This window comes from Onychostoma macrolepis, chromosome 01 (genome assembly GCF_012432095.1).
Source record: "Onychostoma macrolepis isolate SWU-2019 chromosome 01, ASM1243209v1, whole genome shotgun sequence".
Lineage (NCBI taxonomy): Eukaryota > Metazoa > Chordata > Actinopteri > Cypriniformes > Cyprinidae > Onychostoma > Onychostoma macrolepis.
In genome coordinates, this window is record NC_081155.1 from 22944293 (window position 1) to 23009571 (window position 65279).

Here is a 65279-nt window from a genome sequence, read left to right on the forward strand (position 1 = left end):
GGTTATTCTGCCAGCTACATGCCATTCAGCTTATTCAGATGTGTTCATAAAAAAAACAATAAAGGGTAATAATTTTATGCTCTTCACACTGTGATAATGAGAAGAGATTCACCAGAGGGAGCCTCTATCTCACTCCATGTAGCACTTATTTTAACATCAACACACTCAAATATGTGTCTCAATGCAAAGAGATCTTTTGAATTAGCCAGGTCTAAATAGGAATTATTCTTGAGCATAAATGTATATTTTGGCACTGGTGATCACTCTTTCACTCCCAGTTATTTGTTAAAACTGTACGACTGGATTCTTAAAAAAAAATAAATAGCAAGAATGAGTTTTATGCATAAGAAGTGAGGTTTGTTCAGTGAAGCAAAAGGCAATGCCTCCTTTGAAATTCAGACAAGAAATAAGCTGTAAAGGTAGAAATAAAGCAAAATAAATAATACTAAATATCTAATGAAAGGTGCATTCAGTAGTTTAATTTGTGCTATGCTGCATTCATGCCATATTGTAATTACTGTGATTTCCAGATGACAACATGTGACGTTCTGCTTGGAGCTGTTCACATAAACATAGCGCCTAATGAATCTGAGGTGGTCAGTTGGTACAAGTCTTAGCTCTCAGAAAACTCCCAGTTCACAAGTTGTAATTATGAGTTCTACAAGGATGTGAACGCTTTTTACAATATGACTTTTACAATACGGCGTGAACGCACCTCTAATTTAAAAAGGTTTTACACATTAAGAAATAAACTGTATTTTTTTGAAGAGTTTACTCTCACCGAGATGAATTCTGTACTTATATTCATTTTAGGTGGGGAGTTTCACTAAACTTAGGAGAGAATCCCTTCATTCACTGGCTGCCACGGCCGCCTCAATACACTAGTACACTAGTAGCGTATAGAGAGAATATTAAACAATGAAACAAACTTATTATTGTGCTTTCCCAGGAGAGACAACTGGAGAATCACATGTAGGAGTGAAGAAGCAGAAATGGTCTGAAGCCAGAAGACATGAGGACCAACAAAGATAAATCATGTGCAAAAACATCGGTACAGCATACACAAATTACTTTGTGGACAGATAAGATAATGAATTGTTTTGTACGTGATCATGCTGAATCATGCTGATAGACGGCAGTGCAGTATCTAAAGCCGGGCATACACTCTGCTATTTCAACAACGTTTTTGTTACCAACTCTCACTGTACAAGTAAATCCAAAGCTCAGGATTTATGTGCTCACACTATACGGTCCAATTGTTGAGCTGCGACTTGACTGCTCACATTATATGTACATGGGAAATAAACACGTGGGACCCGCAACTGTGTAGCCTCCATCGTTCTCAGTTGCTTTTCCCAAACCAGTTCCGCGCAAGCTCCACACACGCAGCTGATGCTAAACATTTCATTGGTCATGTCTATCACAGTGATGAATGCCTACACCAAACACAGCCCCAAACCATACCCCTCACCCTAACCTTAACCAATGAAATTAGCTGCTGGGCAGGATTTTCGCTGAACTGGTTTGAGAAAAAAATTGCGCAAACGGATACAGTTATGGCTGGAAGAGTCGCAAAATCTCGCCATAAAATAAGAGTAAATTAAATTTGCTACCTATCACATTGTGTTTTATTAATGTAATTAACAAATGATAGTCATCAGTCAACAGTAATAGAAGACACACATAATAACTGCTGAGAACTATTCATATGGAAAACTTTTATCAGGTCGTGCTCACAGAGCATATAGCTGCAGGTGCCACAGAATGTCTCAGCTTTTTGAGACATTCAATTAACTAAATAAAAATTAGTAACATTCGAAAGAAACAAAAACACTTTTCTGTTTCATTTCTGCAAGATTGACAAATATGCATCACGTTGAAGTTAATTAGTTTATGTTGAAACTGTGTAATCCATTTGTATGGGAATTGTATATGCAATTCAAATATATAAATATTAAATTTAGGCCTAAATATTTTTCATCGTCTAGCTTGTTGAAAGCCTTGAAACTTAATTTGCTAAAAAAAAATCATAAACCCAGAGCACATTGCCTCTCACCACTCACCACAGATACAGATAACAATGTCAATATACAAGAAACACTGGATTCTTATGATATTAAATGATGCAGGTTACGTTAGGATGATTAATTTATTTTCGGCATGCACATCTGGTTCAGGGTGGACAAGACCATGGTCAGATCAGGATGTTTCCCATTAAGGATGAGTGTGTTTGTGTATTTCTCTGCGTGCACAAGTACATGTTTATCAGGAGCGTGTGTGGGCTGTCAGTTTTGACTGTTATCCCTTCAGATTCACGATGCAGCTTGTAAACTCCAGATTCTCAGGGAGTTGACAGACAGTAAGGCAACTTACACAGACAACAGCAACACAAGAAATCATCACGCACATCATGGTCCAGCTATGCCTGGCCTCATTAACCAACTGATACACAAAAGAGCCATTGTAAACACAGAGAGCTTGAGTCATAAGCACATACTGTGCTGATTAAGTTCTATTGCGAGGAATATAACACAAAAACAGTTATACTACCACGTCTGTGTCTAAATTTACCAGTCTGAGGATTTAAAGTGGATTTTCTTTTTTGAGTTGTTAGTTCGGTACAATCTTGATTTTGTTGGTTTAGTGAATCCAAAGAATCCTTTATATGCACTATCATTCAAAGTTTGGTTTAATATTTATTGTTTGAAAACAATTAATACTGTTATTAATTCTCAAATAAAAGCTGTTCTTTTGAATTTTCTTTTTTCAATCGCATCACAGTTTCCACAAAAATATGAAGCAGCACAACACGTTTCAACATTGCTAATAAAAATAAATGTTTCTTCAGTTAAGTTAAGTCATGACGTATTGTCAAGTATGGTGACTCATACTCGAAATTGGTGCTCTGCATTTAACCCATCCAAGTGCACACACACAGCAGTGAGTAGTGAACAAATGCACACATACACAGTGAACACCCACCCGTAGCAGTGGGCAGCCTTGCTCGAGCGCCCGGGGAGCAATTAGGGGTTCGATGCCTTGCTCAAGGGCACCTTAGTCGTGGTATCGAAGGTGGAGAGAGTGCTGTTCATTCACAATCCCCACCTTCAATTCCTGCTGGCGCTAGAATCGAACCGGCAACCTTCAGGTTACAAGCCCGACTATTAAAAATATTTCTGAAGGATCATGTGACACTGAAGACTGGAGTAATGGCTGCTGAAAATTCAGCTTTGACACCACAGGAATAAATGACATTATAACATATATTCAATTCAATTCAACGATACAATCGTTGCGAAGCAGCTTCACAGGAAATTAAGTTTCTACTATATATATATACATATATATATATACACATACGCACACATACACATATATATACATATATATACACATACATACAGCAGAAACCCAATATATTTAAGTTATGACAGACTTAACTTGGTAATTCTGTATGTTGTCTGAGGGTTGGCATCCTCCGTGGTCCTCTGAGGGGTTGCCATCATCTCTTCTCAGGTGTTTGGTCATCTCAGATCTTCTTAAGGGTTGGATCCAGACTGACGCTTCAGTAATTCCTAGTTAGAGAAACAAACAGAGACATAATTAGCGTAGCTGCTGTTCTAGTCAAGCAAAAATGATTTGTTCAACCCAAGCTAAAGAATTATAATGTACATTTGAGCAGATATAAATGCAGTACAAGATTATAAGATGCATTATGTGAATGCTTGGCTAAAGAGATGTGTCTTTAATCTAGATTTTTAACAGAGAGACTGTGTCTGAACCCCAAATGTTATCAGGAAGGCTATTTCAGAGTTTGGGTGCCAAATGTGAAAAAGCTCTACCTCCTTTAGTGGACTTTGCTATCCTAGGTACTACCAAAAGTCCAGAGTTTTGCGACCTTAGGGAGCGGGTTGGATTGTAGCGTGGTAGAAGACTAGTTAGGTACGCAGGAGATAAACCATTTAGTGCCTTATAGGCAAGTAATAATATTTTGTGACTGATCTGGAACTTAATAGGTAGCCAGTGCAGAGACTGTAAAATTGGGGTAATATGATCTTATTTTCTTGACCTGGTAAGGACTCTAGCCGCTGCATTTTGGATTATCTATAGCTTGTTTATTGAAGATGCAGGACAACCACCTAACAGTGCATTACAATAGTCCTGTCTAGAGGTCATGAATGCATGAACTAGCTTTTCTGCATCTGAAACAGATAGCATGTTTCGAAGCTTGGCAATGTTTCTAAGACGGAAGAATGCTGTTTTTGTAACATGGGAAATATGATTTGCTGTCTAATATAACACCCAGATTTTTGACTTTAGAGGACGTAACAGTACATCCGTCTAGTTGCAAATTGTAATCCAAGAGATTCTGAGTACTGTTTTTTTGGTCCAATAAGTAATATCTCGGTCTTATCCGAATTTAATAGGAGGAAATTATTGGTCATCCAATCTTTTACATTTTTAACACAATCTATTAGCTTAGATAGTTCAGAAGTTTCATCTGGTCTTGTTGAGATATATAGTTGAGTATCATCAGCATAATGAAAACTAATCCCGTATTTTCTAATAATATCACCAAGGGGCAACATGTATATTGAAAATAGCAGAGGACCTAGGACAGATCCTTGTGGTACTCCATACTTTACTGGTGATAATTGAGATGATTCCCCTTTTAAAAAACAAAGTGGTAGCGATCGGATAGGTAGGATCTAAACCATCTTAAAGCCTGCTCTTGAATACCTGTATAGTTTTGTAATCGATCTATGAGTATGTCATGGTCTATAGTGATAAATATAGGCTAATAAAATGCATGATTGGAATGCACTTAGGGATAGTTAACTCAAACATGCATGTATTTATTTGCTCTGCAGAGCACAAAAGAAGATATTTAAAAATATCAGTGGGGTAGAGTGTTGTTTTAGACTCCACTGACTTCCATTGTATGGGCAAAAACAGTAAAAACATTCTTCAAATAATTATCTTTTGTTTTCCACACACAAAAAAGTGGGTGAGTACATTATGTTAGAATTGTCAGTTTTGGGTGAAATAGGCCTTTAAGTTAAAGTACACTTGATAGAAGTATCGGAAATGTACAGTATTCAAAATACGGAGTTTATGTACAATATGCTCAGTGCCATTTTTACTGGTCTTACATGAACGTTTTATCACTTCACTGGTGGCAGAATATGTAAACGTGAGGAGAATTTCCTTTATCCACTTTTACAGATGACCTTGCAAGGTCTTTGGTGCACATCTTTAAGCCAAAGCCCATTCATCTCCTTTGATCATACTGCAGAAAGCTGGACTGTGGCTTTTGATGTAGCCTGTTGACTTTTTAGTTAGGTAAGCTCAAGGGGCCTCACAGATCTGAAGTGCAGAAACACAGCGAGTTTGCCAAGATGAATGACCGTTTGCTCAGGTTAATATAACAATACACTACGCAAGTACCATCATAAAACATTTGCATAGCTTGTTTTAATGTGTTTGGGAAAATTTGCGGCCACAGTTTGAAAAAAGGCCTCAACATGGAAACTTTTACCTAGGTGGTCCCATTCTGTTGATACCAATTGTTTACTAAGCCCCGCTAAGGATCGCGGTACAGGAAGATGGACAAAAAAGACAAAGTGTCTCATTGCACAACCACATGAGTGCAGTGCCACACACATTCACTCATGTTTGCATTCACATCCTGCATCTAAAATACCACACGTAAACACCAAATTGGCATGCGAACCGAAGTCCTCCACACCCATCCCCCTTCTATCATTCTCTCATCCTGACATCTACCTGTCTCCCCCTGCCAATCTCCAGTCCTTGCCCTTGGATGGGGCTGGGTGTGTGTTTACATGACAGATTGGGCCCCAGTAGGAACCATAATTGCATCATTTCATGGATGCGAGTCAGGACTGAAGATCCAAGGCCTTGGAGAGAGTTTCTCTTTTAAGCTAATCTGCCATATGCAATATGCTAGAGTGCTTGACAAAGAGAGATTAGTTCTACTAGAGGTAAAGCCTGGAAGATAGCATGGACCTGTTGACCTGTAGGGTATAACACTACCTTGTGTGCTGATTTCAATTTCGTTTCCTTAAGTTTAAAGGGATAGTTCACTAAAATCTGTCAATTTCTTATTAACTTACCCTCGTGTCATTCCAAACTCTTTTTTTTTTTCTTCTGTGGAACACGACAGAAGATATTTGTAGAATTTTTCAGCTGTTTTTTCCATATAATGAAAGTCAATGGAGTCCAAAAGCTTTAAGATTCAAAAAGGACACAAGGGTTGCCTAAAAAAAATCCAGACAACTCCAGTGGTTTAAATTCAAAGTTTAATAGCGTATCTGATACGGTATACCGTATTTGATGTAACGTTATGCTCACTCAAGAACAAATGAGGTTTGATTTTTATCAACATTTCACCATAGATTTGACACCATATTAAAAGAGGATGTGAGGGATAGACTTACAGTCTTTACAATAGCACACACTGTATAAAAGTATAAAAGATGATAGTAATTTCAACAACTTACAAAAATGTTTCATCAGCCGAACAATCATTATGTTGTTAAACAGTGTGTACAGAAGTACAGTGTGTACTTCTTTCCCTCACAGCCTCATTTTCATTCCTATCAAATTAAATGACACTACCCTGACTAAGGTCTCTTAATGCCATATTTGATTTGGGTTTGATGATTGGAAAGAAAATTATCGCTTAAATTTTGCTCTGTTCAGCATAGTACTACTTTAATTACACTACTAATGTTTTATAAATTACTTCATGTGCTTTTTGGTGGTGGACCCCATTGTACTCACTGCACGAACAAATACAGCAGAAACATTCATTTAATACCTACTTTTGTATTCCACAAAAGAAAGCAAATCATACAGTGGGGAAAATGGTACCATGCACCGTCAGGGCCAGGGCATTGAAGCCAGCCAGAGCATTGAAAATGGGTCGTGGATGGGTATTCCAGCATGACAATGACCCAGAACACAGCCAAGGCAACAAAGGAGTGGCTCAAGACAAGGGAGCTGAAGCTGAAGGTTCGAGTTGCCAAACGTCAGCCTCGAAACCTTAATGACTTGGAGAGGATCTGCAAAGAAGAGAGGGACAAAATCCCTCCTGAGATGTGTGCAAACCTGGTGGCCAACTACAAGAAACGACTGACCTCTGTGATTGCCAACAAGTACTAAGTCATGGTTTGTGAAGGGGTCAAATACTTTTTTCACTCATTAAAATGCAAATCAATTTATAACTTTTTTGAAATGCGTTTTTCTGGATTTTATTTGTTGTTATTCTGTCTTTCACTGTTAAAATAAACCTACCATTAAAATTATAGACTGACCATTTCTTTGTCAGTGGGCAAATGTACAAAATCAGCAGGGGATCAAATAATTTTTTCCCCCCACTGTATACATTTGGAATGACATGACTAATCAACAACAGAATTTTCATTTTGGTTTGAACTTTAAGGAGGTGATTTAAAGAAGACTTCCAATGCATGTTCGCTCTAATTTTGAGGGTGCGCTATGATGCATAGCTTCATCAGTGAGGTTCTGAGGGACTCAGACTTCCTCAGTCATGACCACACACACTTCAGCAGTAGTCCTCACTGACTCAGTCACATAAATATATGAGGTAATAGAATATTCTGCTAAAGCGTGGGTGTGATAAAAGTAGATGTGCGTGTTCTGTTTAATAGATTAAGTATGGTGTTCATGGAAGTTCACTGATCCAGTATATATCCAGTATAGATAAAGTACGTCTCTATCTCTTGTCATTCTCTTATCTAAACCCATTATCTGCCCGATAAGTCTTTATTCTGTGTATATGATATTATAAGCGAGTTTTCCAACCATCAGAGTTTCGCAAATATTTAGTATACAGACTCGTCATGTTTATGCTGAGTGCCGGGTTACACTGTTTATGAAATATAGCCAGGCAAAGGCCCTTTGGGGAAGAGAAAGAAAACCATTCCAAATGAAAAGTAATGATTCATGCCACAGATAGTATATAAACTCAAATACACCGCTATCGGCCCAGTTCCCCAACACAATTTTGATTGGCTCCGAATAATGCACAGACAACTTAGTATTGCGTTACTCTAAATACATTGGGGTGACTATGGTGATGTGGGTGGTCCTCATTCATTATTATAACGACCACTCAACCTGATTGATGTTTGGAGATGGAATTTAATAACGCTATCAACCTACACCGCTCTGTTTGTTAAGTTTCCAGTAAAGGTTTGCAGAAGACGGTACCAAACGGGCATTTTCAGAGTGAACGTTCTTTTGCTGTTGTTGTGGGCATTCCATATAAAACCCTTATTTAAAGACATTACTTTCATAAGTGCGACTTATAGTGTGACAAAAGTCACTTATTGACATTCCACAATGGATGAACACTGGAAAATGATGGACTAAAGGTCATTGCACAAGGAGTCCGAAATTTTCACGATAAAAAATAAATACAACCTCACGTTGTGTCGATCACGTTTAAACACTTCCTCCGAAACTTTCGGCTGTCATAAAAACAATTCGGATCAGGTTCGATTTTCTGCGTTTTCGCATAATAAAATAAGAAAAAATAAGAAAAAAACGCATACGGAAATTTCAGACTCAGTGTGCAAGAACCTTAAGAGTCATGTGGACCTCTTTGGCAACCTCTCAATGCACCTTTCTGTCCACAGTACCATAATGAAAGAAGAAAATGGAAATGGAAAAAATTAAGACACTTCCCAGCACTAAACAAATTTAATGTAAAATCTAATACCTTGTTTTTACTGCAAAATATTCTCCTTTTTCCTTAGTTTAACCAGGAAAACAAAAAATATGCATGTTTGTGAAACCATATAGACACTATAAGCTGATATAATATAGATTCATGTAGTAAAACATTTATGAAAAACACTCATGGTGAGTTACATCACATTTCAGATCAAATTTTAGAGAAAAATAATGTAAAGGAGTCATTCATTAAGTTCTCAAACATGCTATACACTTTAATAAACATATTGATATTTCTGAGAAGAACCCAAGATAAACCTAGTTATTTACAATAAATGACCATATTTCTTCACATACAACAGTAAAAACATTGTAGACAACTTAAATAACTTTAAGGCGTAACTACTTAAATAATAAAAGAATCAGGGTTACTCTATTCACATGACACCTTCCCAGCAGCTCCAATGCAGGTTTCACATTAAGTGCTAAAATTATAGAGTAGATTTACAGCATGGATTCCTTACATGTAACAAAGAATGTTAAAATGCACTGAATAGAAAGGTTGTTGTTGATGTACTTGTCTTCGGGAGGAATAAGTGATTATATATAATACACCTGTCGATCTCAGAGGGGACTGTAACTTTTCAATGACAAGAATCACATCAAAAACAGGCTCGATGAAAGCTGGGTAATAATTATGACCTCACTGATTACAAATTTCTAAATTCTAAAGTTGAACAGAATGTGTTCCCATTTAATGAAGTATGGGAAAAATTCTATTTGAGTTGGAGTGCATTTTGCTAATTCGTCTACTGGATAGCGCTCAACCAACAACAATTCACTTCATAAAGCATCAGTTTTGGACAGGATACTATGGGGTCTTGATGACATCATAGACTATATTTAACATCCTCTTCTAGTCATTCATGAGTAGGTCGGGGGAAAATAAAACTGGCTCTAAAATTATAGCTTGAGCCTTGTTTTAGAGAAACATCAAATATTCAAAAGGAAAGATCTATGTTTAATTTTTTTTTTCTGTCAAAGCACTCTTGTAGTATGAAAACAATGTTATAGCTTTAAATTAGACTTTTATAGATGTTGTATCGTCAACAGAACTGTGTAAGTATCTAGTAAAATACATAAAATGAATTTACAGGCTTAATGCAAAACTGCTCCTCTCCCATATATTATTCCTTAAAAAAATAAACCCTCCTCTATTAAAACAATGGCAAATCTAAGTAGTACGTATCTGTACTATATGAAATGTACACCAGTCACCAGTCTTGTTCCCTTTTGTTATGACAAAACTGAATATGGTTTGGTGTTTAGAAAAAAAATAAAATATGGAGAACATTAAAAATGAAGCTTCCCATTGTGAGTCAAAGAATCTGTTAAAAGATTGTAGCATTTTCTAAAATCACCTTACGAGGGTTTTCCATATGAAGAAAAAACAAGCTTCTGTGCTTGATATCACACAGAAAGAAGATACATGAACATTTTAAAATATGATAAGATATACAATTTGCAATGAAAGCAGCGTGCATGGTCATGAACAACTATTGGAAAATAATATAGCTGATACTGCAACTTTAACCGGAGCAGTTACCTCTTAACCAGTCATCTCCAACTAATGTATTAAATTAACGTAATCAAAGTGACTGTCCAAAACATTCTTATAGATTTACATTTCACTTGACGTTTTCATCTACATGAAACGTCAATGGGACACTGACTCTGCTGGATCCTCATTGAGCGTTTCAGCAATTATACGGATGACATTTGAGCAGATCCGTTTCTAAACTGCATGTAAACTGGCATCTAGTCCCATCATAATGATTCTCCAGTTATACACAGACCTGCTGGATAAGACTAAGTCTGTTGTATGGTTTTGCGGCTGAATTGACAGCTACTTTTCCTCCGTTCTTCAAACAACTTGTGAATCCAAGGCAGTGATTTTCTTAATGGTGCAGTTCAGTTTGGAAGACTGTCCATCTGACTTTCCTAAATGAGTGTTGCTATTCTTGACTCCCTAAAATCCCAATTAGTCCTGTAGTACAAACCGGTGCCCATGTTGGGATTGGACCGAACATCCGAGTTGGTCTCATGTGGGGCTTCCAGTGCTTTGCGAGTCCACCTGCAGGGACACTTGACTTTAAAGCGGACCAGACTTTACACACCATACCAGCAGTAAAAACCGGGGAGCCCTGCGTGGGACCTCCAACATGCGACCCCTTCAGCTATGCGCCTTGAGGTTCCATTGGCCACCCTGTTATTGTTTTCTGTGTGTATTTGTGCATAGGGGTGGGAGTGCAGATGGTGTAGGGGAGCATGGAGATCAAAGCCTGTGGCTCATGAAACAGTGGTGGGAGAGGAGGATCAGGTGAGGGGCAGTTGGAGATTGGGGATGGTGTCCTGAAGGCAAACTCTTGAAAGGCCTCCTTAACGTTTAGTCTGCCAACCGGTGAAGAGCATGTTATCATCCTGCCCTGCTTTTTATACAATATAACTGGTGAGGTCCAGCAGGTAAGATGTCATGTCAATGATATGCTCCAGGATGCTGTCTTTCTCACCGTCCCCTCGTGTCCCTCGCTCTCCTTTCTCGCACTGGCTGCCAGAGAAACCTTCCTTGCAGAGACACTTGCTGGGCTCCACGCAGACCCCGCCGTTGCGACAGGCCGGTTCACATTTGGCTGTGAATGACAAACATAGAAGCCATTAAAAAAGGTTGGAAGTTTATTGACCAACTTTGACACAGATAAATTGCTCTGATTAGCTCTGTACCTCGTAAGCAGAAGGGGCCATCCCAGCCAGAACTGCAGCAGCACTTGCCAGTCGGTGTACAGTGGCCGTTCTTGCATTCACGAGAGCAAGCGGTGCTTAGCATCTCTGGATCCTCTACTGGCCGTCTGCACTCCTTAGGGACCTGTGGCCTGCATGAGTCACAGAGCATTGATGGTCAACTAAAGGTTTGCTTTTCTCACCCTACACTCGGACATATTTTCCCTTGCAGATCACGAACTAAACACTTGCCAAGCATGCAAACGTGTATTAATCAGGGAAGTGTTTCATAAACAAGCTTACATTTGGAAAAATTGTTTAGAGACAAAGAGTCGTTCTATCATGGGATGGTCACGCTAACTTTTGAAATATGAGCTGCGTCTCATTTTAGAGGCTGCGTCATCCGGAGGTCACATTTGTAGGCTGCATGTATCATCAAGGACGCATTATTTAAGAAAAGTAACCATAATAAAACTGACTTATTCCTTGTGAGGTGTAAAATACTGTAATTTCTTTCTTTGCCATCTATTGGTTACTTTTCTTAACTGAGATTATCTCAATTTGAGATCGACAAATACAATGCTGCCTTTGAAATGAGATGCAGCAATGGAGTGGAGACTTTATTCGTAAAGATAAAGATGCACAATATATCAGTATATCACAATATATTAATATATCAGATGCACAATATATCAGTAACATACCGATATTTAAGATTTTACATGTTTCTTTAATATTAACATTAATTTAAAATTAAAAGTAGTTAATTATAGGCAACAAATTTATTTTGGTTTCAATTGGCAGCTCATCTATTGCAAAAGTTCTGTAAATGTCAAAAAGATTATACTTTTTATATGAATATAGACAGAAAGACAGAATTACTGATTTCATTAGTTTTCATTAGTTTAATTACTTAATTCTCACCTACACCCTTACATCACACCACACCTACATTCAAGTGTGTGGGAATTTCCTGCACTATGAACAGTTTGTGCATAATTCCTGCAATAACACATCAGAATTCGGGCGCTGTGTGGCAAAATGTGGAAACAATAATACTTTTGTGCATAATGGATTTCAAATGCAAAACCTCAGTGTCAAACTAAGTGGTTTGTGATGAACCTGTCCTGAAGTTCAGCTCTCTAAACATTCTTATGCCTCACTCAGCTAAACACACTGCTTAATGAGCCAGGCAAATCTCTTCGAGGCTGTCTATTAGTGAGCAGCAGGGCTGTTGACATACCCAACAGGCCAGCACACACACAAACACACGCACACTGTAATTGGACTCCAGTGAAGCAGTAACTGTATGGGAAACAGGCTGGAGAGCTCTTGGTGAGTTCACATCCTGTGTATCTCACTAAAGGTGGCGTATGGGAAAGTTAGGTGGCCAATGATTCTGTGCTTAACGATGAGGGCTGTGGAAAGAATGGAGGTGGAATCTGAGCGTTTAAAGCTGAAGTGTGTCATTTTTCCTATGTTAAAATACTTACGTTTAATGTGCAGAGACTAGTAAGTAGGCAAGTAAGCCATTTTTATGAAGTGTGTATAGTGTGGGCTTAGGCAACACTAGGCACAAGCGATAGCATGAAATAATGAATTTTTTATTTATTTATTTATTTTTTTTGCTAATGGCTAATAAATATCAACATTTCAGTTGCCATCTCATTACCAATCTACTGGTCTACAGGCAAATTTAACTGCATCTGGTTAGCTTCTAATTTCCTAAATGCATATCATTGCTCTTATTATGAACAATTAATGCTTGCATTTGTCTTTTATTGACTCATATCTTTTTTTTATTTTTATTATAATTTATTGTAATTAGTTGGATTATCCAATCACTTAGTCTGCATCCAATCAACATCTGATGGACAAAACCAAGTCTCCGCCCTGCTTTTTTAATTCTGATGTATGTCATAATGTAGAAGAAATTATCTATCACTACTTGCGTTTAATTGTGACTATAAAATATGGAATAAATATTACACATCTGTAGTATTTTAGTGGGGTGCAGTGGTGTTCTGAAATGAGGAGGCTTTATTTTTTTATTTTTTAGGCTTTATACACTTCATTTTGATGGTCCCTTTAACACATTCTGTTGACTATAAGTAACGTTGCACCAACATATCTACTAAGTCTCACTAGAGTGTTAGTAGACTATTAGTAGAGTGGTAGGGTTAGGGTTAGATTAAGTTGACATATACTTGCAAAGTTACTTATAGTCAGCAGAATGTCTGTTGAGACACCATCACAATGAAGAATTAGCAGATAGTCTACTAATACTCTAATGAGAGTTTGTTGACATGTAGGTGCAAAGTTATTAACAGAATGCTCACCATTAAAAAGTGTTACCTTTTACATTTATTCCAAAATAATTACTCAAGGAAGTAACAATTTAAACAATATATTTTATTTATGAACTGATGTTCAGCTGTTCATTTTAATAATACACTTATTTTCGGATCGTCAATCATCAGAGCTGGATAAACACTGGTCACAGATGCGGAGATGTACCTTTCATTTCAACAAGCAGTTTGCTCACTAAAAAAACAAAAAACCTACAGATCTTTTTTTCAGGCCATTTGAAGTTTGATTTTGACAAAGTGGTGATCCATATGTGTGAGTTGTTCACTTACTTTTTTATTAGTCTTCCCATTAACGCCATTATATTATATGTGACCCCATTATATAACGCCACTGATTTGCGAATGCGGAGCACACACAAACATGAGATTTATCGTATGAACCAATCACAGCTGATCATAACCAGTCATATCCAATCATATCGTGAGGCACTGCCTCCTCTCATGTGACTTTCCCCCATTCATTCTCAATTACCCCCCACCAAACCCATCACATGCTTTAGGGGTCTGTTAAAACTGAATGGGTTCAGGGGAGGCGAGCTATGCACAGTTGTTTCTATAGAGCTGGCAGGAATGCTTACCTCTCAGTTATGACAAGGGTTTGAAATTAAGTCTTATTATGTCAGTGTTTGTTGGAATTTGTAAAAAAAAAAAAAAAACGGACCAACTGATGTTAATTTGGTAAAAACAGATGCCATCAGGTTTAACAAACTGATTGATTAAACCCAACAATCGTTAGATGTCGGTGCTTGTCAGCATTGTATGAACCAGCCTTGGGAGTGTCTATGTGAGAGAGTGGGATGTTGGACCTCTGAGTACCACTGACAGCTTCAGTGACTGATGGCAGGAATAGGGTGGTAACAAGGGAATTGTGGCAGGATGTGCTGGGGGGGTCTATTGGGGGTGCAGTTCCCATGCTCCCCTCAACCACTTTCAGCACCCATATCAGGTCTCCCTTGTCTCTCATCCACACTTTTTTTTTTTTTTTGTGTTGTTGTGACAGGCTGTTACGATGTTAAAAAACAGAGAGAGACAGAAAAGATGAGGAAGAGAAAGAAATAGAGATGGATAGTGAAAAAGAAAAAGAGGGAGGGAGGGAAAGAAGAGAAAGAGGCGCTCCCCAGAGGATTGGACTAACACTGTTAATGACGTCGGGGTCAGCGGCGCTACTAAACAGTTTGTATTACTGGCAGGGTGGCCGTGAAAACAACACCTGCTGCCGTGGCACTTGACAAAGACAGCTGGGTCAACAGGCACTGTGGGAATGTATCAGCTCTGTGAGGCCACTTGCATAAAACACAGACTGATAAATTAAAAGAACGCCCCAGCTTATTAGTTTAAGACTGTCCTGTAGCTTGAATGGGAGGTTGAACACATCAGCTGCACAACTTCTCTTTTTGTCCATCCAAGGACTGTTTGGCACAATATGCCAGCCATGATCCCAGTTCCCGTTCTACACTATCTACCTAGGCAGAAATCATCTACACTGGAATTGAGAAATTGACGTTTTGGGTGTTTTTAATGCTGTAAATGTGTGGAATTCTGTGGAATCGATTTAGATGTATTAAACAGTACTAGACACTTATTGCTAGTCGAAAACAAAATTATTAAGCCAAAATATTTCATAAATGGGGTGGGGGACTTGTACTACTTGGTGAATGATGGGTGGTCCAATTCTGTGGAAATCTGTGGCGCTTTCTGTGGAATTGCAGAATGGGTAATGACTCCAGTAGCTCTGAGCTTTTCTTCAGGAGACAGTTTAATATCTCTTGGCTTAACTGTTTCTTACTATCAAAGCCAACAAGTTGAGTTACTTGATGAAAGCAAGCACACGGGTAGAGGACTGAAGGGCTGAGGGGTGTTCAACGAACACAGCATAAAAAAGCCTTCATCAAGGCACTCTGTGTGACTCCTCTGTCCTTTTTGTCATCTCTCTCTTTTGTTAGTACCTCTTTGTGGTTACATTGTATCAAAAAATTTACTGTGTATTGTAGCTGTAGGCCATTCAGTACCACCCCTAAGGGTCTTTGTCAAGGGGAGGAACACAGTTGTGAGCAGGAGAGATTTAGGAGAGACCGTGAAATAAAGGAGACTGTGAGAGATGGGGACCAGGAGAATGTGAGCACTTTTTAAAGTGTTTGTATATCCTGCTCTTGACACACACACTTAAGCCTAGAGGAATTTGTTACCTCTATATTGCTACAGAAAAGTGCATCTAAAGAACCTATTTGACACATTCAGACAACAAAATCCAAAGTCATGGGAGATATACTTATATTTGTTTTCTTTCTGACATATCCTCAGATCTGTGGTTCTAAAATGAATAAAGGTCATTTCAGAAATCACTCAAGTAACACCCAGCCAAAACTCAACATCTTTTTTGGTGACGAAACAATGAGATGTGTTCTTCAAACATTCCTTGGTTTCTACTGAAATGTTGAGATGTTGTCATTCAGCCATCAGAACAGACTGTATCTGCCAAAAGAATTGCTGTGAAGTTCTCATTTCTGGTAGCTTACATGGGGTAAAATTTGTTTGCTGGGCTAAATTTTGCTTACAGGGAGTATGCCTACTGAGATAACAAACATTTCAACATTGCATATATTGGACCATTAAAAAAACTGAATAAAACTGAGGATGTGCGTCAGTTTGTATTTAGTATTACAGAAAAACCAAATCATAAATAGTTCACTTACTGGCATGTTCTCAGTTATTGCCACCAGCCAATAAACAATCCTACAGTCTCTCTCTTGTCCACATTGGACTTCGATACGTGTACATTTCAGTGTGTGGTGGCTTATTTATTATTCTACATTAACAGACTGCAAAACAAACTCAGATGGGTGCAGTCATCCCAGTGAGGTTTACTGCAATATCTCAAACATTTGACTTTCATTTGATATGATATTCTATTATATATTTTATGCTTTCTGCCCTACCCCACAGTTTCACAACCCAAAAACGCAATGTGGCAGATCATATTCCAAACACAAAGTAGGTATTTTGAAGCCCTCAGCCCTAGCCAGAACGCAAAGGTTAAAAGGTGCAGAAAAGATGTAAATGTAGATACTAGAAATTTAAATGTTGGACCACCCCACTTGACAGTGCTAGTCACTCAGAAAGGTTACATCACCTCTTTTATTTGGTAATTAGACCACAAAAAGTGACATGATATATAAAACAGTGAACCCAACACCACAGGTCCAACAGACTAAACAACTCCAATCAATGGTGGAAAGAATTGTTCTTTGGAAAAAAGCGGCAATGCCAGAAAACATAAATAAAGTAAGTTTGAGGGGCCTTGTTTAGGAGACTCATGGAAACATCTGTGGTAATTAATAGCATTAGACTTGGGTGGCACTGTCGTCACCTGGGTATACAGTGCCTCACAAAAATATTCAGACCTTCAAGCAATTTTCTCTCAATCCTTGCTGAAATCCTACATACAAATATTGGTTTCAGTGATATCTGCATTTCATAGTTTGCATACTGATTCAATACATATTTTTTTGTATTTTTAAAAATCACTTTTAACAGTAATGACAATGTCTATTTATTTATTAAATGTGATATTGACTCATTCTTCCAGACAGATAGATTTGCTCCAGGTTTCAGTATGGACTGAAAAAAATGTTTGACTTGAGATCAGACTTAAGCCCGTTCGATAACGATAACGATAAAGATAACTATAAAGATAACGATATTAGCATCCACAGCAGCGAACGATATCGTCTGTTTATTCTAAGCGCATGCTCGTCTTTAAATTCTTGAGCTGGTTACAGCGGGATGGATTCTGATTGGCTGTCAATGTTTGTATCGTTCATCAGCTGGAAAAAAAATATTGTTTCTCTGTGCCTTTATCGTTATAGTTGTAGTGTGAACTCTGCTATTCTTTAATATTGAGAATGATTTTTAGAACTATATCTTTATCGTTATCTTTATAGTTATCGTCCTTGGTGTGAACAGGCCTTTAAACTAGGTCATTATAGGGCACTGACAACTTTTTAACTGGAATTTCTGAAAATAGTGTTGATACATATTCTTTTTTATTCTAACAAGATAGCCATTTCCTGTTGATGAAACACAGCCCCCATTATGTGTTCACCAACACACTTCACTGCAGGTATAGCCTACACTAAGATATGGGCAGTGTTAGATTTGCACCACACATATTGCTTTGAATCTAGGCCTTATCTGGAGCACAACTGCAACAGGGCCACTACTAAGGCAAACTTCAGATGTGCCGTCTCGTGGTCCCATATACCTATCAGTGTTACAAAGAACTCTTATCTTATAATTGACTGGTGCACCTCTATGTAATTCTTAGAAATTGAACTTTGAAGCTTTTCAAAGTGATCATAAGACTTTCTGCTTCTTGTTTGAATGGAGAGTTTTGAGGAACAACCTACTGTAGCCAGAGTCTGGGTGGCTTCAACATCCAGATAATTGAACCTCTCAGATAATCACTTGTTTTGAACTTTTCCCTGGAATGCTTGTAGTTTTCGTTTTCACAGCCTTAAGTCCTCACTTAAATGAGGATGCATATTATAAATGTTTTTTTTTATTCAGAATATGGAGACATTTTTCCATGAAATGCAATTCCTCAGAGGCATACGACCATTGAGTAGTACAACTAAGAGTTGATACTATTGCAAGGTGGATTTATTAAAATGTGAGATGCTTTGACATATCACAGACTAAATAAGCACATTTTAAGTGTCATTTTCATTTGTACTTCAGCAAAATTATAGAATTGGTTAGGATCTGAATAATTTAGCATGTCAATAATAAAGTTTTGAATCATTTCACCTAATAATTGAGGGTAATTTATATAGCTCTCATGGTCTAAAAGGGTCCAGTAAAAGGACTTTGAATGGCGTAGAAAGTACAAAAACAAGTTTCATGAGGGATTGGTTTGAATTAGAGACTTGACAGATCTGCCTGTGCCTATTGTAATATCCCTTTTTTCTGGAAATGATATATTTGATCTATTAAAAATGCAAACACTTTTGGCAGTTGTTACGTGGGAATTCATATGCTCATTTCTAATAGATGATATGCCTTTCATATGTACTTGGCTTGGTGAGAACGACATATTTTCAAGATCTATCGTAAAAGTGGCTTTTAGTGGTGTAAAACACACGGGTTAAATTACGCCATATTGAAAAAAGCCCACTAGCATACAGAAATGATTAAATCCTTTAACAAACTCCATTCACATGTGCCGAATCTCTCGCCGTGAACTGGTGCACATGTATGTCAATTGGATCAATTTTGTTCGGCTGCAGATTCGCCAGCATATGAATGTACTCAAGGTCCCTCTGTTGAAGACAGGTGTGTAAGTCCTGTCAAAGCAAGGAAAACACCCAACTGACGACCACACAGGCTTGCTAGTTAACCAGCGCTGTGTCCGAGCCACCTTGACTGTGTTGGTGTTAGAAACACGTTACACTAACATTTGGAAATGGTATGCTTACTCTCCAATTATGGCCGAGGTTTGTGTTGGCTGAGACCGGCAGTTGTGTGATGATTTGTTTAAGGGAAGCTAGAGTCCTTGTGCGTGTCTGTGAGCGAAAACGAGTAGTGCTTTAATGGGATAATTCACCCACAAATGAACATTCTGTCATCATTAACTCACCCACAAAAGAAAGCTATATTGTAAAAGTCTTAGTGTTTTTGTCCACACAACGAGAGTCAACGAATGTTGTTTTGGACCCCATTGATTTTCATTGCATGAACAAATCCAGTTGTAACATTCTTCAAAATAAACCTTCTCTCTCTTGGTATGAACTAACCACGCAGATGTTCAAACCATAGCACGTAAGAAGAATACCGGGGGATGTTTTGTAAAGCGGAATAAAAATGGAATTAATTACGTGAGTTTCAATATTAGCATTGCTCAGCAGTAACATCACATATTTCACATGCGAGCAATGAAAACGGAAAAACAGAGAGGCTGTTGCATAAACTCCGTTGTATACAATATGCTGCTCTGTGTATTCGAAGCTCAACGCACCTTTTAGGGTCCATCAACTTGTAGAGTTTTCCGTTGTGCGACTGTATCGCCGTGCTTTTGCTGGAAGCGAGGATGTAGACCTCACCTGCAGAGGATAGAAAACATGTAGGTCTTTCATTTGTCTTCTCTCACCTTCCTTCCTTCCTACTCGTTGCACTTGACACTGGTGCATGAGAGGGTTTCGAGAGGGGCTCATTAAATCGTCATGCAAGTAATTTAATGAGGAGCAAGCTTGCAGCACTGTGCACAGATTGTAAACATGTGTCAAGAGCCTGCCATGTGGGTCTCCAGTACAGCCTTCCACTGAATCCCTCTTACAAATCAGCAACAAATGCTATCTCTCCCTCACAGAGGCCCACTCTTGGCAAAGCACGAGATTTATTCTTTGTCACACTTGACCTGGTGTTTGGATTCGAGAGTTTATGTTCCCTGTGATGCACTGAGCTGTGGGGATATTACATGGTGGCAGAGAGTACAGCCTAGCAGCAGTGAGTGGGCATAACTTTGCTTTGGCAAGGCGCTGTCGGAGGGGCTGGCGTCAGGTTCACATAAAAATCACCCCCATTACTATTCCAGTAAGCCAGAAATCAGTTGTTATCAATGTTGAAAGAACAACTAAGGAAATGGAGGAGATTGCACATGTAAACCCTATATGCTGACGGATTGCGCTGACCTTTGATTTCCAATTGTACCGTCTCTTAACAGCAAAAAAGAGGAAGTAATCTGTCAGGAAACTAAAGGAGTACTGTGTCATGGCAAAATGTTCCTTGGAGGAAAGATATTTGAAAATGGGAGGTGGGACAAGGGATTGGTTTTCTTTCTGTTTTGTATCATTCAGATGATTCTTGGATTCGGGAGCCAGTTTTTTCTCCTTCCTGTGACTACAGTATACACATTCTAATGTAAAATGATCATTTCATTAGACCTTGTCTAAACTAAACAAATCCTTTGTTTTCTTTTTTTGTTTTGTTTTTGCATTAGTCCTTTTGAGAAATGCCTGTAGTTACACTACTGTTCAAATGTTCAGATGCCTGTTATGCTCACCAAGGCAGCATGTATTTGATCAAAATACTGTAAAAACTGAAATATTGTGAAATATTATTACAATTATATAATAAAGTGATTAAAATAAGAGTTTTCTATTTTAATATATTTTTAAAATGTGTATTCCAGGATTCTTTGATTAATAGAAAATTCAAAAGAACAGCATTTATTTTAAGTGTATGTAAATGGCTTTACTGTCACTTTTGATCAATTTAATGCATCCTTGCTGAATAAAAGCATTCATTTCTTTCAATTAAAAAAAGAAAAAAAAATGAACAATGTATCTTCTGCATAATATAGTTTTAAACTTGACAGAACCATGAAGAAAGGTTATGACAGAAGCACACAAAATGTGTGGTGAAACGAACACACATAAAGCTTTTTGAGAGCTCACTGACCTAATTCATCTTCGCCAAACCCCAGGATGTGGCCGACCAGCGAGGAACCACAGGAACTGCTAGTACCAAGACAAAGAGGCTTCTCTTGCCACGACCTGTCTTCTGAAGGCCTCTGCAGAATTCTGAAGTTCCTGTAATGATCATAAAGACAGGGGTTAAAAATGTCATTGCTCTGTCTACCCAGCAAACACCTTTATTTTTTACAAAACACAAAATTACACGACAAAACATCAGACATAATTTACTGCTTTGGATTTCCAGGAACAATTTACTTTATACAGTTTATCTCTCACTGTTGACAAAAAGGCAGGCTGATAGTGAGGATGAATTATAAACCTGCGTAAAGTGTGAAAAACATATACCAGCGGCCCATTGACCTGGCAGGAAAACTGCTATCAATTTACCCTGAAAAAGCTCTTTTTCTTCATTGCGGTATGTGGCGAATGTGTGTGTTGGCACAGTCAATAACATACGAAAGATGGCAGTTTCCATTCGCAATTACCACAAAAACTCAAAGAGGAGCAATATGAAAATGAAAGTTCAATATCTGTTATACCAAGTAGTTTTGCATAATTAATAATTCTAACATCATATAGTAACACAACATACCCATTTTTGTCTCCAAATACATAACTTCCATAAAGTCTTCTTGACTGGCATCCCCGGTAGATGAATCCACCAACTGGGACGGCACCTTCATTTGACCCCAAATCAAACATAGATGGCTCGTTTTCTGTGGGCAGACACACCAACAACTCACCATCAAGAAAGAAAAGCAGAGCAAGGTAACAAGTCGACATGTGGTTGTACATTTTATGAGTTTTAGGTTATTTTTATGAGATATGGGTTATTTGAGCTTAAAAATTCAAACGAGTTAATGGAAATCATCTGCATTGTTTAGATAACTCAATTTTACACTTTTTTTCCCAAACTAGATGTCTTCAATCACCATCCTACATGTGTCGCAAAGTTGATTTATCCCCATAATAACAATTTTCTTTGTTTGTGTAAGGGATATCCATGTTTACCACAATCTGTCAAGAGACCATTAGCACTTCACACAGGCTGGTTTTAATTAGCTATTCCCCAGACGGTTATAAAAACACTATGTAAACTTGATATGGAGGGCTATGTTCATTTCACTAAATGTCCTTATTAAGCACTGTTAAGTTCACATTATAGCTCAAATAGATTAGGAAAAGGACACGAGAGGAAAGGGTGAGGTAATCCTACAATTACTATTGAGTGTTTGTGTATATTTGTTTAAGTTTGTATGGCTACAAAGATTACAGCAGCTTAGGGAATGGCCAGTATTATAACTTTACAGTCAGAGCTCCGTAAAACAATAAAATGTGATTTAATGAAGTAAGTCATTCACCATGGTGATGGTTTAACATCGTAAATGGCTTGGAGTTTGGGTTAATTTGGCACACTTGCGAGACAATCTTTTTGGGGTTTAAATGCATTGGCTGGGAGAGAGCCATATTTGTTTGCTGCCAATGTGTAAGGAGGAGTATGAGAAAGCCAATCCATTACTTTAGCCATAGGAAATAATATATATTCACTTCTGGTACTGATTTAGGGGTCTTAGTCAGCACGATTGAGAGATGGACTGCCATGCTGGTCGTTTTGTGTTTCAACAATGTACTAAATGACCATATAAACGCTCTTCGACAGCGATAAATTACATAGCTGTACATATGCTTTCAAGTCCCCAGGCATTAAAAGAAGCGCTTTATATTTAAAGTGTGTTCTCACGTTATGAAACGATAGTGTTATAATGGTATTCTTGAATAAAGTGTTGATCGCTTTGTACAGAAAGTCTTAAATCATTTTTTTGGAACATACCCCCATTCCATCGAAGACATTCTGTTCTCAGCATAAAAGCGTAACATTATTTCATAACCAGTACATGGAGGGAGAATTTAATGTTTTGTGAAATACAATACAGAAACTTCTTGAGTGGTTGCCTGGTTGGAGCTATTTGGCTTGTTGAAAAGCCTTTCTGCTTGTACAGTAATCCATCATGTTTTTAGAGACCAGCCACTTCTAACAGACATACCGTAGTCTTTCCCTTTGATGACCTGTAGGATCCTGCCTGTTGTCGTATTTTTGCCAACAGTATCTGTGCACAGGATCAGCAGACTCCCATTGGTGTCCATGCGGAGCTTATCCACTGCACACCTAGAGCACAAAATACCATTTTAATGCATTTTGCAAGACAGCAGCAGTGTAAACCACACTGCTATTTGTTACATGACACTTTATTTAATTATACGTTATATGTGTTGGCATGCACTTCTCATTCTAACAGGCAAGATTGGCAACGTCCCTTAATTCCAGACAAATCTTAATGCTTAGTTACATTCTTGAGAAACTCTGTGCTTCCACCTTTATGGTAACAGTTTGGGTGGGCGCTTTTCCAAAGTGAGGTCCATAAAGAAATGATTTACTGCATCTGGTGCAGAAGAACTTGACTAGCCTGCACAAAACCCAGACCTGAACCTCAACGAACTGGAATGACGACTTCAAACCAGATCCCATCGCCCAACATCAGTGCCTGAGCTCACTGATGTAAAGGTGCAAATTCCCACATCCATGTTCCAACATATAATGAAAATAATTCATAGAGTAGCTTTCCCTAACAATCTAACAATCCATTTTTTGATTGAATTCAAATTCAGTAAAATGTTTGACCTTACCTCCCTGGGTCATGCAGTCCATGGGCAAAGATTTCAGGGGGCTGATTTGTGCTGTTGAAATAGGGGTTGTTTCTGGGTATAGAGTATGGAGTGCTACAACAATCTGTGTCCAGATCCACCCGAAGGACAGATCCTGTGAAATCACTAAGACAAGACAAGAAAATATTTGAAACTTATATTACGATTACATAGCTTGACTCATCACTATTGCCTGATTTATTACAGCTATAAGCATTCAATACTTACCTCAGACCATCCATCTCCTCCATATCGTCCAAAGTGATCATGCCATCACCTAAAAAGATGTGCAGAAGCCCATCAGGGCCAAAGAGGAGCTGCCCTCCCAGATGCTTTCGGTGGAGCTCAGCTACTTCCATTAAAACCCGAGTGGTCCTTGTATCCACCTGGTTTGGGTTTTTCCTAAAACCAAATATTAAAACATTTATATATATAAACCTAAATCCATCAATCCATCCATTTTCTTAACTGCTAGGGTTCGAGAAAAAAAAACAAAAAAAACTTTTAGGGTCGCAGGGACATGCGAATATAAAACTTTTAATAACATTTAAATACTAAATTGAATTATATTATTTAAAAAAATAGTTTCAAAGTATATTTATTAATTTAATAGTTTAAAAATTACAAGTGATTATTCACTAAAAATCAGCACAGAAAATGCAAAAAAAAAAAAAAAATTGGTTTAAATCAGATGACTCTGGTTAGTTTGGCATTTGAAAGGCTAATTTACAAAATGTATACTTTAGCGGGTTTGTTAATGTTGGGTGTTTTGCATCACAGCCGGGGAGCTGAACACAATCAGAATAGATGGCAGCCTTCGAGATAATAATATGTTGTGATTACATATCTCTATAAAACATCACTGTCAGTGAAAGCATTTCATGAGGACCTCGGCTTCTCATGACTTATCCAAAACCGCATGAAAAACAAACATTACGCATACACATCCATGTGTAAAGTGTTTGATCCAAGGCTGTAACCACATATTTACATTGGGGTAGGGCAGGGTTTTGTCCCTAACAGTTCCCCCCCACCCTCTTTTTGTTTTGCCCTTTGGAATATCAAGGCGGACAGTTTGACAATATCTGAATATGAGGAAGGATACATCCCCCCATTGTTTATGATGGTTACAGCTCTGGTTAGTAGCCCCTGTGCTTGGTCAGGTTTTGTTTTCTCATTACCTGGACACAGTGTACTCGACTACACGAAGAATGTGGTCGTGTGGTCCGATGGCCCAGCGCTCTTGGTTGGTCGTGTAGGAAACGTAGAGCTTTCCATTTTTCTTATAATTGGGGTGGAATGCAAGGCTTAGCAAGCCCCTTTCATCTCCTCCCTGCAAGTCAGATGGGGTACACAAAGAATCCAGAAGTTAATTATGTCCCTTTTTTAGATTGGGCAGGGCTGCAAAAAGCTAAAGCCGGGCCTCCCCATGTCCCCCTCTCTCTCTCCTTTTTCTCTCAGCCTTTCTCCATCTCGGTCTCTCTCCATATGGGGGCCAGTTACCCCATGCCCTCTTGCCCCCTTGCTTTTTTTTCTTACCTCCCCTCTCCTTGACTACTGCATTACAAACGATTATAAAACATTTGACTTCAAGCAAACCCCCCCCACACCCACCTTTTCACCACAACCCCGTCTTGGTTATAGGCGCTTGTATTTGGGGCCAGCCTCCTCTGGGATGCCCAGGCCCTCCTTGCGGCCTCCATTGTGCAAGTGATTTGTGTGTGTAATCTTTGGGGGATATCCGTGAATGCAGTGCCGAGTGGCTGAAACAATTCATTAGCTCGCTCGCAGTTCATAGAGAGCACAAAAGTCCAGGATTCCTTTAGCCCCCCCCGTCCACCCTCTTCCCTCTCTCTCTTTTTTTATTTTTAAACCCGTGCAAAATTTGAGAGAAGCAAGAAAAAGAATGGGCAGAAAAAAAAAAAAACTCCCACTGTCTTGGCAACAAGTTAGAAAACATTGAAATTGCTTGTGTAATAGGTAAAACCTCTCATCCCGGAGGCTACTACATGAGTTGTCACTACTCTGGTGGTCCACTCATCATAGCCCGTTGTAATAAGCAGCTATGTCACTTTAGTTCCTGGGGAAAGTAATAATGTTGGGCTTTACTCCCTTTCATCTTTCCAACTTTGTTTTCCTTCTGGCAACACAAATGAAATGAATGAACAGATTGCTAAGCGTACGCCTCATGAATGAACCAATGAATCAATGAATGAACAAATGGGTTTGAGGCCCTGAAAAATTATTATGATTTAATGCTTTGGGATAAGACGTAACAGCAGTTTAATTACAGCACATACACTAACAATTTAGTGATATTGGCTGTCAAATAAGTAAACAAATAGAGTTTTCATGAAATTAGCTGGCTGTGCCATCTCTGCGGCATTCCTTTTGGATTTCTCACAGGAATTCAGCAAAGAGAGGTCTTCTGTGGATTGCTCAAGTTAACGGTGTGGTTCAGCTCACAGTACACGCCAAAACATACAGATCATAAATTGGTCAGAGCGACTCTGTTGGGCTGTGCTGAAGTAATCCAATTCGAATAGGCTTCAAGTGCTAGCGCTCCATCTCTGGAATGCACCGGAGGAATTCGAATTGGATCTGTAGGGACATGAATAATAACACTCAGGAGGACTATTTAGTAGACCACAAAGAGTGAAATCACAAGCAAAACTTTGTGGTACCCATTCAATTTCTGTTCTACATTAGTCAAACACAAAACGAGGTTGGGTTGAGTTAACAGCAGGTTGATATCATTTATCCATGCTCTGCTTTTTCGAATAAAAAGTTCTTCCTTTCCCCGAAAACTCCCTCTCAACATGTTGGACTCCTGATGCACTGACCTGAATCCCAAAACAAACACCGAGGGAGCAGGTCAAGTTAAGAATTCCAGAGAGTCGTATGATCTCAAGCCAGGGACCACCAAAGAACAAAATTAGCTGAAATATTAGCTTTTGCTAATGATCGCTCCTTCAACAAGTAGGCACAAAAAAAGCCTTCATTTTTCCAGGCCTGTTCCTCTGGGTGCTACCAAAAACTTAATTAAGAGAAGACAAACTTCATGATATTCTCCCTCCATCCATCATAGCAGATGTAGGGCTACATGTACAAGCCTCTGCTTAGTTGCAACGCTGGTACATATTGTTCCACTGAAGCAGCCACGAGAACTTTTCTTAGACATTTCATCAGGGTAAACTTGCATCATGCTGATGTCGATAGGAACAGTTCAGCTCTGAAATCTGGCTTCAAAACATCATGGTCAGAGGTTCAACGCTATGTTATTGTTGGCATTCTGTGCATTGCCTGTTGCTTTGACAGTATGAAGATTAGGTTGTAACAGCTTCTTGAAAAGAATGCTCATGAGAATACACCGGGGTCAGATGTATTCGCAGACAGGAACAGGGAGCACTATCGCCCCCCTCCTGGACCCCCATCCACCCCATCGGCAGCTGCTTGCCTTTCAGGGCTTGATGCATGGCCTGGCTTGCACATTGTTTCTGAGCACCTTTTGATCCTTATTGGCTCAGGCAATCCTACATAAAGAGGCATTCCACCCGAGCTGATTGGAGAAAAACAATGCGTGCCTACCTCAAAGGCAATCTGAAATGCTCACACTAATTCAGAGTTTCATTTAGTTCAACACAATGAATCCCAAGACCCAAGTCAAATCCCCCTCCTCCACCTGTTAACACACATTAATCCTGTGACAGCGCTGGAGTGAGGATCGCTCACTTTCAAGCGGTGAAAAGAGCAGATCGAATCGTAGGATAACATTCACTTATTGCAGCGGCAGCTCTCTGGAGCAATCCACAAATCTTCTGAATGGCTCCATCACAGGTGCTCATCCTGTCTCGGGGGTCCTCGCGAAGTCAAAACCTCGGCCAGGAAGCTATGCAAGATGACAGCTAAGCAGAGGCCGTTTCTCAAAGAGAACTGTTCAAAGAGTCAAAGGACGAGAGAGGAAAAGGTCCATTTGTCAAAGCTAGGATACTTATTTTTTGACAGATTCGAGAGCCCTCCTGCTCATCGAGCTGAAAGAGCTCAACAGCTGTGCGTGTCAAGTGACAGAGTGCACAACATGCTGTGATCTATTTGCTTCGGCAAGAAATAGTTTTTTGCAGCTGGACCCCTTGAGTTAGTTGATACACCACAATGGAACTCCGCTCACATTGCGTGCAGATGTCTTCTTCACTACGTCTAGCAAGGACAACAACAAAGCGGTACCATACTTGTATACCTATCATGTCAACATGAACTGCATCAGGGCTCTTTCACACAAATAGTTTAGAAGATAAACACTTTAGAGCGCTGAAATCCTACGCTTCAGGATCACTGTATGACTCTTTTTTTCGGCATCTGGGACACGGTAACTAGTTTACAAGATATCCCAAAATAGATAACTGGTAGTTAACTATTCAAGCGCCTCCACTGATAGTACTTTTACTTTGTTGAAACCAATCAGACTGGTGCAGAGTTGCGCTTGAAGACCAGCCACAGATGTGAGAGTGTAATAAAGTAGTTTGCAATAAATCAAATAGGACCGCAGTCCTACAACATGCTTCCACAGTAGCCAATGCAATCCACCTTGCTAGATCTATGCAGCAGAAGTCAAAAAGGCAAACCTTCTCTGGGTCAAAACCAATAAGGCATTAGGTGTTTGATCTTTGACACTTTCTTTGGAAGATCTGAATTGAGACATCTGGGTCAGTGACAAACAAGAGTGTCTACGATAAAGAAAATAATAAATAATCTTTCAAAAATCTAACTTAAATCAAATGACCAAGTTCTGAAAAATAAACGGTCATATACGGTCATATTTCTTACATTTTAAATGAATGTGAGTTTTCTATAGTTTGTTTTTAATAGCATGAATTATTAATTTATGAATATCAAAAAAAGGTCAAATTATCTAATATTTTAAGAGATTTATTGACCTCGACACAGTCGTGAGTGTCTGAAGGTGTCATCTTTATAATATAATTTCCTGCTTTTTCTGCATGTTTCTGCTGGTTGGTGATCAACGTTACTTTGATTTGGTGGACAAAAGTCTGTTCAAATGTTTTGTTGTTTAAAATAACTGCAATAATAATCATAAAAGACCAATTAAAAGGTTTTCTTATTTATTATATTAGGACATGTAGACTTTATGCTCCCCAAAAGATATGAAAATGAATTTTAATGAATTTTAATTAAGAAATAAGACGCGTATTCAAGTTATTGCATGTTTTATCAATACATCTGGACGAAAAATAAAAATGAGAACTTCACTGACCCACCTGTGATGAAAAAGAAAAACATCATAAAGGTGGTAAGGTTAAAGGGAACAGGAGATGATCAGTCGTGTCTCTGCATTTCAGTACAAAACGTCTGTCAGTAATTGGAGAAGCACAAGTAGCACATAATATTTGATAATGTCACACAGTTTGTGTGTGTGTGTGTGTGTGTGTGTGTGAGTGACTGAAGAGATACGGTTTCATCAGAGAACACCCACGGCGCTCTGGGAGACTCCCTTAAGTAGACAGAGCATTGTTTCCAAGCAGTTTGGCTTAACTGGCAGTAAGGGGATTGGGCTTGAAGGAGATACAGAACATTAGAATCAAAGTCATGATAAAACACTATCATCCCCCTTCATGCCCAAGACGGGTCCCAGTGGGTCTCCAGGCCTTCCACGGGCACAAAGGCCACATGTCCTGTTGATGCTCCGAGTAAACACAGCAGACTCAGAATGATAACAGCTAAACTTGACAGAATAGCACTCTTGGGGTCTGCTGGGGCTTGAGCTTACTCTAATTGTCATAATGATTGCTTTATCCACAACCAATTATGTTTAATGACGATAAGGCACATTGGGGGTCTTTCCTGTGGGGCTGTTGCATGTTGACTCCATAATTGCTCTTTCTCCTTTTATACATGAAGCCATGGGAGGTATGCAATATACATAAACTTCCTGTCAAAAAGCAGGTCTCTTCCTACCTCTCCGGACACTTGCTAAACAAAATGTTCTCGAATTACAGAATGCTTCAGTTCTTGTGGGGGCAGATAAACATCTGTTGTGACACACGCCATAACCACTACTGACAGACATGCATGTAATGTAATGTAAGCAAAAGCTACAGCTGGCAACATTTCAGCCTTTTTCACTGATCCTCAACAATCAAACACAAGGTTTCCTCTGCTGGCAGTCAGGTTGACAGCAAGCAAACCACACACATAGAAGCCCACATACAGAATACATTTGTATAATAATAAAATTTTTGCGCCAACACTATTTTTGGCGTCAGTATCACCCTCCATTCAGGTTTTGATTTGTGGTGGGAGGAGAGGAAAAATGGAAATAAATCCATAGAAGTTGTTATTGTGCTCCTTAAAGATTCTATTCTGTTAGGGTGCTTCATTTCTCCCACCTCGGCTTCGTCTGAGAAGGTGCCAAACCAAAACGATGAACAACAGATCTTTCAGGTTTCAGCAAGGCTTCCTGATTTATGCAAGACAGACTTCTCTGATGGTGGGAGGTCAGGCTGCATGAATATCAAATAGGAGCTAGTTCCTCTTCAGAGGCAGATATGTCAGCAATGTCGGGAGTGAAAACGCTAACATTTAGAAGTTTAGCTAAAATTCACCATTATTAGCATCCCTAACAAAAATGCTTGAAAGAATGTACCAATCCACTGGGATATGATTTGGAATAAGCATATGATTTTTTGTAATAAATCAATGGCATTGTATCATATATGAAAGGTGCTCTCAGTCATTTTTGGTTTAGTTGCATTAGCTGACATGGCATTTTTTGTACATCAGAGTGAAACAAATTATTAGATTTAAACAGACTAAATGATTGGAGAATCGAGTATTTGACAAGTATCTTATGTTATGGCATTTTAATTGAACATTATGAGGTCAAAAAAAATAAAATAAAATTGAACATGAATGCATAAATTGTACACAATATAAAAATGCTTTTCTTACTGATTTTTTGTCTTGTTTCCAGCCAAAATATCTAAAACAATCTTAAATCAAGAAGGATTTTATTGTAAAAATTATTGTCTTGTTTTCTGTTTGAAATAAGATTATTTTGCTTAACCCATTGGCAGATTATTTTGCTTGTTTCAATCAAAAACTCACTTAATTTTCACTTGTTTTTGCTGAAAACAAGACAATAATTTTTTACTTATCTAGAAAATCCTCTTTGATTTAAGAATTTTTAGATATTTTGGCTGGAAACGACAAAAAATCTAAGTAAGAAAAGCATTGGAGGTGTAACATTGTATTTACAAGTAGATGTGAATTTTATTTCATGCTGACTTTGCCATTCATAGAAATTCAGCTCTATACACAGTTAGCCATTTTTGATGTCTCTCAAAATAAAACGTGTCCCAAAACAAGGTTGTTACCAAGCATAAGGAAGGAAATCAAGTAATGTTTCAAATTATGTGCCAACGTTTTCCTGAGAAAGTGTTTTTATGAATTTATAATTGTATAATTTCAAATTTAGTTTCATATTTGTTTCTTTACATATAATACTTCTGAATGAAATAACAAAATCACTGACCACACATTTAAGTATATAAAACATTGTCAATCCAACCAACTGTTAACACCACAATGGCAACAAACAAGAGCTTTCACTTACCTTTATGCCGCTTTGGACTAGCTTATGAATGTCCAGAAAAGGCTCTTTCAGGGGCTCCATGTCATGTGTTAGGATACGGACAAAGCCTTCCTTCTCCAAAATAAAAAGCCGCTGTGATCCATCCCCACAATGCACCACACCGACAGGCTGTCGAAGACCACTAAGGATCTCCTGAGTGCAGTAGCAGTTGTGTTTATGTTTTCTGTAGGAAAGGAACGGAAAGATTAGAACTTTAGATGGGTTAGTTTATGCATCAGGCATTTAAGTTGTTGTCTAATGTCTATTTTTTGTTGTAAACAGTAGAACTGTATAAGTTTAATCATTATAAGCAAGTTTATTACAGTTGGGAACACAACAGAATCTTTTCTTCTTGACAGACTGGTTTGGGAGTAGACTGAATAAAACGCCACAGGATAAGTTCATTTAACATAGTCAGAAGTTGGGGGCTCTCAAGCTGTGAAACAAGTGTTCCATTAACCACAAATCACATCTGATGTGGGGACATGCCAACTCACATTATGCCTTAAATAAAACAAGGGCATCAGCAGTGTGGGTGCTCCTGTTAACAAGCAGTCTTGGAGGGATTTTCCATAGATGTAATGGGGGTGAACTGGCAGCAAATGTATGTCTGACATCTCGTGCCTGAGCTGTAGAATAACGTCAGTCTGACGTGCTTGCAGTGACTGTGCCTGATCAGATATGCTGCTTTATTGGGCCTTCGCAATGGGAGGTCCGATGAAGAATTATGACGTTCATTTACAATGACAGTGGGCTGTGGGATTCACAGCTCATCATTATTTGCCTCAGAAGGTCACACAAAAGCAAGACATTTATTACTGTAACTAAAGGTGTTGAGGGCACACTGCACTGACAGATGTCATTAAATCAGATCGGTTTAATATCTGAAGTGAAGGTATGCTGAGGGTGACAATTACACATCTGTCATTAAGAGAGAACTAACTCACTGCTTAAAGGGATAGTTCACCCAAAAATGCAAATTCTGTCATTAATTACTCACCCTCATATCATTCCAAACCCGTAAGACCTTTGTTCAACTTGGGAACACAAATTAAGATATTTTGGATGAAATCTGAGAGCTTTCTGACTCTCCATAGACAGCAATGTAACTGAGACCCAGAAAGGTAGTGAAGACATCGCTAAAGTTTTCCATGTTACACCAGTGGTTCAACCGTAATGCGTTGTGGTACTGTCATAAATGCGTGTTGAAGACTCACACGGAAGAGAACAAATTGTTGAATAAAGCTGTTATTTTTGTTATCTTTGTGCACAAAAGGTATTCTTGTAGCTTCATAAAATTAAGGTTGAACCACTGATGTCACATGGACTATATTAACGATGTCCTTACTACCTTTCTGGACCTTGAATGTGGTAGTTCTCTTGCTGTCTATGCAGGGTCAGAAAGCTCTCGGATTTCATCAAAAATATCTTAATTTGTGTTCTGAAGATGAACAAAGTCTCATGGGTTCGGAACGGCATGAGCGTGAGTAATTAATGACAATACTAATACAATCCTAATACTAATATGAGGGTACAATCAACAGGATATTCAGCTATGAGCTAAATCAGAGCCAGCCCAAAATGACATCCCTTGCTATGTCCTGTCACAAATGGTCAAAGCCCTCTGGCTGTCACCAGCAGCTCATAGTTCCTGCAGTATAAGCACTTTCTTTGTGTTCTTAAAGCTGGCTAAACTCAGTCTGGACACAAAGCTCTGGCTTGGAAAGGGGGGCAATGGACCAGTCAACGAGTACATGCAGGAATGTTGTGACATGGAAGGTTAGTCAGGCGTGTCTTGTCTCTAGTGACCTTGTTGAGGCTGCCCTGATGACCTAGTAGTCTAAGCAGGCCAGTCATACTGGGCCATGGGACATTAGATGACTGTAAGGAAGCTTCTCTCATGCCTGATGATGAATGTCGCTACACGCAGATGTCATCTACAGGGAATAGCTCACCCAAAAAATGGAAATTCCATCATTATTTAATCACCTTCATGTCATAATGTTACAATGAATGGGAACTGGAACGTTCAAGCAACAAAAAGGATGCAAAAGTACCTAAAAATATTTTTATGTAAAAAGTTATACAGTACAATTTGTGCCAAACTAAGTCGATATTCACTGATAATGTTCCTTGCAGGGGCGTCATGCACTCATTATTTTTGAGGGGGTACGAGTTGGGGGGGGGGGGGCATCATTTGGCATATAGCAGCCACAACAGCACTTATGTTTAATTTATTTTTTCCTTTTTATTCTAAACATTCCCAAACGCATTAACTATATCATGAAATATCTTGATTCTCACCTTTATAGATTATGTTAGTTGATCTAGTGGGCGATGGTCAAAGTAACTTAATAATGCAATCTATTAAATATGGGTGTCATGCCATAACATATTTTAATACGACTGACTTTATATTTAATGTGAATTTAACATTGAAAGTTAATGTGAATAAAAACATTTTAAGTTAGGCTACTAATCATAACATTTTCATTGTACAGAAAGAGAGCAAAGAACATTTACATTATCAAAGAACATTTTTAATGACAGAGATCAAGCACTCTCAAAAACTCCCATTAAAATCACTGAAGCTGTTTACACTATGAAATGAATATCTTACAGATTCGTACACACATTTGCACTTTATTGTTTCTAACGAGAGAATTCGCCAGAAAGAGGTATTCAGTCAGCGAGCAAGTAAAGAAAACACCGGCATTTTAGCGATGACTCATCTGAACGCCTCTGATTGGTCACTGCATTCATAAGCTCAACAGCATCGTGTGTGATTGGTTATAATGCGCAGTGCTGTAAAAACACGTCTGTATCTGGCTCAGCGCCAGCCAGTGAACGCAGATTTGAATTTTGCAGCTGATATGACATGACGCACTGAACCATCAAATCACGCCAGTGTGATTGTATTAAACATAGAAAATATGAATCGGCTATTTTTTGTCTTTTGGGAGCTGCATTCAAAATCCACTTGGCTCAAAAATCTGCCCTCACTTTGAATGGGCATGACGCCTCTGCTTCTTTGCCACAGGATGTTGCAAGGATTCTGAGCTGAACCTTAGAACCATTTATGAATCATTCCGACTGGTTTTGTGAACTGGATCAACCGATTCTTATTCAAAAGAATAATTAGCTCACAAATCAGACTTTGTTACTTATCTTATATACATTAATTAAAGTGCCAAGGAAAGTTAGAACAGTTGTCAAGATTTTTGTGAATACTGACTTAAATTTTTGTCATCATGACTATGAGCAGATGAGGTATACATATGTATGGCATTTTGGAGCTTGACAAATTCACCTTTTGTATCTGGAATGACATGAGTAAATAAATATTGACAGATTTTTATTTTCAGGTGAACTATTTCTCTACTGTTCAACAAAGAAATGTGTGTGTAAAACTGAATCAAGTATACCTGTTAATCACTTCTATTTTTTCATCTAACAGGTAGTTGGAATCTCTGCGCAGTTGCTTTCTGTGAAAATCTGGAAAGCACAGGCCTCCGTCCTTCCTTCCATAGTACTGGCAGAACTCATCCACGTCGGCTTGGAACAGTTCTAAAAAACACAGACAGACAGACAACTGGTCTCAGCCTGAGATAGACACCACACAGGGTCCATGGATGATGTAATCACCTCCAAAACCAACTGAATCCCCTACAGTCAAAGCTGTACTCGAGTCAAGTATGTCCTCAGCCATCAGACGGCTTATTGTGTGGGCGTTTTGGTGGTGATTCCAGTGCCAAGCGTAATTCCTATCTTGACTATGGTGCATTTATGAAGTACTGAGTCTCAAATCAAGACATTTGTTTTTGCCTCTCATATCTGACAAGTGCAAGTTATGGTCATTCATATCGGTCCAGACTCCAGACCTTTAACCATTTGTTAAAAACGGTCATAACTGACAGAGCCACAATGATCCACACTTCTGGGTGCTACAATTATGTGATGGTTGATCCCCAGTGAGGTATTACAAACCGCTTCAGACATGTGTGGTCCGTATGTGGAAAGTTTGTGAGTTTAATTAAACCCAAAAATGCCAAACGCTCAGTCTGTATTTCCTTTGCTGTTATATCTTTCAGCAGAAACTTGCAGGTCAAATCCAAATAAATGATAAGTACACACCCAAACTGATTGATTATATTTAAGAGATTAAGTTTGCTTGCTTACTTTCATGGAAAACACCCTTATTTATTTCTTCAACCGTAGCCAAAATAAATTCACCATAATTCAGACATCTAGAGTTGAGGAATGTGCAATGAAAATTCTGAAAATGAACTGTGTGGCAATTAAATCAGAGTCGGTTTCTAGGAACCTTTTGGTTGAATAAGCAGCACGACAACAAGGAGAGAGAACAGGACTTGGTTTGGCAGCGGCTGTGACCTAAAAACCTCACTGATATGGTTACCACCTTAGCTAAGCCCTCTCATGGGGAGGAGTAGAGCAAATACAGCAGTGATAGAAACACAAACACACTCCTCTCCTTCCTTTCATCTCCAGCGAGCCCCCCATGCCACATGAGGAAGGGGGCTGCATGTGGGAGGGAAGCAAAAGCACCAACAACAGAGGTGATAGGATATCCCTAAACATCTAAACACAACAGTTAGATCAAACACACACACACACACACACCCACCCACCACCACCTCCACTCACACTGCCATACCACCCACAAGCAAACTGCAGTGGTTATCTTGGGCCCGCTGGTGTGAGCGGTAAGGGTCTGGGAGTGGTTCTCAATAGCACCTGAGAGGTCAGAATCTTTATGCAAGTCCCACACTTTTGAATCTCCATGATTTTCCATATCCTTCCATGTGCATTTTTGGTTGGAACATCTATGGTTCCATGAAGAACCTTAAAATCAATGTAGTATTTCCAACAGACAGAGGGTTCCTTGTAATGGAAAAGGGATATTCAGATTATTAAAATGTTCTTTATACTAAGAAAAAATGGTTCTTTTGGAACAGAAGAACTGTTCACTGAAAGGTTCTTTGGGAATGGTTCTTCTATTGAATTGCAAAAACCCCTTTTGTAATCTTTTTTCAAGAGTGTGGGAAACTGTTCATGTCTCCGTTATATCTATGAGGTCATGGGGATCAAAAAGGTGTCTGCTGATGTGGGGTGTGAATATATCTTCTCGAAACTACTTTTTGGTGGCAATATCTGCCACAGGTCGAGTCTTAACCTCCCAACCTCTCATTTGATTTGGTGAAGATTAAACTTTATATTGGTTTGGTTAAGGTTAGGTATTAATTTAAAAAATGCATAACACATCTAAAATATTCAGCAATGTTATAGCACAACTGGATAACAAAAAATCTAACCATGAAAATATGAAGGGACTTTTTATTACTGTTGAAAACCAATGTGCAATCACGGTCTAAAAACAAGGTTAAAAAATATGGATAGAAATGAATCACATGAACTGAAAGGACTGTCTAATTTGAACAATTTATAACTTCCCTAAACATGGCGAAAACACTGTGTGGCCTCAACTACGGTCTCAGCCCCTCCACAATATGCTCTAGTTTTATTGTACTGGCCTACAAAAAACAGGACAGAGAGAAAGAGACTCCACATCCTCAGCGCTATAGTTATACTTCCATCTGGTTATCTTCCAAAGCAACCTGGGTGGCCACCCAAAGTACTTGACATCTTGATGCACTTCAGCAGTTTTACATATACACAACCTTTGTAGAAAAATAAATGTGTCATTCGTCACCACATATGCTGATTTGGGAGGGGGAGAGGGGAGGGGGTAGAGTCTTTTGGCCCCAGCTCCTGTTCTCAGAGTCTTTATCACTATTTTTTCTCTCTCTCTCTTTCCCATACGCTTACTCCCTCTACAAAGAGTTGCAACAGACAGCACACCCTTATTTATCTGTTTAGCAGAGGAAGACTGAAAGGTAAACTGTGTGCATACAGTGTCTCATTTTTGTCGGTCTATTCGCATTTCCGTGGGTGCGTATGTGCGTGTGGCTTGCGTTTGCTCTCTGTTTGCATATCGGCCCTCATCTAATCTGTTATGGCTGCGCTGATAGGAAGAAGGTTTGGTCTGGCGGCCAGCTTTTGCATACCATTCCATCTGATGGAATGCATCATGCAGCGAATGTTGCAACACTATAGAGCAGCTATTGGATGTTTGCTCCTGATGTCATTCATTTTTGGGAGAAAATACAAACCTCATGATGGCTTAGAGCTTTTCAGGTCTTCGGACTCCTCCCCACTGCCATCTGTTTTTCCCCCCTTATGTTTCAGAGGCCTTAATGTTTGTCTTTTCATTGAACGTAGGCTGCCACCAAGAAAAACAAACTGATTATGTGAGCATTGCCTTGAACAGGCCTCGTTTTCCGCTGCATCCTGTAAAGTGTGTGTCGTGTGAGGTGTGAGTGTCAGTCATGTCTAGACCATAGTCAGACCGTGCACACACACACATACCCAGAGACAGAGGCACATAAACACCAAACACATCTTGGCAGGCTGTGTTGACGTAAAATAAGATGCTTGCCAAAGGACCGAAGGGAAGAAACAGGTCATAAAATCATTCATTTACAGCTACATTTTTTTAGAGCTTTGTTTGGGGTGTTTTTGAGTTCTTTATTTAGTTTGTCACAACTTCAAAATTCGATTCGATTTTATCATTTATATTTCTATAATACCAATAATTTAAGGCCTTTTGTGATGCTTAAGTCATTGCAAAGTTTAAAAAAGAAAGAAACGGAAACAAGTGGTTCCTGGATGGCATTTCTTGAACATCAAGATGAACGAATAACTCCGTTTCAAAGTAACTTTGCTGTGCAGGAGCTGCCATGGATATTTTGCTTTCTCCCACAATGCGACTTCACAGTCTGATGCCTTAACCTGAGGTCATTTTTTCACCTGGACTGCAATACATGTGTCAGAAGAGCGATGTTCCTGATCAAGTTACTAATGTTCTTCAAATCAAACTCTTGCATTGATCTTGTTTGTTACCTGGTACGTGTCCCCGGCAGGTGTAGTAGAACTCTTGGCAGTAGTCGTGACATAAGCGGGGTAGATCTTGTTCTCTGTGTGGTGCCTTTTCAAGTTTGGGTGAGTGGAAGAGCATCTGGGCATGTGGCGAGCAATGGGCACACTTAATCTCCTCCAGCAGTCTAGAACACTCTGTGTTATTGGTTGAGAAGATCTGAGGAGCAAAAAACAACCACCAAAGGTTAGAACTGTGGTTCTAACTGAATGGCTAATCCAAATTTTACTCATGCTACAAAGCTGTTCCTATATAATGACTGTGTATTGTATATATATATATATATATATATATATATATATATATATATATATATATATAGATATATACACACATATATAATAAAAGAAAAATCAAACTAGGTGGTTTGACACACATTTTTGGAATGTTTTCTCGTTAATTGGATGCAATTCACATTCTAAACATCTCTCTTAACAAACACCACACATCCATGTGGACTTGATTTCTCCTGATTTGTTTATTTGAGCTCACAAACAGCAAGCCAAAATTGCACCTCGCATGGCAGCTGAACCCATGCTGGAGCGAACGGACCAAAATGAGGATACTCAAAATGTTTCTTAAGTCACCAAACAAAAGTAAACAGTAGATTAGGGCCGAGAAAATGAGCAGGCTTATTTATGTAACAAATTAGCTGTAATAAAACAACAATGTAATCTGCTCCCTTCCCCAGACATGCGCCTGTGCCGCAGCAGTCTGGTAAACCTCCCTCTCTCTGTGTGAGGTCCATGTGTAAACACCAATTTATAGATAGACGGGCACATCATTCCCGTGCTGGTATCAACAAATTAGCAGTCTGTCCAAGTCAATTAGACCAGCACACCCAGCAGACAGCGTATAGACGGGCCACCTCCTCCCCGGCCCACTCCTCTGCGTAGTAAACCATTTTGACAGATTTCTTTGATTTCGATTCTCCAGATTCTTTCGCGTGAATCAAAACCATCTTTGTGGGTGGAAGATAAAACGGTGTCCAAAAAATGTATTGACACCTTCATATGAACCAGAGAGTTTGGAACGTAAATTTTCAAGCTCTCTTTGCTCTCAGTCTTGCAGTGGTTGGTGTGTTAGCCTGGTCTGTGAGTGGCAACTCTCCTGCTTTAAATTGCCCATTGATTTAGTGAGCCATGGACTGGCACATGGTCCATGGAGAGAAGCATTTGTGTGCTCTCAACCATGCACTCTACCCATATGTTGCTGGGATGGGCTCCAATGTTGCCATCACCCTCACCAGCAACAAGAGGACCTTTGTTTTTTGTGTTTTCCAAAAAATGCCAAAAGTTGTTCAAAGCTGCGTCAAATCACAACACGGTCTACATCACAGCCTTTTAAGGCCATACGTAACGACTGTCGAAACATGCCAGTGCAAATAGGAGGCATATATGAGCTTAAGTCCAACTGTCCATTACTTAGTTAATAGTAGACGCTTTGAAATAGTGTGGTTCGGCACGAAAAGTCATGACAGGCATGTTTAAATAGTGAAAACTGAGAAGATGTTGGGATTATGCATCATGGCACAGAACAAACGTAAACACAAAGACTCATTTGAAAACAATAGCTCGTCATTTAGCGACAAACAATGAGGGCAACTACAGCACACAAGTTTTCACTGAGGTGCCAGAAAAAGGAGATCGATGATCGAAGTTACCACAACCGTAAGATTAAACAAACAGGCGATTTACCGAATGAATCACCTGACATGATTCACGGAATTTGCAGTTCAGCCCCCCCAACAAATGAAACCACAACTGAGCTAACTTCCCCACAAAACCTGTAAGCTAGTATTAAACAGCTTAAGTGAAACCATTTTGGCCCTCTGGGAATTGGTGTAAGTAAGTTTGGGGTGGGGAGCAGGACAAATACTCACTCAAAGGCATTAACTAACACTTGGACAGAGCCAAGGACTGGGGGAGAATGATGTTCTCCAGCTTCACCCATTAGTGAAACTAACAAACACAATGGTGTTGTTGTTATTCTTTTGCCATAAGCAAAAAGACTCCGTGTGTGGGCAGTGTAGCGGGGAGGAGGAGATGTCGACTCTTTTTTGTTCCATTCAGCCTCGCTCTTATTTGCATGACTTGAGCAAATTAAATGATGCAATATGGCTTTTTGTCACAAACCGACGTGCGATGCCACCCAGCCGCGTATGTCGATTTGCGGAGGTTGTTTACATGAGAAAAGAGAGCGATTTCTCCGCATAGAATGTGTTCATTGATAACACTATTGAGATGAATCTTCTCACGTCTATAGAAAGCCTCAGAAAGGTGCGATTCATTACCGATCGAGAGACATTTGTTTCCCGTCTGTTTTATGTAAATTATATCCATCACTACAAGAAGCACATGCTGTCACTGAAACATCAGCGTGAAAAGTTGCGCAAAACGTCTAATCAATACATACAGCCGTTTAACTGCAGGAACACAGCTTTTAAGAGCGATTCCGATTTCGGAAACACAATATTGCAGCAGGGGAGCATGAAAATTAAGCGATTTCATTCATACGCCTCGTGCTCGCGGGTGAACAGCACTGCACGCGTTCTAACCTCGGTCCGAGCTGTTTTTAATTGTTTTTCTATGTAAACATGCGCGAGACGGACGTCTTTAGCCATTGTGAACGATCTCGCCGTGTTTGTCAGCGTTTATCAACTTTTAAAACCGCGTCTCGAGACTCGCGCGTTCTGTTACACTGCGCTGCATCTTGCTCTTTTTTTTAATGCAAAACGCGTTCAAAACACACCGTGCGCATATGTAGCCTATCCATATGCTCCTTACAAGATCAACCATTATCCCACTACATACTGCTGTTGCAAACATATTTAAATCAATGCATAAACCCGTTGCCATAACAAAACACACATGAGAATCACTAGGTCAGTTTGAGGCTGCAGGAAGCCTGAACATACCCGAGCATCTCTCCGATGGAGGATCTGATACGGAGCTCTTCTGGACGGACAGCAGGACACGCGAGGATATAGCCTGTGACAAACCTCCCCTCCGCCGCTTTCCTCCAGTGACAGTTTTCTCTCCTTCTTCTTCAGGCGTTTCGGCAGACTTCCATCGTAACATCTCCTCCTCCTTGGACTTAATTCTTCTTTCTCGCCGAATTTCGCATCACTACATTCCCAAAAATTGGCCGCGATGGCCAACAAGAGCACCAATTTCAAATGCATCATTTTTCAGAGGGATTAAACCAAAAGCGGAACACGCGACTGTTCAGAAATCAGGACCGCTGTATGACAGTCCCCACGCGTCCAGAAAGTTGTTATAGATTTACTAATTTTGATTAAAGCAACTATTCGCTAATTAAGCAGTCTAAATTAAATAATAGTAAAAGAACGAAAAAAGATAATAAATTAAGACAAGTGCTGGTTGATGTTGTTAAAGTGGAAAAAACATGATACTGTATTTTAATACGAAATTAAAAAATTAATAACAAGTAGTGATCGGATTAGCCTATATACAGAAATTGTACGTCTCCTTTCCCAAAAGTTAAATCCCGTTGGTGCACAAAGGTTGATGCGTGTGATCAAAAGTTGCACTAAGTTGTCTGTTGCATGCTCTTCAGTGCACTCACATGTTTCCCTTTGCTCTTTCCACCTTCTTTTTAACCAGCGCGCGAGAAGGGGAACGCGCACGATGACGTCTATCCAGTCCGGGAACGCGCGTCATCGTGTAAGTAAAGAAAAGTATTATACACACTAAGTGTCATGTTCACGGAAAATAATGTCGCATCGCGTTCAATACACATTTTACTGAGTGCATGTTTATGCGTATCCATTTGGTCATTACAGTTAAAATCAGTTTCCATTTTATTGACTGCAAAATATAGATAAAATAATATTTTTGTGTGTCTTTTATATTGCATTATATCTTTTCATTTGATGTTGATTGCATTATTTCACTGACATGCGAGTCACACTGACTTGTCTTTGTGTGTGGCACTGTGGTCTGCATTATTACTGACCGCAGTTGCTGGAAAGACCACTTTTAATGAACTTCATCCAAAGTCATCATGATGCTTTCCATAATGCCACATGTACTATCAAGACAAATATCAATGGTATTTAAATGAAATACAGAAATGTAAGTACTTTATTTCCCATGTTTAAGAGCTCTATAATGTCTCTTTGCATGTGTGTGGCTGCTTGCACTTTTCAGCATTTCTGTTTGTGCTCAAAACTGGAAGGAGTACTGAAGCTCGTGATACACATTAATAAATTAACGACAAATATTACTATTCAAATATTAATAACAATATCACTAAAAACACTTAGGATATTAACATTTTCTATAACAGATTTTTCTGACAACCAGAGATGCTTGTTTTTACTCAAAATTTAAAGAGATCAAGAGAGTTTTTTATTTATTTATTTTTTATCCAAACAACATGAAGTGGAGTAAATTATGTTCAATATTTTTTTCCATTATTATTTTTTCTCACAACAAAAATCAGTCTTTTATGAAAATTCCAAGTTCAGTATATCCTTTGCATTTGCTCTTTAGTTCAAAGTCATACACAGCTGTGGATTTAGATGGAGCAATTGTTATTGAATAGCCTAAATGCAACATATTAGATAACGTAAATCTTTATTTCACTAATACATTATCTCTCATGTATTGTTTATTTATTTATGCGCCTGCTTGATTAATTATTTCTATTAGGTGCTAACATGCAAGTGCTCTGTTGGCGATCAGGGGCTACAGGAGGACAGTTTGTTGATCTGAGTGTCCAACACTCTTACGTTAACAGAGTTGTGAGAATGTCTGGCATTCTTGCTCTTCAGAGGGTTTCTGATAAGACTGAGCCAAATGCAGGACAAGTCCTCTTTTCTTCTCATCTATAGGGAGATCTTCAGATTGCAAGTCCAGAGGGGAATGTCCTCTCTGAACAGACCTCAGTTGCATTAGTTGCAATCAGTCGCATTACCGCACCTGTTCATCCTTGGGGGTCCACCGCTGACCAGAACACAGGCTGATTATCAGCAGAGATCAGGAGTTGCAGGAATCCACAGTGATTGGACTGTTGAGTAATTATGGATATGGCCCTGAGCGTTGAACAGCCTGCCACCATATCCAGCCAGGCCTGTTCTGCGTTCAGAAGCGACTGTCTCTTTGCAGTGCAAAAATCACAATGATTCACATGCATGCAGAGGCGAAGCTGAGTTCCTCGAGAGACGGCTTAGACCGGTTTGTGATCAGTCCAGTATTTTGTGGGTGACATAAAGACATGTGCGATACAGCTGTGGTTTGGTACATCTGTTTGGAGAGATATAACCCTTCCCATTGTGCAGAAGCTGCAATATTCTTCCACTGGCATCCTGCTGCACTGATATCATAGCTACTTATCATATTAGAAGGCAACATATATCCACAAATATCTGAGAGTTACTGTTCCAATTTTTTCGTGACTCTATGAGAATTTATGAGTTTTAATGATGCATTCAAACTTCATTTTCAGCATTACTGTTGTGACAAACACACTGTGACTATTACGACACCATTGGTAATATTTAGGCATTCTATTAGACATTATGAGTAATTTGTAACCCTTTCCAGGTTCCCGTTTCAACAAACAACAGATGGCGAAATGAGTTTTTGTTATGAGAAAACTCTTAAAGTTTCAATTTCAAGCGAAACCGCAATTTCACATATGCTCTGATTTAGTACCGAGGACGTTAACAACAATATGCACTATCCTTTTTGGTTTTATACGAGAAGTTATGTCCTGACCAGAACCTAATATATAGTCGTCAGTTGAGGTTGGAGATGGCAGGATATTTCTTGCTTTGTCATTTGGGAAAGTCCCTGGGTTAGATCTGTTGTCTCATTCAGCAATAACAAGGCTCAGCTCTGGTCCAATAGCCCTTGAAGGAAAATACTCCCCACCAAGGGGTGGATAGTCCCTGACCACACAGAATCCAGTAACACCCTTGAACTCACAGATCAGAGGTGGCAAACCACACTCAAGCAAATATCTTAAGAGGCAAGAGAAAAGGTGACAATGTCCTGTCGACAGCCATTTGTCAATGTTCTTCTTAAGTGGCGCCTATCTGAGTATTACGCTACACTCAAATGTTTGCACACAACACAGTTTAATAGCAGAGAGGAGAACGGCAAACCATTTGTCTCCATCATGGCAAATCCTTACAAGAACTGCGTGTACAATGAGAAACACAGGCCAAAAGTGAACTAAAATAACATGTACACCAGCAAGCGTTCACTCTGAATTCAATTATCATAAATAAAAGGCATGTAGACTGAAACAAAATTTTTTTATTTCATTTAATTGCTGTGGTGGATATGCTGTTGTGCCTAAATGATTTCAGCTTCCAGTACAGCAATAATATGAGATCCAATTATACAATTTTGCAAACATGTTGTTTTTATAATAGTACCTTTTTCTCATAAAGTATAAATGGGACTTTGTACATAAAAGTATATAGCTGCCGTTATATTTTAGTGTTCCTCTCAAGGGGATCGTCATATTTGACGGTCTGTGGCATGAAAAAAGTTTGAAGACCCCTCCTTTAACCTACTCTCCTTCTTTCTTATTTCAGCACTAATGGTAATTGTCTATGGTTTTTCATGTTCAGGCTTTCATATTCAGAGAGAATGCAATGTGTTCATGATGTTCTCAGTAGTTGTGACATGGCTAATGAGGTCCGGCCATCTGTTTATGAACATTCTGGAGAGTGAGAGCGGGAGAGAGAGGGATTCAGTAGCTCTTTCCAGCAATGGGTGCAGGCCCTGGTTTCCACTTCAATGACTCTAAACACATAAGGATGTTTTAAGTGTGGTGACTTAGACAGAGAGCCAGCTCCCAGTGAGTGTGAGAGAGTGAGTGAGTCATTGGTTGCGCTGAGCCGCTGGGCCGCCTGCCCGGGATCAACAACCTCTAAATCATTGGCCTTTGCCATTGGACCACACGAAGTTTCCTTCATTCCCGTCTTTTACTCCGCTTCAGTTTGACTACCTGCCTCTGTTCGTATCGCTCCGTTTTTCCCAAACGTAGTCACATCCTCCTTCCCTACCATTTCATCTTTCACCTAGGTATCCGTGTATCTCCTCTTTTCTAATTTCTTCCTTTCTTTCCATCTTTACGCCTCTCATGTCCACTTGTTTCTCTTTTATACATTTTTCCTGTTAAAGGAATATTCTGGGTACAAGTCAAGTTCAGATCAATTGACAGCATAATGGTATGTTGATTACCACAACAAACTAATTTCGACTTGTCCTTCAAAAAAACTCTGGGTTACACTGAAGTCTTTACAACGGAAGCGAATAAACACTTTCAAAAGTTTCAAAATGTAAAAAATATAAAATTGAATTTACAACTTGGACAACATCATAATGTAAACATCAAAATTATTAGAAATTTGATTTAAGTTTTAACACATGAATTACTGTATTGTAAGTGTATTTATAAACTAATATGCATCACGTTTCTGCTTTTAAGTCCACCTGTGCCTGACCGTAACCTTTTTAAAGAAAAGGAGTGATCAACATTATGACTCAAATGCCGTCGGTTGAGCTTAACTCTGAGTATTCCTTTGATCATTAATTCTTTCTTAGAAATCGTCTACATTAATACTCATTCTCAACGAGACACACATCTATCCCATAATAGCTACCTACAGACAGTGCAGTAACGCAAAGAAGTCAAGAAGCTGGATTAGTTCAATAACTGTTAACACGACACTTGATTCTTCAATGTTTCTCCTCTTTCATGTTAAAGCCAAAGAGCGATACTGCTTTTAAGCAGCAAGATGCTAGACGTTGCTCTAGGGAAGGAAATGGATCAGTGCGGTATTGGATTCGGTTTCTTATGGGAAGCGCAGTCCTATCAAGAACACAGATTAGTGATCGGTATGGCAAAAGCAAGCTTCTCAAGAGACCCCACCAAAGCGTGACCCAAAGCTGTTCCCTGACCTGTGCGTAACGCTGGTTTTTCATCATGGAGGCATTCATTTACCACACACACACTCCCGACACCACTACCACCCCATCACACGCACACTCACACATGCCTTTCATCATCCATGACCATCTCTCTCTGATTCCTCCGCAGACCAGAAGGAACCTGCACTGCGTGCTATGAGGTCTAACGGATTGGATAATGTCAAATAAACCACATCATTTATGTCCATTTTATGCTTGGCCTCCCAAATTTCATTCTGATCACACAAAGCTTCCCATCCTGAAAGGTTAGCATAGGGTTAGCACACAGATGGATTTTCTTTTTCTCGTTCTTTTTTTCCTGTCCCTAGGCTAATTATTTGTAAACGGTTCCAGTAGGGGCCAACGGCACTACCCAAAGTAGACCCATAGATTTGCCTCCCATATGTCAGTGCAAATTGCAGCAGGGGCTTCGTTCTGATTTTGCATCTTGGGCTTTACTACAAATGAGTTGAAAGGGAGGAATGGGCCACGAGCATGTTGTGCTGTGTGTAGCAGCATTGATGGTGGTCCTTCAACATGATCCCACCAGTGCCCCACGCTTGGCCCATCTGTTCCGACTCGGCCTACTCAAATCTCTATCAGACTTCTACTGTTTTATGAAACCCAGACTGGCAGGACACTCCACCAGTGTTGACCAAATCTACCGCCATGTGCTTGTGACAAATGAGCGAGTGGCACACAAACGATGTGGGAGTCCTCAGCTCCTCAGATCTGAGAAAAATAAAAGATGTACACTACCGGTCCGAAAGGCTGAATTTGATCAAAAATACAGTAAAAACAGCAATATTGTGGAATATTATTATTCGATTTAAAATAACTGTTTTCTATTTTAATATATTTTAAAATGTAATTAATTCCTGTGATGGCAAACTAAATTTTTAGCTGCCGTTACTCCAGTTTTCACAGAACAGCAATCATTTGAAAGAAAATGTTTATAACATTACACATATCTTTACTGTTACTTCTGAATGGTTGTTTATCAAGGTTTCCACAAAAAACAAAAACAAATTAAGCAGCACAACTTTTTAAACATTTATAATTGTAAGAAATATTTCTTGAGCATCAAATCAGCATATCAGAATGATTTCTAAAGGATCATGTGACACTGAAGACTGGAGTAATGGCTGCTGAAAGTTCAGCTTTGCCGTCACAGGAATAAATTACCTTTTAAAATATATTAAAATAGAAAACATTTTAAATTGTAATAATATATATATTTTTTTTTTCTTCAAAAAATAATGTTTTCACTGTATGTTTGATCAAATAAATGCATCCTTGGTGAGCATAAGAGACTTTTTCAAAAACATTAAAAGATAGTACTTTTTCAAATACTTTGGACATATTTGAACTTTGTACATATTATGTTGCGTATTGTTGCATATTAGCACTGCAACATATTTTAAAGCACTCAAAAAAACATTATTTACGCAACCTCATTTACTTTCTTCTGTGGATAAGATATTCCGTTTTCTGTTTGTTTGTTTGTTGGTTTTGTCCACACAAGACAATGAAGTCAATAAGGTCTAATGTTGTTTTAGACCCTATTATCTTTGACTGCATGGACAAATATAGCGGAGACATCCTTCAAAATATGTTTTGTTTGTGTGTGTTTTTTAGATGACAGAAAGTCAAACGGGTTTGTAACAACATGAGGGTGAGACAGAAAAGATCTAGGGAAGGAAATGGATCAATGTGGTGTTGGATTCGTTTCCTTACCTTGTTGGTATATTGTCCAATATGGTGAACGGAAGCTCAACTGTACTTCAAACCTTATTGGTTCTTGTGCATCAAACAAGTGTGGTTGAGCTTCTGTTTATGGTAAAATGTTTATACGTGAATAAAAGCCTAAGTTAAATCTGTTTCTTTATATAAAGCAATCATGTCTCTTCTGAAGACTTGGAATACTTTTACAATGTCTTTATGTACTTTTTGAAGCTTAAAAATGTTGATTACCTGGACTTAGACTAAAATAAATGAAAAATATTGTCATTTGTGTTACGAAGAAGAAAGAACATGAAACACGTGAGGGTAAGTGACTGACAGAATTTTCATTTTTGGGTGAACTAAACCTTTGCACTGTAAGGTTGTGATCTACAACGTGTGTGGGAATCTGAAATGTGACATGGAAACAATGTTGACTCAGTCTGCCTTTTTTTCCAGTAAGAACGGGTGCCCAGATCAGATAGTGCCGAGAGGCTCAGATACACAGTGGGCAGGTGGTAGATTGGTCCAGTGTGCTCCGTGCTGAGCTCTCACTTTCATCTCAGTTCAAAAGGTCACGGGTTTGTAACTGCACCATGTTTTATTGTCCCAGGGAAGGGTCTGAGGTCTCATTCGCAGAATAATATTTCCCAGCTTAGTCCTCCGGCTATTCTTTTATATCAAAAACCAAAGTGAAAACTTCCCTTTGACATGCATCTTATTACCAGGAATGACTCATTCCACTAGTAAGCTCAGCTTTCTACGTCCATATGTTTTTATTACATCTTTTTTTCTCCTTAAAGGAGAAGGTAAGTACAAAAGAAACCATAGAACAACAGCTTCAGAGTATTTTTTTTCCATCCTGCCACCCTGAATGAAACACAAACTGCGGCCGGTGTTGTATTTGCTGATACAGTATTCGGGTATTTGGTTGTACAGACAGTGCAGGTCAAGCATTCACATGGAATTTCTTTTGTGCCCTCCCATGCTGCTTCACTCCATTTGGTCTGAAGTGTTTTCCTGAGTATTTCGAAAAGTTGCTGACAGTCAAAGCATTTGCTATTTATGCGTCTGTTATTTCTATTATACATATGGGTGTTAGTGAGGTCCGCCTGAAGGTTCTCATTAGCTCCCGGGTGACGCGGGTGTCAGGGTGTTCCATCAGGTCCACCCAGCGAGCAGTGGCTTGAGCCAATGTGATTGCGCTAGTGGGACCGGGGCCTCAGACATTTCCCAGCAGGGCCTTCACCCTTGCAAGCAGTGGGGTCATCACCCTGTCTAACAACCACGTCTTCTCTCATTCCTCAGCTGTGTCATGGAGCCAGAGAGAGCCATGGGACAGTCTGTTCTGCTGAAACTCAGCAGGCATATGACGACTTCTGTCCTTCAACTCACCATAGTTTATATACAAGTAAGATGTGCTAGACTAGAACGGGGTAAGCCAAACCCCTTCAACCTAAAATGGATTTTAAAGTAACTTTTCATTATTGAACAAGCATGAATATGCAACATTTGCATATTCATGCTTCTTTGATGTTGGTTAATGACCACATGACATGCAGGTAAAGAAATATTTAAAAAAAATTTAGTAACTTTTATTTTTTTTATATATATATATATTTTTTTTACATTGTTATGATTTGATTCATTTTAAATGTAGGTATTATGTGTTTATTATTATACATTTTTTTAGATTTATAAACTGTATATTTTAGCACTATATATACATTTCCAATCTGGGACCCCTGGGACCTCACAAAATGGTTCTAATAGCTCCGTGGAAAGACAGCAAGAAAAAAACAATTTACAAACTGTATTTTGTACGGCTGTCAAATTGTAAAACTGCTATATATATATATATATATATATATATATATATATATATATATATTACAAAGAAAGAAAGAAAGAAATACATGAAAATAGAATGATATAATAAAACTGAAATCAATTAAAAAAAAAAATATTTTTCAAAAATATGTTTTGGGCTTCATAATTGTTCAAAACAATTATTTAATTTTACAAACAATACACCATATATGGATCTTCATTAATATATAGCTGCTCTTTTATTTTTGGTAGGGTCTCCTCATATTTTAGAGTCCTCAGCTTTAAAAAGTTTAAAAGCCCTTTTTTGAAAACACATGTGCATAAATTTAAATTGCCTTACACACAAATTCTCTTACACACAAAACATATTATTAAAAAGATAGTTAACACAAACATTTTAATTCTGTCATTAATTAAGGTTGAACCACTGATGTCACAAGGACTATTTTAACAGTGTTCTTACTACATTTCTTGAACGTGGCCTTGAACGGGGTAGTTATGTTGCTGTCTATGTAGGGTCAGAAAACTCTCAGATTTCATCAAAAATATCTTAATTTGTGTTCCGAAAATGAACAAAGGTCTTATGGGTTTGGAATGACATGAGGGTGAGTAATTAATGACAGAATTTTCATTTTTGGGTGAACTATCCCTTTAAACACACAAATTCACTCAATCTCTGGACAAACATCATCCCCTTCTGTCATCCTGGGACAACTTCAGCCTGGATATAAATTAAGCAGTGCCAATAACTATAAACAGACACTAGGTCCTGCTACTTTTGTGCTGGAAAGCCCACTCTGTAAATATCCAAGAGAACAAAGTATAAATCAGTTCAAATGCAATACCCCAGGTTTATCTTAAGCTAATTGCAAGGACACACGGCCAGGCCTTGAGCTAGTTGTGGTCCGCACTGAATTTGCTGCATTCCAGATCCTGATAGCACCAGCGGACCACCAAAGACACAAAGTACCCTTTATTGACTTAAGATGTATATAGACTCAGATAAAGGGCTTTGCTACACTGGCTGTCCATTTTGTGGCTTGTGCTTCCCGAGCAGAACAGTGTTCTGTCATTGCCTGGTTCTTCTCTGTCTCCAGAAGAAGGAGAAGGACTAACTGTCTCCATATTATAGATTTTGCCATTCAGCATCACATGTCATAAGCACCTGAGTGAAACTCAGCATAACAGTTTTATTCAGAAATGCTTATGAAAGTTCCAATAGTTGAGATGTGCTGTAATCTATCAGAAGACTCCGGCACAAACACATCAGGAGAACAGTATGTGAAACGGGATCGAGAAACGAAACATACTGTATTCTCCAGCTGTCATCACTTGTTGAGTGTTGTGTGCCACAGATGGGAATTTTCCATTGTAATGCATGGCCTGAATAGGAAATATTGAAAATCAGCTAATGAGGCATAAATGTCTAATCCAGAAGGTATTCCTCTTAGCATCTTGGTTTGTGTGTGTGTGTGTGTGTGTGTGTGTGTGTGCGTCATATCACACATTCTTCCGGTGTTTCTAATCAATCTCTGAATCAATGTAGCATTTGCATGCACCCCTTTGATTCTCACAAAGCGAGTCCGTCTCTGCATTTCCGTGTGCCAAGCAACAAGGCCACAAGGTGTGTTTTTTATTAAACGTTTAATGAGCTGAGACATTACAATCGGATGCATTTGGCCCACCAAGTTTGCGGGGTTCTCTCAGCAAATCTGCATCGCTGAGTTCACACGGCCTGTTTTGATGCAGCAACAAAGCGGTCGATCGATCATCAATCACTGCTGCGCACAGAGGAACTCGCAAAGGCCTTTCAGCACTTGTCTTTCCTTTGGGAGGGCCCTTTTTCTATCGCTCTCAACCTGCGGTTTCCACGCCGCTTTGAGGAAGAGTCGCCTGCCAAATATGAGCACTTTGCAGACTCCAAATATTTGTATGGTCAATTGGACAGTGTACTGTTGCGGTTGCAGCCCACGAGTCATGTCCAAACACTCTTGAGCTTTCCAAGTATTAACTCTTTAAATTACATCCCGTAGTACTCCGATGAAGGATATAGGTGGAGATAAGATGTAGATATAGATCATTTGACTCTGAAAATAATTTAACGCACTGATTTTCAATGTTTAGGAACAGTAAAGCCAGCAAGGAATATTTGTGGCAGTGGAGTTTGTAATCTTTGTTAACATGAGATTGTGGGACTGTCGCTGCGAAATGATGGCTTTCTCCTTTGATGTTAGGTTGCAGACAAACCGGTCGAACTCTGAGTGAACTGTTTTGTGTGGGCTCATGAGCAGTTACCTCACACCTAACTGCTTTTGCCTCTTTTCATCTTCCCAGGCTTCCTTTTCCCCTTTTTATGAATGGAATGCATTGAAAAGTCTGCATGGACAATTATCTTCGCATTGCAGCTCCAAGTAAGACATGATGCTAATTGCAGTGGACTTCAAAGTCACGCCCTGCGCTAAACGGCAGGTGAGGCCTTTCCCGCACGTTCCATATAAGGATTTCTGCTCAAAGACCTCACATTGCACTGGAATGTCCCGGATGCATGTTCGACCTGGAGCATTGTTATAATTCAGATCGCATTTGTATGACTTTATATGTATAATTTCGAGTAAATCCGGTGGTCCTTCAGCGATAAGAGAATACAAATGCCCCTCTGTTTAGGAATATTATTTTCAACACTCGCCACAAAGAAGCTGAACAGTATACAAATCGTGTCTCGACAATTGTTTAGCGAATTGTTTGGACTACCAGTCTGTCACATCATCTTAGGGCTGACTAAATATTTATCAGTTCAGTAAAAAGAGACGGGGAAAAAGCGTCATTTGTTCCATCGGCTCTGTATGTTTGGTCCTGGAGGACTGGAGAGGTGGAGCGGACCTCTGTTGGAGCTGAAATTGACCCTGTTTACCATTTAGAGGCCCCTATACTGATAGAAGTGTTATTGACCCAGGGGCCATGCGTGGCATGTTTGGGATCTGCTGAGTATATCTCAAGCGTTAATCTATACAACACAGCCAATTATAGTCAAGGAAGGCCAAACAATACAATTCATCAGTCAAGGTAAAGATCGGCTGTGGGTAAAGAGAGCGGTGTGGGTGTAAACCAACCAACCTGGGCACACCAAGGGTCAGTAGCAGTGTTTGATTGTCTTATTCGGTGGGGGCTCATTTTGCTGTATAGCTGGTGAATGTGTGTTTTGTTCCTCTCGGACTCATATTGCCACACACGTATACTCGTGTTTATTTGAATGTGAACAGTATGCATGAAGTAGTTTTATCTTCCAGTCCATGTTTGTGCCACAACAAAAGATGTACTGTATATCGGTTTCTGGCTTGGACTGCAGGAAACACTACTTATGTTTTACAAGGTCAGGCAGCAGGACAGATCCATATAGTTCACACTTCACACAGAAATGAAAATTCTGTCATCATTCTCCCGCACATATGACTTCCTTTCTTCCGTGGAACACAAAACCTGAACTTTTAGATAAATACTCTGGCCACTTTTTTCACTAGGGCTGTCAAGTTCAAAATGACAAAAAGCACCATAACAGTGTTAACAGTATATAGACTACTGTTCAATAGTTGTTTTATATAATTAATAAATAATTTAATAATTAATACTTATACAGCAAACATGAATTAAATTGATCAAAAGTGACAGTAAAGACTTGCATTGCTACAAAAGTTTTATATTTCAAATAAATTTTGTTCTTTTTAACTTTCCATTCAAATAACTCCAAAAAATGTAATGCAATTTCCACAAAAGTATTAAGCAGCACTTACTATTTACAACATTAGAAGAAATAAGGAATGTGTTTTTGAGCAGCAAATCAGCACAGAATGATTTGAACTTTGCCATCATAGGAATAAATTACATTTTAAAATACATTGAAATGGAAAACAGTTATTTTACATTGCAATAATATTTCACAATTTTACTGTTTTTACTGTATTTTTGAGCAAATAAATGCAGCCTTAATTAGCATTAGAGATTTCTCTCAAAAACATCCAAAAAATCTTACAGATCCAAAACAACGAACAGTAGTGTATATACACAATGTAAAACAAAGTTTAAATCAGAGTTGTGTTTTTAATAGTACCAACTGTTTAAAAACAGAACTAAGTATACCTGTTTAATAACTTTTATTTTCACATTTTTCATTTTTGGGTAAACTATCCCTTTGGCTATATAACGGCTGGGAGAAATTATTATTATAAGGATGGATGGATGGCATAAAAATAGAGAAAGCGAGAGGCACAGAGTGCAAGAGCATCGGTTCCATGTCAGTGCTGGAGTGATCAGGGTCACTAGCAGTCAGTGCACTGTGGCTGTGGGAGTTCAGCATTTCTTCAGACCACCGTGGAGGGGTTCTTCCCCTCGGCCATCCTGCTCATCACCCTGCCTGTTCTCCTCTTCCTCAAGTACACAGAAAGCCTTATCACTCCAATTACAGCCAACGAAATCAGATGGAAGCTGATCTAGGACCAATGTTTCCACTGGATGACCTCTTAAAATCCAGAAACAAACAGCACTCTAATCACCATTGACCAGCAGCTTAACGCTCCCATTTAAAGAGCCAGTCCTTCTTACCATAGTTAATCCCCTCTCTGCCCTTTTGTGCACAAGTGAAAATCCAGGAGGTACAATTTTAGCCAGTTTGTCTGGAGGCACACAAGTAAGTGGCATTTTACCCATGCAAACCAGGTAGATTTCAATGTAACATTGTTTTCATCCAGTACAAATACACCTAAATTCTATTATCATTATTCACATGCACAAAGTCCCATCCATGCAATCAAAACATCAATGATCTCAAAGACACACACGCACACACAGATTCTTGATCACAACTCTTATGTTGTCTGAAATATTCTACTTGAGTTCAAGGTCTTATTGCCCACCCAGAGAGGTTATAGGCCTTCCCCACTGCCCTGTCTCTCCCCTAAGTGGGTGGTCCGAGGGGGTACGGCTGAGGCACAGGTGGGGCATTGTAGGAGTGCTCACAAATATCCCCCCAATAACAACCTCTCACGAACAAACACACATATACACACACCCCCTGCCAAACACTTCCTATGGAAAGATGAATCATGTTTAGTAAGAACTTTTCATCAAGCTGCATGTTAAAGCTCTGAAGGTGCAAAATAGAATTAGATGAAGCAATATAATTAGTATAACAACCAAGAAAAAAACAGGGGAAAAATCCCATGCACTGGCTCTTTGTAAATAATTACAGTTCTGCTAAATGCGTTGTCCAAAGTTTACATGGCAGGTTCATTGCACCCTATCTGCTGTTTGGAAGTCCGAGAACCACCAGCAAGATGTTGACATATGGCAGCTCTTGTGCAGTGCACAAGGCATGACTTTGTCCTGACCATAATAAACAGTAGCATAAAGAGCGATCTGTGCAATAGTAAGCCCTCACTACACACACACACCAAAATCCACCTATTATTCCCACCGACAGACCACATAGCAGATAGCAGACCACAAAGATTCACTATGTCTCTAAACTGTGCCAGGATGACAGAGGCTGTGCCTTCTTTGGTGGTTTGGTCCCTTGTGTGGATTGAGGGTGCAGTGCACCTGTTGAGTCTTGAATCTGAAAGGCTGTAGTCGGGCAAAGATGTAGACCTCAGTGCAAATCTATCTTGCTACCTTTCCTTTCTTTAAAGTTGATAATTAAAAGATGTTATAGGCGTATGTAGCAAATTAGAATAAGTAAAATTACAAAATGTGTCTTGGTTCAAAGTAATCAAATGAACAGTATTTGAAAAAGTGTGTGTGTGTGTGTGTGTGTGTGTGGGGGTAATATATATATATACTATTTGGGGTATTTGACAAGATAAACAGCAGGCTGATTTAAAATTTTCAGATAACTTGGTTAGATTTAAATAGTCATCATAATTTATTAAGTTGGGTGCACACCTTAGAGATAATCACCAAATTTATAATAATTTTAAATCATCATATAAAATATATCATATAGTAAACTACTGTAAAGCCATATTGAATTATTATGGGATCTGATTCAAGGAGTGTAAGTAGCTTTCAGAATAGTTTTTTGTTGATTATTGTTCTGTTTGTTTTAGCTGAACATATTTTAATGATATTCTAAGTAGTGGTGCAAGGGATCAAATCTCACGGTTCGGATCATATTATGGATTTTGAGTCACGGATCAAAATCAAAACAAACAAACAAAAAGTTTGGTTTTTATTAATTACTGAAAGGTAACTTTAAGCACTTCTATACCACAGCAAAAACTACTAGCTGAAATAATAAAGTCAGTAATAAAACAAGAACAATTACACAAATTACAGGCGTAGATGAATACAACATAAAGTTACTAATAAAGTCAGTAACACTAGTATTCAGATGCAGAAATGTAATAATTAATTGTAAAATAATACAATAGTGCTCTTCACTGCAGGTATTTATAGGCGGCAGCGGTATTTATAGGTATTTATATGCGGCAGCGGTAAAAAACAGGGTGTGTTCTCTTTTGCTTGAATCGTTTAAAATTGTTTGAATGGGTAAATTGGCAAGACAAAACATGTGCAAATGATAAACTTTCACTCTATGATGGTTAAACTTAAAGGTATAGTTCACCCAAAAATGAAAATTTGATGTTTATCTGCTTACCCCCAGGGCATCCAAGATGTAGGTGACTTTGTTTCTGCAGCAGAACACAAACAAAGATTTTTAACTCAAACCGTTGCAGTCTGTCAGTCCTATAATGCAAGTCAATGAGGACACAATCTTTGAGAGTAAAAAAAAACATGCACAGACAAATCCAAATTAAACCCTGCGGCTCGTGACGATACATTGATGTCCTAAGACACGAAACGATCAGTTTGTGCGAGAAACTGAACAGTATTTTTATCATTTTTTACCTCTAATACACCACTGTGTCCAACTGCCCTGAGCGCGTGCATGGCATCCGGTGCGTGACGTCTGTGTGTGCTCTGGCGTAGTTTATGCAATTTGAAAATTCAACACTCCCAGATGATTTCGCTCAAGCAAATGCAATCTTTTAGGTTTAAGTCGGTTTGAACAATCAGGATAAGTGCAAGTAATTACCATTTTGATTAGCCATCATACTCACAATCTCTGGGCACTGTGTAAACAATGAGTGACGTATATGCGCGACAGATCGCTTCCGGAGCTTGCGTAAACTACGCCAGAGCACACACAGACGTCACGCACCGGATGCCATGCACGCGCTCAGGGCAGTTGGACACAGTGGTGTATTAGAGGTAAAAAATGATAAAAACACTGTTCAGTTTCTCGCACAAACCGATCGTTTCGTGTCTTAGGACATCAGTGTATCGTCACAAGCCGCAGGGTTTAATTTGGATTTGTCTGTGCATGTTTTTTTTACTCTCAAAGATTGTGTGCCCATTGACTTGCATTATAGTACTGACAGACTGCAACGGTTTGAGTTAAAAATCTTTGTTTGTTTTCTACTGAAGAAACAAAGTCACCTACATCTTGGATGCCCTGGGGGTAAGCAGATAAACATCACATTTTCATTTTTGGATGAACGATCCCTTTAACAGTTAACCCGTGAATCACATGCGTGCCGAACCGTGGGGTCTGGTCCATACGGATCATCTACAATCCGTTGCACCCCTAATTCTAAGTGTATTCACTGAATAAAAGTAAATTAGGTTACTTTATTAAAATAAACTGAATATGGTAAAACTTAACTGAAGTGATTGATTTGAACAAGTATTAACTTATATAAAGCTTACATATCATACTAATTTCTTTTACCACAAAATATGTTGCTCCATTAATGTTCAATAAAAGATACATATTTTGTTGCAATTATACACTATGGGAGTAGTGAAAAACATACTTTCCTTAAGGTGTGCCTTTAGTCCATTGCATACAACTGCTGCCTGTGATCACCATATGTGATCCTGGTGCACAAAACCAGTCATAAGCAGCACGGGTATATTTGTAGCAATAGCCAACAATACATTGTATGGGTCAAAATTATTGTTTTTTTTATACCAAAAATCATTAGGATATTAAGTAAAGATCATGTTCCATGAAGATATTTTGCTAATTTTCTACTGTAAATATATCAAAACTTAATTTTTGATTAGTAATATGCATTGCTAAGAACTTCATTTGGACAAGTTTAAAGGCTATTTTCTCAATATTTCGATTTTTTTTGCACCCTCAGATTCCAAATATTCAAATAGTTGTATCTCAGCCAAATATTGTCCTATTCTAACAAATCATGCATCAATGGAAAGCTTATTTATTGTGTTTGACCCTTATGACTGGTTTTGTGGTCCATGGTCACATTGAGTGGATCTGGCATTTTACACCAGGGATCCACAAACTTTTTAATCAGATGAAACCTTTTTTGAAACCTTTGATCTAAAATATTTACTTGAACTACCCTCTGAGATTTTGATTATAAGTTATATATTTTATTCACATATTCACAGTTCTCTGATAACATTACATTCAGTTAAACAAACTAAATATTTACTAATAATATATTAGTAAGTGTTTTATTTTTATTGTTTTTATTCTAAAATTAAATATTTTAATTTGACATTTTTATGATTTAATTAGTTTTTTCTCGCAAAACTCAGTAATGAAACCGTTACACACAAAGATCCACTTACAGTAAGAAAATCTTATGAGACATATACACAAACAATGTCATCTAAGCAAGTAAATAGCATATCTGCCAACATAGTAGACAAAACCTTATATTTATAGATGTAACATGCAAAGACGAATGACAAAAAAATTGAAATTAAATTTCCTGCCAATTCCGACCACTCGAGATATAAATAACAATTGTAGGGTTAATGCAATGAATCAAGGTAAGGCAAAAATAAAGCTTTTAATGCTGTTTAAAAAAAAAAAAAAAAGTTTTGAACTCCAGAAAAAACAATAACAGAATTCCTTTTTACTCTCACACTACTTTGTTAAATTGAGTGACAGCAAGCCTTTGTGAATGTGAAATCTGAAGGACATTTATCCTATTAGTTCACATTTTTGGCTGTTTTAATAATTTTTTTTTTTCTTAATTAAAAACTTAAAAAAATTATTATTGCTATTATTATTACTGGGATTTTGCCATATGATATTTGCATTCACCTCTACTTGGGGATACTGACAGCTCACAAGAACTCAGAGCCTGTCTGCTATGCCTCCAGGTCTGTTTTAATGGGAGCTCTTTCACAGAGACCACCTGTGACGTTTCACCTTTGGGATCTGCCATTCACACTACTGACACTGATACCATCTCTAAATAATAGACTCTCTCCTGCCACAATCAAAGCTCAGGGCCAGCCTGTGTAATGAGATGGGTGGGGCTGAGCCACCTAACACCAGCCATGTAGCTCTGGGGTCAAAGGTCACCGTAAAATGTTTGAACCACTGGGTCAAGAACTGCTCTGGCCTTCTCTAAAGATTAGGCTAGAATTACCTTTTTTTCCTTCTTACTCCTGCTCTATCAATTTTTTATGGAGACTTGCATGACGGCAGCATTCTCATTGGATGGGAGGGCAGGCAAACACAATGAGGATGCGAATGGAGTAGCAAAGTCGCAGAGGTTTTTTTTTTTTTTTCTCGAGTGTGCTTCAGATTTAACCCTAGTGCCATGCTGAAAATCATTTAATTTGGTCTCCCCCTTAAAAAATGTATGCTACATTATTATTCAGTTTTTTTTGTCAACTTGTATTCTTTCAATTAGCACATTGTATTTCATTTTTGAAACTGATCGATAGCAGGCCTCTTTGATCTGAGCTTATGCACATTTTGAATAAAGGGGAAAAAAACATTATTTGAGGATACTTTTGTGATTTTTTGTTTCAGAAAGAAACACAAAACCTGTATTAACTGAAAGAAAACAAGTTTGTAAAAAAGCATAATGTATAGCGTAATGAGAAATGTCTAAGCAATTTTTGTTAGGCCAGTCATTTTTGACCAGGAACATGACAAGTGTAACAAGGTTTGGGGAAAACGAACAAACAAACAAAAAGTACAAAAATGATTAGGACAGAATTTTTTTGGACAGTTGTTTTACTCCGTGTGAACAAAGTCTGTGAGTTTTAGTCCAATGCAATAACATTTTTTTTTTATCATTTTCGGGTAAAACAAAATGACTGGAACACAACATGATAATAATATTATTTGGTTGGTGACCTTGAAGTCTTAAATGTTTCTTCTTCATTTGTTTTACAATCTTCAAAATCCTAAACTTTATAGGTTTAATTTAGAATTCCTAATTTTCAGTATGGTCTCAGTCTTTTGGATCCTCAAGTTGGCTCTTGAGATTTTTTGGGAAAATGTTGCTTTTCCAAATCTTCAAAATCCAAATGTTAAGTCAGTGATTTTCCACTGTTTTTGCTTTAGGACTCAAATATTAATAAATGTCAAATGGTGACTCAACACAGTAGGTCCAACAATATGCAAAATTATGAACATGACGAATAGGAAAATCAACAATTTTGGTTTTGAAATGCCTTAAATTCAAGTTTTCAGCAGCCAATAATTCACTGCATAAAATTAATTGAGGATGGCACAACCATGTTTATCTACACTACAAGTGAACATGTATTTAACGTTGTATAAGTGGTGGTTTTTCTTTTCTTTTTTGAGGATGTGGACATGTCACACAACCTGTCCATGATGGCATTTGTCTAATTTGACTAGTTTCTTCCAAGAGACAGAATTTGCAGTAGAGCTTGTTAACAGAGCCTTTAATGTCAACAACAAATAATACAGAAACAGTTAAGTCAGTATGCATTTTTATTTCACTATAACTATTCACTCACTTTTGGGCTGGAACCACACTTTTAAGTTTGCTCTCACTCCATCTCTCTCTCCTCTTTGTCTTCTGCACATATTCTGCTTTTTGCCAACTCTGTCCATACATTTATGTTGTCCTTGCACTCTTCGCCTTCACTGTTTTTTTCCCCCTTTCACTTTCTCTCATTTCCTTCTGTTTTGTATGACTCGTTCTCTCACACATTATACATTCATCCTCTCTCCTCTGGTGTTTTGCACTCTAGTGCTGAAAAAAAAGCAAAGGAGGGTGTACAGACTGGAAAGGTTTGTGTGTGTGTGCGTCTGTGCTTTGCTTTGCTCGGCTCAGAGCTGGGTCTGCCTGCCTGCTTGCTTGCCTCCACTGCTGCAGCTTCTTGTGTGGTCTCCCAGCAAACTTTATGATTTATTCAGCCAAAGGCAGAGGAGCAAGACCCCCAGTGACCACAGAGAGAGCTCCGCACGTGGGTTTAATGATTTCACCACAAAAATGTCTGCTATGGCTGGGGCCGCTCTTTCAGGGACACGGAGAGAGAAAGAGAAAGAGAGACATACAGGCACTCACTGCTCACATCCACTTGCTGACTGATTCGCGTTCTTACTTGGGTCGATTACCCAACATGGACATCAAGAGGAAACAAGAAAAACTGATCGCAACATTGTACACATATACAGTATATGCTCAACACCTATGTATATTTGGTGCTGATGGAATGGATTTATCGGTACATACTCGATGTTCTCTCTAACGCTCTTTGTTAAGCTCTCTCTGTTTCTTCTGTTCGTCTTCCAAGAACACATCAGTGGTAGAGTAACCAAAACTGGCAGAGTGAGTTGATGTAACTAAAGCTTTAAAGGACAGTAGAGAGAGCGAGTTAAAAAGAAGAAAGGTCATCCCTTTCATAATGTTTACTTCGGATTATGTTCAACTTTCACGGAAATAGATTTATAATTAAGAAATATCACACTCAAAATTACATTTTAAACTAAATATTAGTTCTTTGCCAAAGAGAACAGTTCCAAAATAAGACAAAGTATCAAGAGGTGTGTATCGTCAAGCAACACACAGACTGAGGTATTTGAGTGGAGCACGAGCAGAGCAGCTCAAAACATTCTGTAATCACTCCGTTTCAACTCCACGCTGGGTTTCTTCATTTCCAGCTCCCCACCTGTCGGTGAGAGAAACCTGCTCTGAGGGATTCTTAAACACACGTGCTCCAACACGTGTACAACCAAAGTACATTCAATGGCTAGAGAATACCCAAAATGCACTGTGAGGGTCCTACCGAACTAATACCCGCGTCTCGCCAGAAGATGGTGCCTGCGACTGAATCATCCATCCATCCATTTTCCAAACCTCTTGTACAATATGGGTAGAGCGTAATACCATACAGGTATAATTTTTTTTAAAAATTGATTATTAAATAGTTTAATTAAGGTTTATACATGCTAGTTTAGTTATTACTACTGTTTTATTTAGTCTTTTTATTACTACTGGAGCTGCCAGTTTGCTACTTAAACAGCAAGTGCAAACTATGCAAAAGCCGCAGCCCTTCCAGTAGACTTGATTCGTTTTCATTCCTCCATCAACTGAACTATATTAGTGGACTGATGTAGGGAATAGTGAATAACGGTATATGGGGGTGATTTCGAACACAGCTTGGGACTTCCCTTATAAAACAGCATTTTTATTGTTATAAACTCAACGAAAATCAATCCAAAATGAAAGCATAATGGCAAACCAGCTGGAGATTAGTAGACACGCTGTCAACTCAGTAAGTAATTAGTGGTTTCCTCACAAAAGCAGGTTGTTCAGTGCACTAAAGCCTCTCCTTCATTGACATCCATTAAACAAAATGTTGTCTTCTCGGCAGTGTTTTTTTGCATACCCTTCAGGCTCCCTCTGGGGTAGGGGCTCTGCTTCAGCTCCAGCCCCAATTAAACACACCTGAACCAGCTAATCAAGGTCTTCAGGATTACTAGAAACTTCCAGTCAGGTGTGTTGGAGCTAAACTTTGGAGTAAGGTGGCCCTCCACGAGCAGAATTCGACACCAACCACATTAGTTTGGTAAACTAAACCAATTTCCTGCCCTACAACTTATCTTTTTTGATAACTTGTTTTACTCACATAATACACCAATACGGAAGAAAGGATCATGTCGCTAATTCCATTTCATTGCAACTATTAAATACATTCATCAGTTAATCCACTTTAGTTTAAACATCCATTTAAGAATTAGAAATATAGTTTTTGTTATACTGTTTCTGCGACAAATGGAAAATACAGCAAAGGTATTCATCTTTGTCAAATAACTGTTTTTTTAGTTACAGAAAGTATGTAGTACTAAAAGAAGGCGTTTTAAAGCTACACTATGTAACTTTTGGCCCTCTAGCGGTTAAAAATACAACTGCATGCATCTTACTCTGCTCCTAAGGGCCAAAAAGCGGAAATCTATACAAAAAAAGATGTAATCGGAACAGGTGCCATATCTTATGCTTATATCTTATGCATATCTAATGCACTTTCCCACAAAATTTGTCTAAAAGCTCTAAAATATCATTGTTATAGCTTTATCAAAGTATATCTGTGTAAAGACAGTTTGGAAGATCAATTCTTTTTGCACTCGCTCATTAATAACATTTTGTTACTTTTTTATCAAAAAAAAAAAAGTGTGTAGTGTAGCTTTAATATATAATTATTTATTTTGTGGAACAGCTTGCAGTGGCACATCACCACTTATCAGTGTATAATAGTGCGTGTTAATAACAAAAAATATTTTATGAATAAACTGTTAACATTTAAGCTTATGATAATATAATGTAAATGTTACTCAACCACTTGCTAAACTACATTTTATGTAACACTTTATTTTAAGGACCAATTCTCAGTATTAACTAGCATCAAAATCCCTTTCAAGGAAAGTCTGTTCAGTCAGCGGCCATATTTGCAACGCATCCGGGCAGCTCATCCAAGACCAAGTCCTATCTAAATGAATCGGGAATCCTGAAATCTCAAGAACTTCTTGCTAAACTCGCAATTAAATTTCATATTTCAAATCAGCAACAAAGTCTCAAATGAACTGCCCCATGAATGCTGCTCCTTATGCTCAAATAGCGTTAAAAGGCTCATTTTCAAGCTAGACCAGCCACTGCGCATGCACAGTCTTTAGTGCGAGCATAGATATGACATACAAAGCCACTGAAAGGCAAGCCTGCAACATTTAGCCAAAAAAGCATAACGGCTAATACTACCGCTTCTGCTTTGGCAGTAAGGAAACCAGATGCCGTTTTTTTTTAACGGATGTCAATGGAGGGGAGGCTTCACTACGCTGAATAAACAGCTTTTTAGAGGAAACAGCTTATCATTTAATGAATCCACAGCCTATCTGCTAAACTATTTTTAGAGTTTACCATGAAAATAATGCTGTTTTTGCAACAGGTGGGATTCAGCTTACGGCACTTCTCATTCATTCCTATAGTATACGTAAATGCCAATTGAGTGTCGTACATCTCTGACTGAAATTCAATAAGGTCAAGGCTGTAATGTGATTGAATTGTTATTAAGGCACACGTGATCCAAGTTAGCCGTTATGCTTTCTCCAATAATAAGTAATACAGACTCTCTCATCTCCCAATAGTAAGACAATCTCTGATGACTATGAGCGTGAGTCTCTCAGGTTTCTATGGGAACAGGAGCTTCTAACGGCAGCTGCAGTGACGCAATGACTTTACCGATCAGCGATTGGCTATTTTATTCAGAAGATGTGACTATACCATCATATTGTGCGTTGCAGTTTCTCCCATTCATTAGGAATAGGAGTGAACCATCTTTGTATTTCTATAGTCTTTGTTAGCATGCATACTAGCATTGGCTGTTTAATTTTTAGTACTTATAAAGCACATATGAATGCCTTATTCTGCATGGCCATATTTTGGATTCCTTAATCCCACCCTATATCTTAATTTAACAATCTTACTAACTATCAATAAGCAGCAAGTTAGAAATGTATTGAGTCAAAAGTCATAGTTAATAGTAAGGACTATTAACATTTTAATGTTGGGATATACTCTGATATACGCTATTCTACGCACTGCCAATGTGAATTAAAGTGTAACCACCCAACTCCCCTTTCAGGAAAGCCATTTTGTTTTCACAGCGAATATTAGGTAACCCAAAACATGCACAGCTGATGATGGCATTTGTTTGTGTTAGAGAGCTCTTGATGATATGTGCATCAAGCGTTTTGTTTGTGGAAGA

The 65279-nt window shown here is 38.6% G+C and overlaps 1 protein-coding gene across 1 annotated transcript; it reads right to left on the reverse strand.

Annotated features, from left to right (window-relative positions):
- Positions 1-8973: 8973 nt before the first annotated feature.
- On the reverse strand, positions 8974-42336 carry hhip (hedgehog interacting protein). The gene is made up of 13 exons (XM_058784545.1): positions 41627-42336; positions 38676-38868; positions 35120-35261; positions 31677-31878; positions 25228-25379; positions 24275-24448; positions 24029-24172; positions 23389-23510; positions 21936-22059; positions 21327-21457; positions 19885-19969; positions 11506-11654; positions 8974-11414 (listed from the first exon to the last, which is right to left on the reverse strand). Exons 1-13 carry the CDS (start codon positions 41894-41896, stop codon positions 11218-11220), a joined length of 2085 nt encoding a protein of 694 aa, XP_058640528.1. The 5' UTR covers positions 41897-42336; the 3' UTR covers positions 8974-11217.
- Positions 42337-65279: the final 22943 nt, after the last annotated feature.

Bases quoted from the DNA above. Each gene is read 5' to 3' on its own strand.
- hhip (XM_058784545.1), bottom strand. From the start codon at position 41,896: ATGATGCATTTGAAATTGGTGCTCTTGTTGGCCATCGCGGCCAATTTT. The intron at 24,173-24,274 runs GTAAGTATTGAA...GTCTTGTCTTAG, and splicing joins GAGGAGATGGATGGTCTGAG to TGATTTCACAGGATCTGTCC. The intron at 11,655-19,884 runs GTGCGTTGAGCT...TGACTCATGCAG, and splicing joins AAGTTGATGGACCCTAAAAG to GCCACAGGTCCCTAAGGAGT.